Genomic DNA, 72,089 nt, shown 5'->3' on the forward strand with positions numbered 1-72,089 from the left:
AAAAAATACTCACAGGTACTCCACAAATATGTAAAATGTTATTTACCAATAAAAGAAAAAATTAAAAATAAAAATAATCTATGCTTAACAGGTATGAGTCTTTCTCTTGGGATGATAAAGAAGTTCTGGAACTACATAGCAGTGATGATTACACAACATAGTAAATATATAGATAGGTCCAGGAAGCAAGATGGACAAACAGAAAGCTCCAGCGATCATTCCTCTGCATGAACACCAAAGTCAGCAAAACTACATATAAGAAAGCATCCAAAAAAGAATCAAAAATCAGGTGAGTGGTTATGGTACCTGGTTTTAACACTATATCAAAAAAAGAGGCACTGAAGAGAGCAGAAAAGAAAGTCTTGTATTACCTACACCAACCCTCACTCATCCCCCGACAGTGCCATGCCAGTGCACCAAGTGGAGAAAGAATCTGTTTGCCTGGGGGAGGGAGAGTGAAGACATTGTAGGAATTTGCAGGGGAACTCAGGTTTTCCCTGTCACAGGGAACACAGCACAGGGCAGAATTCTGCTGGCAGCTATGGAGGGACCATTTAGATCAGCCTGGCCAGGGGGAAATCCTCCACCCCAAAAACTTGAGTTCTGGCTAGCCCCACAACTGGCTGACAAAAAGCAGCCTGGGTCCTGGAGTAAATCCATAAGAGAATCAGGCAATAAAGGCTGTAGTCCTTAGACAATTCTTGTGGCTGTGCTGCCTCAGAGCCAGTGAACTTGGGAGTACATGTAATCCACTGAGACACCAGTAGTGTCAGCCAAGCCAGTGGCTGTGTAACCACTCCCCCAACTACAAGCAGTGCAGCTCAAAGGGAGTCTTCTTCAACTTGGGGAAAAGAAAGAGAAGAGTTCAGAGGACTTTGTTTTAAAACTTGGATACCAACTCAGCTGCAGTAAAACAAAGTACACAGCAGAACCTTGAAGCCCCTGATTCCAGGTTTTAATTCCTGGACACCACTCCTAGACCCACTCTGGGCCAGAAAGAAACATGCTGCCCTTAAGGGAAGGACTCAGTCCTGGCAGGGTTCACCACCTATTCACTAAGTGCCTTGGGCTTTGAATAAACATCAGACGTAGCCAGGCAACATGCACCACTGGCTTTGGGTGAGACTGAAGTGGCTTCAGATGTAACCTGGCATAGTCTCAGCTGTGGTGGCCACAGAGAGTGATCATGGCATTCTTCACACAACTCCAGCAGCCTAGCACAGAGACTGAGCAAAGAGAGTAAGAGACTTTGCCAGGTAATCCAAGGAATTCTCCTGTATCTTACCTAAATCCACCAAGGCAGTACCACCAGGAATCTGCAAGAGTCACAGCATTACTGGACTTGCGGTGTCCACAGAGCTGATATGGCTGCAGTGACCAAAGATCTAAGAATCACAACACACAATACCCTTTGAATATCTGGAAAGTCTTGTCAAGAAGGACAGGTCCAAACAAACCTAGACTGTGAAGATTAAAATAAATATCTAACTCTTCAATGTCCAGACATTGACGAACTTCCACAGCATCAAAAACATCCAGGGAAACATGACCTCACCAAACTAAATAAGGTACCAGTGAAAAATCCCAGAGTGATGGAGATATGTAACTTTTGAGACAAAAGTTTCAAAATAGCTGTCCTGAAGAAGCTCAATGAACTTTAAGACAAGACAGAAGGAATTTAGAAGCCTATAATAAAAATCTAACCAACAGATTGAAATAAGTTTTAAAAATCAAGCACAAAGAGTGGAGCTGAAAAATTAAATGGACAATTTGAAAAAATGCATCAGAGTTTCTCAACAGCAGAATTAAGCAAGCAGAAGAAAGAATTTCTGAACTTTACAACAGGCTATTTGAAAATACACAGTCAGAAGAGAAAGAAGAGAAAAAAGAATGAAGCATGCCTACAAGATATAGAAAATAGCCTCAAAAGAGCAAATCTGAAAGTTATTGGCTTTAAAGAGGTGGTAGAGAAACAGATTGGGGTAGAAAGATTATTCAAAGAAATAATAACGAAGAACTTTTCAAACCTAGAAAAAGATATCAATATTCAGGTATAGGAAGGTCATAAAAAACCAATCATATTTAATCAAAATGAGACTACTTCAAGGCATTTAATAATCAAGCTCCCAAAAGTCACATATAAAGAAAATATCCTAGGGAAGCAAGAAAAATGAAAAAAAAGAAAAAACATATAAAGAAACTCCAATAGGTCTGGCAGCACACTTCTAAGTGGAAATATTATAGCCCAGAAGATGGTGGCATGAGATGTTCAAAGTGATGAAAGAAAAAACCTTAATGCTACAATACTATATCCTGTAAAAATATCACTCAAACATGAAGGAGAAACAAAGATGTTCCCAAACAAACAAAAGTTGAGGGATTTCATCAATACCAGACCTACCCTATAATAAATGCTAAAAGGATTTTTTCAATCTGAAAGAAAAGGATGTTAATGAACAATAAGAAATAATCTGATGGCATAAAACTCACTGGGAACAATAAGTACACAAAGACAGAATACTCTATTTCTGTAATTGTAATGTGTAAACCATGTATATTTTGAGTAGGAAGATCAAAAAACAAAACTGTCAAAATAATAACTATGACAACTTTTTGAGAGACATGTAGGTTAAAAGATATAAATCGAAACAACAAAAAGTTAAAAAGTGAGGAGGAAGAAGTAAAAATGTAGAATTCCTTTTAAATTTATCTTTGCTTATTTATTTGTTTGGGTGTTTTTTGTTTGTAAGCAGAGCTAAGCTGGCATATGTTTAAAATCATTGATTATAAAATGTTTATTGCAAGCCTCATGGTAACTTGTCCATGAAGAGATGAATAGAAAAAGAAATTGTGGCACATATATACAATGGAATATTATATAGCCATAAAAAAATGATGAAATCCTGCCATTTGCAACAACTTGGATAGAACTGGAGAACATTATATTAAGTGAAATAAGCCAAACACAGAAAGACAAATTTCACATGTTCTCACTTATATGTGGGAGCTAAATATTAAAACAATTGATCTCATGGAGACAGAGAGTAGAATGATTTTTACCACAGGCTGGGAAGGGTAGTAGGAAGGTGAGGATACAGTGGGGATTGTTAACCATGCAGAAGTATAGTTAAACAGTTAGATTGAATAAACAATATTTAACAGTACAACAAAGTGACTGTAATCAACAATAAGTTAAGGTATAATTTAAAATATCTAAAAGGGTGGAATTGGAACTTTCTGAATGCAAATAAATCACAAATGCCTGAGGTGATGGAAATACTCCAATTGCCCTGATTTGATTAATACACATTGTATGCCTGTATCATAGCATCACATGTATTCTACAAATATATACATTTATTTTGTACCTATAATAATTAAAAATAAAAAAATATTGTGAATGTACTAACTGCCACTGAATTTTATACTTTATAATGTTGAAATTCATGTTATGTATATTTTACCATTATAAAAAAAGAAAGAAATCTGGAGAAAGGGAACAGGGCAAAAATTACAAAGATGACCAAGCCCTCTTAGGTGACCATTGATTTCCCTTTTTGCACTCATCTGTCAAGTCCTAGATCTCCTCTCCCTAGGTCTGTGATGATTCTTCCTACACTCTGTCTATACAACTGTGGTTTTTTGTATGCCTTTTAGGTCTACATTCTTTAGTCATTGTTGCATGTTTCTCAAATTGTACCTACATTCTCTCCTTAACCTTGCCAATAATCACAAAATTCCCATTCTTTTTACAGGGTAGGATCATACCCACTGTTTGGATAAAAATATTTCTCTTCATTGAAATTGTTCTGTCATTCCTAGAAAGATATCAGTATGGAACTCTAGTGGAAATCAGGAGAATTTAGGATACAGCATGCTATAGTTAAAGAAATATAGAGTTTGGAACCAAATAGATCAGTAATCCACAACTTACTATATGACACAGGAAAAGTGAATTATCATAAGCTTCAATATTTGGTCTATAAAAATAGGATAGCATCTACTATATGGGGGGTTGTGATGTTTAAATATGAATATGTTTAGGTATAGTCACATGCAAGATACACTTGATAAATATTAGCCCCATTCCCCTTACTATTTAGCTCTTTTACTAACTAGATATAGAATCTTCATCAAGTCCTTTAATCAATTTAGCTTCCATTGTCTTTGAATAAAATGAGGAATAAGAATAATATTGTATTGTTTAACAGTAGAACAAAGGGTGGGTAGATCTTAAATTTTATTTTAAATTTTAAACTTTTTTAAAAAAAGCTTTATCTTTGTAAAATTTCTCTGGGTTGTTTTCATTTTACATCATGCAAGTTTCAGTAGTGTACAGACTCATGTTCTTATCATTTAATGAAGGACAGTTTCATTATATAATTTTGTTTTTATAGAAATGCAACCTATAATTTCCAAAATTCACATAAAATCATATGCAATGATCTTGAATTATAAAGACAAACCTATGCCTACACATGCACACAATTTCTTATAATGAGCAAACATTCAGATAGATGGAGTTTATAAAATGTTTTGAATATTTCTTGTTCAAGTAAACATCTAGAGCATGTTTCATCAAAACTAATTGACTCAATTTTTTGTCCCACTAAGTTGACAGAAAATGCATAATTTTACCAGTATACATTTTGAAGTACTTGGAATGAAAATATTTATAGTTACCATGGAATGTTTCTTATGTAAATACTGTTTTACAAGTAGCATATACTGATAATCCCAGTGAATTACTTAAAATTTATTTATTTGTCTACTCAACCACTCAGATGGAAAACCTAAAACAACAAAAAATATATTGAATGACTATGATATGCTAGGCATTGTGGTTCCTTGTACTCATGGATTTTGTAGTCTAGTAGGGCACATAGATATTCATAAAATTGCCATACAAATTAATATAAAATTACACTCTAAGATGTACTACAAGATACATGGTGCCATGAAACTGTACAATAGAGAAATTTAACCTATAGTAAAGGGTGTCAGGAAAGGTTTATATTAGGTTTTCTCTTCACAAAGATACACAGAAGAATTTCACTTATTTTTTAGATGTTAAATTGGATTAATGACATCCATGTTCATTCAGTCACCTAAACTTGTATTTCATAATCATCATAGATTTAGCCTTCTTCCTAGACATCTCTTACCTCTAGTCAACTACTATTAATACATCCTATCCTTTTGAGCAATGTCTCACACATCTTGGCTTTTCTTTACATTTCCATTGTTGCTACCCATAATTATGGGCTATTGCCTTATAGTTAAAAGCTTTAACGTTCCTGCCCATACACTTTCCATTCTCCAATCCTTTCTGATGAGTAAATCCATGTAATCTTTCTTAAATTGCCCAGTGTCTTCCCTTGCAATCTGTCCCTAAGTAGATTAAAAACACCGGGACTTAGATCTCCTGGGAGAGCTTTTTCAACAGAAAAATTTCTAGAGTTCCAATTCCATACCTCTTGAATCAAAAACTCTGGAGACGGAGACCAGAAATTTGATATTAATAAAAGTTCCCTTGAAGGTTTTGGTGTATACAATGGTTTGAAACTATCACCTCAATACACCTTTCCAGCCCTCTTGCTCTTCTTCCCTATACATATAAACAGGACTACAGCTATTTCTTAAATACCACCTGCCTTTCCTATTTCTTTGTATATACTGTACTGTTCTCTCCGCTTAGAATGCCCTCTCCTCAAATCTTTGCAATTACAATCCTTATTTTGAAGGTTTCATTCCAAGACTCTTTCCTCCATTGTGCTCTTGGAATTCTCCCAAGCTAGAATTGATTTCTCACTCTTCGAGAACTCCTGAATCATATCTTTTACAGCACTTATGCCTTGTGTTAGAATATAATGTATTGCCCCTATCAGGCCATAATCACATAAAGGTTTTTTCTTAGATAATTCGTATCTACCATAATGCTTAGCTCAGTTCTTTGAACATAGCAGGTGATACATGATTTATTTGTTGAAAGAATGAAACAAGTTTCACGTAAAATTGCCTGTGAATGTACTGCTACCAGGATAGCTTCTTTGGAACTACAAAAGCTATTAAAGTATGCATTGGCAATCTATGCTTTCCATAAATGTAAGTATATGAATATATTCACTCATATGGCTTCAATATATCCTATTTTCATTAACAGAGAATCTATACCATTTTTCATTATTCACTCAATTTTTCTTTACACACTCAGTCCTACTCCATTTATTTTCAAATAGTAAAAGAGATGATATGCCTTCTCCAGAGACAATGCTGATGATGTCATTCTGTGAATCACTAAGAAAACAGCATTGGAGTAGGTTTCTTGGCACTTCTTCAAGTAGACTTTCTAAAGGCCACTTCCAAAGTTTGATTATTTTTAACTTGTTTTCATCTAGTGAACTAATTCACATCATGGACTAAAATTCAAAAAGAAAAAAAAAGACCATGCTATAAAATTAGTAGAATGATTATTAAAATGTCAAAAGGATGCTGATTTATACAAAAACAAATGTCTTGTTGTTTGGATAAAATCAAGTACTTTTTAATAAGTAGGGCTGAATGCCAATTAGTTTTTAGGAATAAGGTTTTTGGAGTAGAATATGTCCTAGATTTATGTACTAGAAGTAACAAGGTATTTTATGCTTTGTAGTATGAATGTGAACCAACACGTAAATTTGCTCATAGTTACAGGGCCTCTAGGAAGTATTTACAAGCCTAAAAAAGATTTTTATTTTGAATTGATAAAGATTTAAATAAAAATGAAAAATAGTCCCCATAGCACTGAAGCCAGATAACTCACTCACTGTGTGTGTGTGTGTGTGTGTGTGTGTGTGTGTGTGTTTCCTTCAGATTACCAATTCTCTTTTGTGATGAAGGATATATTTCCTTAGGGATTGTGAAATAGGCTTCAAGTACCTTATGGAACCTCCTTCTGTCTCAGCTTCTTGGTGTCTTTGTCTCTGCTGTCATCTGAATGTGCAAAGTTCTCTACTATAGTAATCCTCTTTTCTTCTGCCCAGACTTGAACCACTTTCCCCTGTCAAAAAGTATCCCATTTCTTCAGGAGTCATTTAGATAAGTGCTTTTCAAACTTTAATGTGCATATGACTCACTTGGCATCTTGTTAAAATGTATAGTCTCATTCAGTAGGACTAGGTTGGGACCTGCAGTTCTGCATTTCTAACAAAATCCCTGGCGATGTCCATGCCTGCTAGTTTGGGAAACAGCATTTTGAGTAGCAAGCTTTTAGGGGACAAAAAAATTTCAATCAACTTAAGTTATCTGATAATGTCTTCAAAAGTTTTACCCTGTTCAGAAAACACATTTTTAAGTAAACCTTCAATAACTCATAAGTAAATATATTATGGAAATTTTAAACACTACAGTGATAGCCATGGAAGAAATATTTGGATCATGATTATCATTAAATCCTCAAATCATGCAACAAGGTAGACAGATGCTTTGCTTATAAAAACAGCCAAGCCTAATAATTAGAGGATGCAGGAGGCAGATATTAAATCCCACACTTTATGGATGAGGAAACTGACTCCTAATGATAGTAAGTAACTAGTCTGAGGTAACAAAGATAGTAACTGTAACACAGAGGATTTAAATAGTGATTTTTTGACTACAAGAATCTATGCTTTTCCTACTATGTCACTTGGCCTCCCTAATAACTAGGGAAATATAGCAGAGTTATAGGTTGAAAAACTCTTTAGGGGCCTTGAGATTTTTCTATCTTAACTCTTAGTTAGATGCAACTGGATTCTGGGAGAAATGGAAAACAGTGTTCATTTATTGTGCAATAATACACACACATGTGCACACATATGCACATATTATTAATGAAAAATAAAATTTTTATATTCAGATAAATCTCTAAACTTTACATTTGGCAAAGTTGATTCAAAAAAGAGACTCCTCGAATTGATTAATGAATTCAGCAAAGTCTCAGGATACAAAATCAATACACACAAATCAGAGGCATTCATATACGCCAATCCCAGTCAAATGGAGAACCAAATTAAGGACTCAATACCCTTGAAAATAGCAACAAAGAAAATAAAATACCTAGGAATATATTTAACTAAGGAGGTAAAGGACCTCTATAGGGAGAACTATGAAACTCTGAGGAAGGAAATCGCAGAACATGTAAATAGGTGGAAAACCATACCATGCTCATGGATCCGTAGAATCAACATTGTTAAAATGTCTATACTGCCCAAAGTTATCTACAGATTCAATGCAATCCCTATTAAATTACCAACATCTTTTTTCACACACATAGAAAAAATAATTTTACACTTTGTATGGAACCAGAGAAGACCCCGTTTAGCAAAAGCAATCTTAAACAACAAAAACAAAATGGGAGGTATTAATTTGCCAGACTTCAAACTTTACTACAAGGCTGTGGTTCTTAAAACAGCCTAGTACTGGCACAAGAACAGGGACACAGACCAGTGGAACAGAACAGAAAATCCAAATATAAAACCATCCTCATATAGCCATCTAATCTTTGACAAAGCAGACAAAAACATACTCTGGGGAAAAGATTCCTTATTTAATAAATGGTGCTGGGAAAACTGGATAGCCACATGTAGAAGACTAAAACAGGACACACAGCTCTCACCCCTCACAAAAATCAAATCACAGTGGTTAACAGACTTAAACCTTAGGTCAGAAACTATTAGAATTCTAGAAGAAAACGTAGGAAAGACTCTTACAGACATTGGCCTAGGCAAAGAATTTATGAAGAAGACCCCTAAGGCAATCACAGCAGCAACAAAAATAAATAAATGGCACCTGATCAAATTAAAAAGCTTCTGCACAGCCAAAGAAACAGTCACAAGAGTAAACAGACAACCTACAGAATGGGAAAAAATTTTCGCATACCACACATCAGATAAAGGACTGATAACAAGAATCTATTTAGAACTCAGGAAAATCAGTAAGAAAAAATCGAACAACCCTATCAAAAAGTGGGCAAAGGACATGAATAGAAATTTTTCAAAAGAAGATATAAAAATGGCTAACAAACATATGAAAAAGTGTTCAACATCTCTAATCATCAGGGAAATGCAAATCAAAACTACAATGAGATATCACTTAACTCCAGTAAGAACGGCCTTTATCAAAAAGTCCCAAAACTATGCATGTTGGCGTGGGTGTGGAGAGATAGGTACACTCATACACTGCTGGTGGGACTGTAAACTAGTGCAGCCCCTGTGGAAAGCAATGTGAAGATACCTTAAACAGATTCAAGTAGACCTACCATTTGATCCAGCAATCCCATTACTGGACATCTACCCAGAAGAACAAAAGTCATTCTATAAAAAAGACACCTGCACCCGAATGTTTATAGCAGCACAATTCACAATCACAAAGATGTGGAAACAACCCAAATGCCCATTGATTCATGAATGGATTAGCAAAATGTGGTATATGTATACCATGGAATATTACTCAGCTATTAGAAATAATGGCAATATGGCATCTCTTTGGTTCTCCTGGAGAGAGCTGGAACCCATTCTATTAAGTGAAGTATCCCAAGAATGGAAAAACAAGCACCACATGTACTCACCAGCAAACTGGTTTCCCTGAGTGCACATTTGGGATTAACACCAATTGGGTATTGGACAGAGGTCGGGGCTGGGTGGAAGGGATGAGTGTATACCTACTTGATGAGTGCGATGCGCATTGCCTGGGGAATGGACACGATTGAAGTTCTGACTGGGGGGGATGGGGTGGGGGGAGGGGAGGAGTGCACACCTACATGATGAGAGTGATGTGCACTGTCTAGGGAATGGACACAACTAAAGCTCAGATTCGGGGGGATAGAGAGGCATGGGTAATGTATATAGCCTGATCTTTTGTACCCCCTTAATGAGCTGAAAAACAAACAAACAAACAAAAAAAAGATAGCAACGAGCATTCAAAATCCATAGGTGATTTTAAGTAAATAAACCTATTAAAGGAATAATTTTATTACTATTTTTAGAGTTTTCTAGATTTTTGTCCAGCATTAAATTTCATTAGATCTTCTTAGTAACTGGTAGAGTTTAATTAATTACTTCTTTCTTTAAAGCCTTACTATTCTTTTCTGAGTAAAATTTTAATATACACCTCACTGAATTATTACAATATAATTTAGAGTAAAATGGAATTGATGTTATCTGAAATACATGAGAACAGCAGCCTTTTAACAATAAAAAGTAATTTATGTAGTGCTTCCATCAACATGGCAAAATGACCTAACACCAAACTCTGCTCTGAGGACATAAAAATACTGAATACAATATAACTATTTTAATAATTATAATAAATCTTAATAGCAAAATTCCCAGCTGCCAGAAGTGAAGGAGGAACTCAAAACCAGAGTGGTGAGTATATTAGCTGGTATTATGGTTACCAATCTGAACTAGTCATAGGCCTTTACAGCCGTGGGCTAGGCTGTTAAGGCCTTTACAGGAAAAGGAATCATGACCTTGTATCTTTGTAAGGCAGATAGCTTTAACTGAGAGCCCTGCAGAGAGTCAGCATTATAAGTTGAACTCTGGAAATAGAGGACTAGGGAAAGGATACCTCTGCCCAATGGCCCAGGGAAACTTCCAGGAAGCATGTCTCTGTCCTGCTCTCTGAATACAAAACAAACAAAAAAGTATATCATGAGAAATGAAAGCTTTAAGCTTGTAATAAATTATCCGTATACAATTTGTATTTATACTACACATGTGATACAGGAATGCAAGGTAAGGTTAACATTGAAAACTGCTTCTTGATATGTGAAATCCCTGGGACCTTTAGCAGGCAAAAATTTCTTTCTAGGGACATCTTCACAAACCAGAGTACCAGGGACTTCCACAGGAAAAAAAAAAAACTGCCTCAATAATGAACATGAATGAGTATGCATGTACTCATATAATAAACACACAATATAAGTCACACATATATCTTTTACCCTAAAGAGGCTCTGCAGATGCAATAAACAGTAATCTTGAGGTTTAAAAATACTAAAAATAAATACATATGAATTGATTAAATTATTCATAGGAGTACAAACTATAGGGGGAAAAACAAAGAAAATACTTGCAAAGATCAAATACCACTTCCAGAAATAAAAATAGTGTCACTGAATTTATAAACTCAATGCATAATTGAGGTAGAAAATATTGAGGAAAGATTAAAATACATAAAAATATTAAAGAAAAAGTGTAACACATATCTAACAAGCATTCCCAAAATAAAGAGAATAGAAAATACAAAGAAGCAATAATGAAAATTGGTGATGATTTTCCAGAATTTAAAGAAAACAAGAGTTCTCAGATTAAAAAAGTAAAGACTCCATCAAGATAAATCAAATTGATACATGGAAAGAAGGTGGGAAAACTGTGGAATATCAAATACAAACATTAAAAATAATCTGTGCAAAGATATGGTACCTAATGAAATGGCAGTCAAACTCACAGCAGATTTCGTATCACCAATACAGGATAGAAGACACTGAACATCTATCGTCCAATAGCCAAGGGAAAAATAATTGCCCACCTAGGATTTCATGCCCAGATAAGTATCTAAGAGTGAATGTTGGCATATATGAATGCTACTTATTTGTGTACATTGATTTTTTAATCTGAGTCTTTGCTGAATTTACCAATTCCAGTAGTCTCTGAGCAGAATCATTGCAGTTTTCCAGATATAAGATCATATCATCAGCAAAAAGCAATAATTTGACCTCTTCTGCCCCTATTTGGAAACCTTGATTTCCTTCTTTTGTCTGATTGCTCTGGCTAGGACTTCCAGCACTATGTTGAATAGAAGTGGTGATAGAAGGCAACCTTGTCTGATTCCAGTGCTAGGCGGGAATTATTTCAATTTTTCCCCATTCAGCATGATGTTTGCTGTCATTTTGCCATATCTGGCTTTTATAATTTCTTTTCCAATTTATTTATTTCTTTTCTTTTTTTAAAATTTCAGAATATAATGGGGGTACAAATTTTTGCTCACATATAATGCCTTTCCATCGCACAAGCCAGAGTGACAAGCAGGCCCATCCCCCATAAAGTGCACTCCACACCCATTAGTTATGAGTTTAATCATCCCCACCACCTCCCTCCCACCCACACAGCACCCAATAAATATTACTTCCATGTGAGCCCCTGAGTGTTGATAAGTTAGTACCAATGTGATGGAGAGTACATGCAGTACTTGTTTTTCCATTCTTGGGATACTTCACTTAGCAGAATGGGTTCCAGCTCTATCTAGGATAATACAAGAGGTGCTATATCACCATTGTTTTCTGTGGCTGAGTAGAACTCCATGGTATACAAATACCACATTTTATTAATCCACTCATGTATTAATGGGCATTTGGGTTGTTTCCACATCTTTGCAATTGTGTATTGTGCTGCTATAAACATTCTAGTGCAGATGTCTTTTTTATAGAATGTCTTTTGTTCTTTGGGGGAGATGCCCAGTAATGGGATTGCTGGATCAAATGCTTGTTCTACTTGTAGCTCTTTGAGGTATCTCCATATTGCTTTCCACAGAGGTTATACTAGTTTGCAGTCCCACCTGCAGTGTGTGAGTGTTCCTATCTCTGTGCATCCACGCCAGCTCTAATCATCAGGGAAATTCAAATCAAAACCACAATGAGATATCACTTATCCCCAGTGAGAATGTCCTTTATCAAAAAGTCCCAAAACAATAAATTTTCTCTGTTGATTGTTTCCTCATCTGTGCAGAAGCTTTTTAATTTAATCAAGTCCCATTTATTTATTTTAATTGTTCCCATGACTGCCATTGGGGTCCTAGTCATAAATTCTTTGCCCAGGCCAATATCTAGAAGAGTTTTCCTACACTTTCCTCTAGAATTCTTATGGTTTCATACCTTAGATCTAAGTCTTTTATCCATTTTTAATTAATTTTGTAGGTGGTGAGAAGTAGGTGTCCTGTTTCATTCTTCTGCATGTTGTTATCCAATTTTTCCAGCACCATTTATTGAATAGGACTTCTTTCCCAGTGTACGTTGTTGTGTGTTTTGTCAAAGATTAGTTGGGTATACATAGTTGATTTTATATCTGCATTCTCTGTTCCATTGGTCTATGTCTCTATTTTTGTACCAATATCATGCTCTTTTGATTACTATAGTCTTGTAGTGTAAAGTCTGGTAATGTGATGTCTCCAGATTTGTTCTTTTTGCTTAATATTGCTTTGGTTATTTGGGCTGTCTTCTGGTTCCAAATGAAATGAATTATTTTTTCTAGATCTGTGAAGTATGATATTGGTAATTTGATAGGGATTGCACTGAATTTGTAAATCACTTTGGGCAGCATAGACATTTTAACAATGTTGATTCTGCCAATCCATGAGCATGATATGTTTTTCCATTCATTTGTATTATCTGAAATTTCTTTCCACAGAGTTTCATAGGTCTCTTTGTAGAGATCTTTTACATCCTTGGTTAAGTATATTCCTAGCTATTTTAATTTCTTTGTAGCTATTGAGAACGGTATTGAGTCTTTGATTTCACTCTTGGGTTGACTGTTGTTAGTATATAGAAATGCCACTGATTTACGTATATTGATTTTGTATTCTGAGACTTTGCTGAATTTATTTATCAATTCCAGGAGACTGTTGGTGGAATCTCCAGGATTTCTAGATACAAGATTATATCATCAGTGAAGAGAAATAGTTTTACCTTCCCTTTCCCAATTTGGATACCCTTAGTATTCTTCTCTTGCCTGATTGCTCTGGCTAGGACTTCCAGCAGTATGTTGAATAGATGTGGGCATCCTTGTCTTATTCTAGTTTTTATGGGGAATGATTTCAACTTTTTCCCATTTATTACGATGTTTCCTGTTTGTTTGTCATATATGGCTATTATCATTCTGACATATGCCCCTTCTAGTTTGTTGAGGGTTTTTTATCAATAAATGGTGCTGGAAAGCTTTAAGAACAGGTTAAACCAAGCAGAAGAAAAAACCTCAGAGCTTGAAGACAAGACTCTCAAGATAACCCAGTTTTTCAAAGAGGCCCAGGAGAGTATAAAAATGCCCGGGCAGTCACTGAGAGAGATATCGATCTATGCGAAGCAAACTAACCTTTGAATTATAGGTATCTCTGAGGGAGAAGAAGAAAGAGACAAAATCATGGAAAACTTATTTGAAGAAATTATTGAGAAAAACTGCCCTGGTATCACCAGAAATTCATACATACAGATACAAGATGGATATCAAACACTGGGAAGATCCATAGCAAATAGGTCATCTCCAAGACACATAGTGATCAACCTGGCCAAAGTCAAAATGAAGGAGAAAATTCTGCAGGCAGCAAGAAGAAAGCATCAAATAACCTACAAAGGAAAATCTATTTGGCTAACTGCAGACTTCTCAGTGGAAATCTTACAAGCCAGAAGACGCTGGGGCCCCATCTTCAATCAGCTGAACAACTACCAATCTAGTACTTTGTATCCTAAAAAACTAAGTTTCATAATCAACAGAGAAAATAAATCTTTACCACACAAGTGAACACTGAGGGAATTTGTCATGACCAAACCCGCATTTCATGAAAAACCCAGAACAGCACTATATACAAATCAGCACAGCAGACACCCACCAGTGTAAATTTGCCAAAGTAAAACCCCCAAACTCATGACTCTTATACAACAATAGAAGAAGAGGTAAAAAAAAAAAAAAAAGTAATAAGGCACTATTGAACAGGATGAACAGACAAACATCTCACAAATCAGTGCTATCAATTAACATTGATGGACTAAATGCTCCTCTCAAAAAACATAGGCTGGTTGAATGGATAAAAAAAACACAACCCAAGTATGTGCTATATCCAGGAAACACGTCTAAACCACATGGATGAACACAGACTCAACATCAAAAGATGGAAAAAAATATTCCATGAAAACAGAAATTAAAAGAGAGCAAGTGTAGCCATTCTCATACAAGATAAAATTGACTTTAAGCCACCAAAGGTAAAGAAAGACCAAGAGAGTGATTATATCATGGTAAAGGGAACAATTCAACAAGATGACATAACAATCCTACATATAATTGAGCCCAACACAAGAGCTCCAAGATACGCATAGGAAATTTTACTAGAGCTAAGCAAAGAAATAAATAGCACCATTGTAATTGCTGAAGATCTGAACATGCCACTGTCAGAGCTCAACAAATCATCAAAGCAGAAAATAAAGAAACAATAGACTTAAACCAAACTCTAAATCAGATGGACTTAACAGACATTTACAGAACATTCTACCCCAAAACTACAGAATACACATTCTTCTCAACAGCACATGGAACATTTTCCAATGTTGTTCATATTTTAGGCTACAGAACAGTTCTCAACAAAGTAAAAAACAATTGAAATTATACCATGTAACTTCTCAGACCACAGTGTAATAAAAGTAGAGATCAATCATGAAGTCATGGAAATTAAACAACCTGCTGCTGAATGATTACTGGGTCAAGAATAAAATTAAGATGGAAATCAAAAAATTCTTTGAACTGAATAACAAAGGGGACACAAGTGATCAAAATCTATGGGTCACAGAAAAAGAATTACTCAGGGGAAAAATTATAACCTGAAATATCTACATGAAAAAGACAAAAGATCAATGATACTCCTTGAACATTGACATATAGACATTTCAATACCTGCCAGTTTTTCACTGCTTAAGTAAAAAAAAAATGATCATTTCTGATGTGCATATTTAGCTCCATCTCTGAATAGTTTCTTAGTATAGATTGCTGGCATGAAATTGCTAGAATATGAATACTTTAAAGGTTTTGTACATATTTTGATAAATGCTTTTGAGAACATTTGAGCCAATTGCTGTTCCTATTATTAATAGCAAAATGAGTATCCATGCTCACTCAGAATTATTATTTTTAAAATATCTGTCAAATATATATCTATATAGGTATATAGACATATGTCTCACTTTAATTTTCATTTCTTTGATTACTCATTAGGTTGGACATTATAATGTCTTTGTCAACTGTTGTTCTTTTTTCATGTCTTCACCAATTATCTATTAGAATATTCATCTTTGTTCTAAGTTTTCCAGTCTATTTCCATGTCTACATATTCGTGTTCCAACACCACACTGCTTTAGAAAATGTTTTTTTGATACATTTTTTACATAAGCAAGTATCCTCTCTTTATTTTTCTTGTTCGAAAACTTCTTGGATATTGCATGTTTAAAAACTTCCAGATGAATGTTAAAATTGTTTTCTCTGGTTTCAAAAATTCTGTTGGGATTTAAATCTGAATTACAGTAAACTTACATCTGAGATTTAGAAAACTTGGCATGTTTGTTTATAGTATTTAGTCTTCCTATCCAGGAACATGTTATTCTTCTACGTTTACGTAAATCTTGTATCTCTCCCAGTAAAGTTTTGTAATTTTGTTCAGCTAGTTTTTATTGTTTGTTTCTCAATATTTTGTATATTATGTTGTCATTGTGAGTCTTTTTTTCCTACTACATTTTCTAACTAGTTATTATCAGCATGTAAGAAAGCTCTTTATCCGTTTGTATTGTATCCAGGCACTTCACTAAACTTTCTCATCAATTTCAAAATTTTTTATGTGGAATCTTTTAGGTGTTTTATATGGCTATTTCTTATTGCCTGCACTGGAATTCCTACACCAGTATTAAACCTTGGACTGATGTAGCGTGCTTGTCTTGCTCCTCATTTTAATGATACTATCTCTAGTGTTTCATTGTTATGGATGACATTGGTTATTGTTTTTATCTGGATATCATAATATTAGGGGCCTACTCTTTCATGCCCAAATGCTTAATTTTACTAAATAGAATATTTCCTTCTAAAATATTTTCTGTTATTTAACCACTCAAATATCAGGTCAGTGCATTAGAAAAATCTTCCAGATGGATGTCAAGGCCCTGCCCTTGGCCAGCTATGTGACCTCGGGTAGGTCCTTTAACTTTCCTGATCCTTGTCTTATTATTTATTCCCTAACAGTAGGTAAAATAAGATTGCTTATATTTCACAGACTGTTAGAAGAACCCAATGAGAAAGCAGTATGTAAACTTTAATAAATATACACACAATGACATATTGTTGTTCTAAGTTGCATTTTTATGGGGAAGCAGAGTGGAGGAGTAGAAAACACAAGAGCTTTGAAATCAATCAAATTTCAAAAAATAATTTGAAAATTAATGCTTTGTTTTGTTAATCAGAAATAGCTGTTGAAATTTAGCAAATGCCTCTATGGATATCTGTTGGCATAGTCTTAAGATTTAGTTTTCTTTTGACCTATGGGTGTGATATGCTAAGAGATGTCTTAATGCTGTTATTCTGATGTTCTTGAAACAAATTATATTTGGTGATATTATTTTAATTTTAATATTGTCCATATTTCATTTGCATAGTGATTTATTTTGAATTTTTTCCCCATTTTAAATGAATCAGACTTCAAATCATCTGTGCTATATTTGGCAAGATTTTATATAAGGGTTTTGCTAGCTTCAAAAAAGCATTAGGAAATATTCTGTCTTTTACCATAATCTGATTTTTTAAATTGCTGGATAATTATATATTCCTTGAAAATCTATAAACATATAAATAATATCAGTCTGGGGATTTATATATAGTTTCCCAATAGAATATAAGCTGTAAGAAGTAATTTTATATGTTTTGTTCACTACTGTGTCTCTACAGTGTAGAATAGTGCCTAGCACAGAGTAGGTATTTGGTAAATATTTATTGAATGAATGTAAAGTAATGAATAGTCTTCCCCAGAACTTTTTTGGAGCTATTTGTAAGGTTTCTTTTTGTTACAATTTATCTTATATTTTGCTTTATAAATCTCTTTTAGCACATCTCTCTCTCTCTCTCACTCACACACACATACACACACATCCCCCTACCTCAAAAAAACTATTTTTACAAATACGATCACATCAAGCTAAAAAGTTTCTACACAGCAAAGGGAACCATCAACAAAGTAAATAGAAAACCCACAGAATGGGAGGAAATATGTGCAAATAATCCAACTGACAAGGAATTAATAACCAGAATATATAAAGAGCTCAAACAACTCAATAGCAACAAATAATAGTAATAATTCAATTAAAAATGGGCAAAAGATCTGAGTAGATATTTCTCAAAAGAAGATATACAAATGGCCAAAAATTATATGAAAAAATGTTTAACATCACTAAACAGAGAAATGTAAATCACACCTACAATGAGATATTATCTCACCCCAGTTAAAATGGTTTTTACCAAAAAGACAGGCAATAACAGGTGCTGGTGAGGATGTGGACAAAAAGGAACCCTTATACACTGTTGGTGGGAATGTAAACTAGTAGAGCCATTATGCAAATCAGTATGGAAGTTCCTTAAAAAACTGAAAATACAACTACCATATGATCCAGCAATTATCTCTCTCCAGATGAGAAATCTGCAGTTAGTCTGATTGGTTTTCCTTTGTAAGTCACCTGCTGCTTTCACCTTACAGCTCATAGGAGTGCCTCTTTCATGTTTATGTTGGCCATTCTGATGACTATGTGTCATGGTGTATTTTTCTTTGTGATGAATCTCCCAGGAGTCCTATGAGCTTCCTGTACCTGGATACCTAGATTCCTAGCAAGGCCAGGGAAAGTTCCCTCAATTATTCCCTCTAATAAATTATCCAACCCTTGTGTATTTTCTTCTTGATCCTCAGGGATGTCTATGATTCTTATGTTAGGCATGTTCACATAATCTGATATTTCTTGCCGGGCGCAGTGGCTCACACCTGCAATCCTAGCACTCTGGGAGGCCGAGGCAGGCGGATTGTTTGAACTCAGGAGTTCGAGACCAGCCTGATGAAGAGCGAGACCCCGTCTCTACTAAAAATGGAAAGAAATTATATGGACATCTAAAAAAATATATATAGAAAAATTAGCCGGGCATGGTGGCGCATGCCTGTAGTCCCAGCTACTCGGGAGGTTGAGGCAAGGAGGATCGCTTGAGCCCAGGAGTTTGAGGTTGCTGTGAGCTAGGCTGATGCCACAGCACTCTAGCCCGGGCAACAGAGTGAGACTCTGTCTCAAAAAAAAAAAATCTGATATTGCTTGTAGGCTTTACTCATTTCTTTTATTTCTCTGCTCTATCTCTGTGACTGGCTTGTTTAATTGTAAGGTGTTGTCTTCATGCTCTGAGATTCTTTCTTCTGCATGATCTAACCTGTTCTTAAGGCTTTCCACTGTGTTTTGTAATTCTTTGAATACATTTTTCACTTCCATAAGTTCTGTTTGATATTTCTTTAATAATTCAATTTCTTTAGTGAATTTTTCTTTCATTTCCAGCATTGTTTTTGTGTTTTTCTTTGTGTTTTGTTTCTATTTTATCTTGTATTTCATTAAGCTTTCTTATAATCCATGTTCAAAATTCTTCATCTGTCATTTCAGTATTATGATTTTGGTTGGTATCCATTGCTAGGGATCTGGTGTTCCCTTTTGTGAGTGACCTTTTGCTCTGATTCCTCATACTTCCAGAGTTCTTCCACTGGTTCCTTCTCATCTGGAGCAGATATTGCTTCTTTCTTTTGGATTTTCTTTTGTTTAGTTAATGACATGCCCAGTTTAATTTCTGGGTCAGTAGGTGGTGGTTGTGGATGATAATCAACCACATCCTCTATGGTTGAGTCAGTAAAATGGCTGTAACTGGCATGCAAATTGACCTCCCTGTTTGGTAGTGTTTGCTGGAGGAAACAAGCTGCACTGTTGTTTTTGGATCCTGTGACCAGCTCTAGCTCCTCCTGAGAAGCCCTCTGATGCCCCTGCTGGTAGGTGGGGCCCTGGTATTTCCAGGTGAGACCTTTATTCACCACGACAGAAAAGGTGGGTGGGAGAATTAGGCTGAGCATGTTAGGTTGGGTGAGCCTGCCCTCCAGCTCCACAAATGCTCACAAGGGCTATGCAGGGATTAAAAGACCAGTTCTCTGCCTCTGAGCTAAATTGCCCAGCAGGGGCTTAAGTGGCCCCACTCAACCAGAGAATCTGCTCTCTAACCCCAGAAAACTTCTGCAAGGGGACATTCCCACCAAGAGAATAGTGGTAGCTCAAGCATCTTTTGGATCAAGCTGAACTCCCTACTAATGTGATTTGCGGGATAGTAGCAGATACTCGGATTCAGCCTGAGACACTAGAGGCATTTGGTTGCCATGGGAACCAGTACTTATGCAAATTGAGCCTCCCAGTTTCAATAAAGTAAAATATGACAGTTTTCCGAGGGAGGTGAGGAGGGGGCACACTTATGGACCCTTGCTCTCCTGTGCCACCTGATGGGCATGGGCTCTCATTCACCAACTGACCCTGAGACTGGGACCTCTCCCACATTGCCTCCCCATCCCACTGCCTATGCCATCAGCAGGCGGGCATGCTAAATGCCTGTGGGCAAGAAGGTCACCAACTGAGGTTGCCTTGCTGGCTCAGGGTAGAGACACAGCCCCTGCCCCAGCACTGAAAAGGAGTCACTCGAGCAGCTCCTGTGGTGGGGGAGGAAGGGCCATGGTCTTCCTGTACTGCTCTTGAGCTGGAGGGGAGCACCAGTTTGCCCTCCTCCTCTCTGAGTTGTGCTGCAGTGGTGGCCAATCTGTAGGAGGCAGGCTCGGCCAGGAGTCCACTCCTCCCTGCCTGAGGCAGGCTCAGTCACTCAGCATAGGCTGGGCCAGAAGTGCATTCCTCATTTCCCCAAGATGGGCTCAGTCACTCAGCACTGGCTGGGCCATGAGTGCGCTCCCCACCGGAGGCAGGCTCAGTCACTCAGTGCGGGGGGGGGGGGGGAGGGGCTCTCTGGTTCCTCATGGCCCTCCCCCATGGGATGAAAGCCCTGTGTTCCATTTTAGACCTGAGGCACCCGGGTGGAAGAAGGGAAAAAAACTCTCTTACCCTTTCCCTGGGCTCTGGAACTCCCTTAATTTGGTTCGTGCCAATTTCTCCTTTCTATCCTCCTCTCTCTCAGCTCATTTCCTGCTGGTTGTGTCCTGGATTTCACTGGTGTCAAACCCTGTGGTCCACTCCCAATTAGCTATCATCCTCTTCTTCTCTCAGTCCAAACCTCAACTCCTCTACTTGGGAGGTCCAACAAGCCTTGACTCTAGTTGGCCATCTTCCTGATTCCCAAAAAAGAATCTTTTGATCAATTAAACTTCATTATTTACCAAAAGATAGAAAAAGAGAGAAACAAAAGTGAGCAAGAGCCATATATAATTATATATATAGTTATACAATATAACTGTAACTATATATACACACACACACACACATATATATATATATATATATATTTAAAAGCTAACTATACTTCTTCCATAAGTTTGGGAGATGGCATAGAGGCAGGAAACCCCAGTTTGACACATACATACAAAAATACAAAAGAGTACCTATAGCTGGTTTAAACAATAAGTTGTATGAATGACAATTCCAAGGCCATACCCTTTGAAAGATAATTATTATTCCCTGAAGTGTGGAAACAAAGCAAGGAGTTTTCAAATTATTGATAAAAAATGATAAAAGAAAGAAAGGAAAAGAAAATCAGGAAGTAAGAAAATTGAAAGTTAATAACATGTGACATATATTTCATTATTTATTTATTAGTTTCTAATAGGTTGGAAGATTTTATTTTAACTTACTACACCAACTGTTGTGTTTAAAAAATCAATAGTTAGTGACTGATGACAACAGATAGTGGACTAGAAAGCTCCATGGACTCATTCCTTCACGTAAATATAAGATAAACAGCTAAAGACTAACTAAAATAACTTTATAAGAGCTCCATAAGCCAGAGATCTACAGCAGCCAAGCAATCTCGCAATCAAGAAAAAGCCACATTAAAAACAGTAGAAAATTTTGTGGTATTTTCACTTACCCTTTCCCTACCCTCTCCCTGGAAAGGTGAAGTTAAGAAGCAGCAGCCCAATTTCCAGTTCCAACTACTGGGCAAAAGAAGCAGAATGGAAATTGTTTGCAACACTCTGGCCAGTCTGTAGGCTGCCTAAGTGACTACTTTCTGTCTTGCTGGACTTGGAGCTCAGATGCAGAACAGATACATTCTTTGGATCTCAGTCTAGAAGCCATGTAAGGCAATGGTGGGTGCCATAGCATGTAAAAACTGCAGATTCGTGGATGCCTGGTGGCAAAAATTTGCAGGTAGAGGAATAAAATTGAACATTTAAGGCCTCTCAGAAGAAGCTAAGGTGAAACACTTTGGGAAGTTAGGATATATAAAGACGGCCAAGAGAAACTGAAGAAAAAAGAAAATAAAAGCACATACAGAGGCCTAGACAGGACACATGCCTAGAAAAGACTGAGAAGATCTTATTCTTTATGTTGGACTGATACCAAGGCTCAGGGGCTCTCCAGTTATTGAAGGTCTTCCCCATGAGTCAGCAAGAACTGTGAGAGATGTCTTTTTTTTAAAAAAAATACCCAATTGTCAACAAAGGATACAAAGGCATGCAGGAATATCTGGCTCATTCAAAAGAACAAAATAAATCTAAAGAAACTAAGTCTGAATAAACACATTAATCAGGTTTACTAGACAAATACTTTAAAAGAACTGTCTTAAATATATTTGAAGAGATAAAGAGAAACATGGGCAAAGAACCAATGAAAACAATAAAAAATGATACAAGAACAAATTTTGAACATCAACAAAGAGATAGAAATAATTTCTACAAAACTAAACAAATTTTGGAGCTGAAAAATACATAACTGAATTGAAAAATTCACTAGAGGGGTTTGACAGAAGACTTGAACTAGCAGAAGAAAGAATTGGCAAAGTTTAAGACATTTGCAATGATCAAATGTGAGGAGTAAAAATTTTAAAAGACTGAAGTAAAAGGAGCAAAGCCTAAAGGACTTACAGGACAGCATAAAGTGGACCAATATATGCTTTAGAAAAGTCCTATAAGAAGACAGAGAGAGAAGGGAGCAGAGAGATTATTTGAAGAAATAATGCCTGGAAACTTTCCAAATTTAAGGAAATACATGAATTTACAAATCCAAGAAAATCAACAAACTTCAAGTAGGATAAAGCCAAAGATACATTATAATCAAACAGCTGGAAGACGAATACAAAGAGAGAATTATAAAAGCAGCAAAAGAAAAGTTACTCACCATATGCAAGTGATTCCCAATAAGATTATGAGAAGATTTTTCAGCACCAATCTTGCAGGCCAGAGGGCAGTGGAATAATATATTTAAAGTGCTGAAAGAAATAAATTGTCAACTGAGAATTCCATATCCAGGAAAAATATTATTTAAAAGTAAGGAAGAAATTAAGACATTTCCAAATAACCAAAAACTGAAGGAGTTCATTACCACTGGTCCTGCCCTACATGAAATGCTAGTGTGAATCCTTCAAGTAGAAATAAAAAGATACTAGATAGTAACTTAAAGCCATATGAAAACATAAAGTTCTCCAGTAAAAGTAAATATGTGGATAAATGTGGAAAACAGTAGTGCAGTACCTTCAATGTGTACATCCACTTGATATTTTCTACATGATTTAAAGACAAAAACATACAAAATAATCATAAATCTATGTTAATGGGTGTATAATATATAAAGACGTAATTTGTGATGTCAATAACATAAAGTGGGGTGAGGAGAGTTGTAAAGGAGCATTTTTTAATGCAATCAAAGTTAAGTTAGTATCAATTCAAAATCGATTCTAATAACTTTAGGATGTTATATTTCATCTCCATGGTAACCACAAATATCTATACAAAATATACAAATGAAAATGAGAAGACAGTCAAAATGTATCACTACAAAAAAATCAACTAAACACAAAGGAAGGCAGAAATGGAGGAAACAGCACAAAAAGGCTATAAGACATGGAGACAAAAATAAGTAAATGGTAAAAGTGCTATCTACTAGTAATAACTTTAAATGTGAATGGATTAAACACCCCAATCAAAAGACAAAGATTGGCAGAATGGACAAAAAAAACAAACAAGATCCAATTCTATGCTGTCTATAAGAGACTTACTTTAGATCTAAGAACATACATAGGTTTCCTCAACAAAATTTTAGCAAATCAAATTCAGCAGCATATCAAAAAATAATTCAACATGACAAGGTGGGCTTTATTCCAGGGATGCAAGGCTGGTTTAACATACACAAATCTATAAATGCAATTCGCCTCATAAATAAAAGCAAGAACAAAGACCATATGATTCTCTCAATAGATGAAGAAAAAACATTTGACAAAGTCCAGCACACCTTTATGATAAAAACTCTTTACAAAATAGGCATAGATGGATCATACCTTAAAATTATCAAGTCCATTTATGATAAACCCATGGCCAATATCATACTGAATGGGGAAAAATTGAAACCATTCCCACTTAGAACTGGAACCAGACAAGGTTGCCCACTATCTCCACTTCTATTCAACATAGTGCTGGAAGTCCTTGCTAGAGCAATTAGACAAGAGAGGGGAATTAAGGGCATCTGAATGGGAGTAGATGAGATCAAACTCTCGCTCTTTGCCAATGATATGATACTATATCTAGAAAACACCAAGGATTCAACCAAGAGACTCCTTGAATTGATAAATGAATTCAGTAAAATCTCAGGACACAAAATCAATACACACAAATCAGAGGCATTCATATATGCCAAAATGGTCAAGCTGAAATTCAAATCAAAAACACAATACCTTTTACAAATAGCCTCAAAGAAAATTAAATATCTAGGAATATATTCAATGAAAGATATGAGAGACATATACAGGGAGAACTACAAAACACTAAGAAAAGAAATTGTAGAAGACGTAAACAGATGGAAAAATCTACCTTGTTCATGGATTGGTAGAATCAACATAGTTAAAATGTCCATACTACCTAAAGTGATCTAATGAATTAATGCAATCCCTATCAAAGTACCATCATCATTCTTTACAGATTTAGAAAAAATAATTTTATGCTTTGTATGGAACCAAAGAAGACCTCGCATAGCCAAAGCTATCTTAAGTAAAAAGAACAAACTTGGAGGTATCAGTCTACCAGACTGGAAGCTGTACCACAAGGCTACAGTAACTAAAACAGCATGGTACTGGCACAAGAACAGAAACATAGACCTTTGGAACAGAACTGAGAATCCAGAGACGAAACCATCCACGTACGGTAATCTAATCTTTGACAAAACAGACAAAAATATACACTGGGGAAAAGAATCTCTTTTCAATAAATGGTGCTGGGAAAATTGGATAGCTACATGCTAAAGATTGAAACTGGATCCCCATCTCTCACCTCTCACAAAAATCAATTCAAGATGGATAACAGACTTAAACCTAAGGCATGAAACCTTAAGAATTCTAGAAGAAGATGTTGGGAAGACTCTTTCAGACATCGGCCTAGGAAAAGAGTTTTTGAGGAAGACCCCCAAAGCAATCACAGCAGCAAAAAAATAAATAAATAGTATCTGATCAAATTAAAAAGTTTTTGCACAGCCAGGGAAACTATCATTAGAGCAAATAGAGCCTACAGAATGGGAGAAAATATTTGCTCTCTACAAATCTGATAAAGGGCTGATAACAAGCATCTATCTAGAACTTAAAAAAAATCAACAACATAAAATCAAACAACCCCATCAACAAATGGGCAAAGGAAATGAACAGAAACTTTTCAAAAGAAGACAGAATAATGCCCAGGAAACATATAAAAATTGCTCAACATCTCTAATCGTTAGAGAAATGCAAATCAAAACCTCAATGAGATATCACCTAACCCCAGTGAGATTGGCCTCTATCAAAAAATCCCAAAACAACAAATTCTGGCAAGGATGTGAAGAGACAGGAACATTTTTACACTGCTGGTAGGACTGCAAATTAGTACAACCTTTGTGGAAAAGAATTTGGAGAGACCTCAAAGAGCTAAAAATAGAAATACCATTTGATCCAGCAATAGCACTATTAGGCATCTACCCAAAAGAGCAAAAGACATTCTGTAATAAAGACATCTGCACTCGAATATTTATGGCAGCACAATCCACTATTTCAAGGATGTGGAAACAACCCAAATGCCCATCAATTCATGAGTGGATTATTAAAATTTGGTATCTGTATACAATGGAATATTACTCAATCATAAGAAACTACAGTGATCTAGCACCTCTTATATTTTCCTGGATAGAGCTTGAGCCCATGCACCAAAGTGAGGTATCACAAGAATGGAACAATAGGCTCCACATGTTCTCGCCATCAAATTGACACTAATTGATCAACACTATGGTGCTCACATGGTAGTAATATTCTCCAGGGATTAGGAGGTTGAGGGTAAACTCACAACTAATGGACACGGTGAGCGTTGTAGAGGGGAAGGGCATGCCTCTAATCCTCGCTTGGGTGAGGCATGTGTAACCAAAATGTTTGTACCCTGATAATATCCTGAAATAAAAATAAATTACAAAAAATAAAATAAAATACCCATATATTTAAAAATTTTTTAAAGGATGGAAAAAGATAATTCATACAAATACCAATCAAAATGGAGTAGTAGTGGCTATACTCATATCAGAGAAAATAGATCAACCCACAAACTGTTACAAGAGACAAAAGGGATTTTATATAATGACAAAACAGTTTCAATTATATATGCATGAAACACCTGGGCTCCTAAATATATGATGAAATCATTAACAGAATTTAAAGGAGAAATTAAGAGGTCTTCAATAATAATTGGAGAACTCTAATACCTCACTTTCACAAATGGATAGAACAACCAGACAGAATATTAATAAGGAAATTGAGGACTTGGACAACATTATAGACTAACTGGACACATGCAGCACACTCAACAATAGCTTAATACACATTTTTCTAAAGTACACATGCAACATTCTCCAGGATATGCCAACAAAGAAAAACCCAGGACCAGATAGCTTTACTGGGGAGGACAAAACATTTAAAGAATTAACATCAATCCTTTTCAAACTCTTCCAAAAAATTTAAAGAGGACATAACAGTTCCTAGTACAGTCTATAAAGCTAGCATTACCCTGATACTAAAGCCTGAGAAAAACACTATTAAAAAGAAAACTATAGACCAATTTCTCTTATGAAATTGGATACAAAAATCTTTGACAAAATGTTAGCAAAATGAAATTATTTAAGACTTCCAGTTTCCATTCTAGCAGAAGCCCAGAAGTTGCCATTCCATATTAAAACAAGTTGAACAAGGTGAAAAAGTAACAACTCTTCCTAGATCTGTAAGAGAAGTTAGGTCACAGAGCAAATCGCCATCTCAAAAAACTGGGAAGACTAATAGCTGAATACAGAGAATCACAAGTTACTGGAGAAGAAACTTGAAGGTAGGAGCAGAAACTGCAGGTAGGAGCCTCCATGGTGCTAGAGTAGGGAAATCCAAACTGTAACTAAAGAATTACTGGACACTCAGTGTGGACAAGTCTCAGACTCAAAAGCTCCAGGAGGACCCATCCATAGACAGGTCCCAGCATTTTTGTGAGTTTTACCTTTTTGAGCTCTATCAGGTTCACCCTGTGAATATTGGAGAAAAATCCCATAATGCTTCCAGCAGGAAGACTAGAAAAGAAACCATTTTGAATTATGTCAGAGTATTTTGTTCTTTTTAAAAAGATCTGACCAAAACTATTTAACCAAGAATAAAAACCAATTAATTTACATTAACCAAACATCAAAAACCATAACATCAACAAACTAAAGAAGAAAAATCACATGATCATATCAATAGATGCAGAAAAGAGTTTGACAAAATCCAATATCCATTTATGATTTAAGAAAAAACCCTCGGTAAACTAGGAATAGAGGTTAATTTCCTCAAATTGATAAGGAATATCTAAAAAAGAAAAACCCTACAGCTAACATCATACTTAATAGTGAGAAACTAGAAGCTTCCCCATTAAGATCAGAAGTAAGGCAAGGATATCAACTCTCACCACTGCTTTTCAACATTGTACTGGAAGTCCTAGATAATATAAGACAAGACCAGGGAATAAAAGGTATACATTGGGAAGGAAAAAATAAAACTATCTTTGTTCACAGATAACATGATTATCTATATAGAAAATTCTCAACAATTTATGAAAGAAAATCCTTCTGGAATTAATAAGCAATTACAGTAAGTTTATAGGATATAAAGTTAATATACAAAAGTCAATTGCTTCCTATATACCAGTATTGAACAAGTGGAATTTGAAATTAAAAAATACCATTTACATTAGCACCCAAAAAATGAAATACTTAGTTATCCTAATATAAAATGTATAACATAAATTATAAAACTCTGATGAAAGAAATAAAATAAATAAATGGAGAAATATTCCATGTTCATAGATCGAAAGACAATACTGTGAAGATGTCAAGTCTTCCAAGATTGATTGATTGATTCAAAGTAATCCAAATTAAAATTCCAGCAAGTTATTTTTTGGCTATTGACAAACTGATTCTTAAGTTTATATGGAGAGGCAGAAGACCCAGAATAGCCAACACTATTATTGAAGGAGAAGAAAGAACTTGGAAGACTAACATTATCCAACTTCATGATTTACTATAAAGCCATAGTTATCAGGACAGTGTGATATTGGCAAAAAGAATAAACAAATAGATCAATGGAACAGAATGGAGAGCCCAGAAATAGACCCACATAAATATAGTTGACTAATCTTTGACAAAGGAACAAAGTCAATACAATGAAGAAAATATAGGCTTTTCAATTAATGGTGCTAAAATAACTGGACATCCACGTGCACAAAATAAATCCATATACAGACTTTACACTCTTTGTAAAAATGAACTCCAATTTGATCACAGACCAAAATGTAAATTAAAAACTATAAAACTCATAGTATATAACATAGAAGAAAATCTAGGTGATCTCGTGTTTGGCAATGACTTTTTAGATACAACATCAAGGGCACAATCCATGAAAGAAAGAATTGATAAAATGGACTTCACTAAAACTAAGATTTTCTGCTCTGTGAAAGACACTATCAAGGGAATAAAAAGACAAGCCAAATATTTGCAAAAGATATCTGATAAAGGTATGCTATCTAAAATATACAAAAAAGTCTTAAAACTCAACAATAAGAAAAGAATATGATTTTAAAATGGGCCAAAAACCTTTACTAAAACTTCACCAAAGAAGATATAGACATGGCAAATACACATATGAAAAGATATTTAGCATCAGATATCATCTGAGAAATCCAACTTAAAGCAACAATGAGATATCCCTAAACACCTGTTAGAATGCCAAAATCCGAACCACTGACAACACCAAATGCTGGCAAGAATTTGGAACAACAGAACTTTCATTCATTCCTGGTGGGAATACACCTCAAACTCGCCATGTCCAGGACCAAAGTAAACAGCAACTTTGATTAACGTTTGTCTCCAACACTAGAGTGCACATTGCAGGTGGAGAGACTTTATTTTTACTCATAATTGGATTCTCAAAATATAGCATGGTGCCCAGTATCTAGGTATTTAATATTTTTTGAATGAATAAAACTTTAAGCATTGAACTAATAATTAGGAAATGGCATGATATAAAACAATTTAAAAATGTAATTCCTCTCATTCCCATAGGTATGAATATGAGAGTTATTCCCCAAGCAGAGTTACTGGATTGCAGTTGGACACTTAACTTGAGATTACTCTGGCTACTGTTTTAGTTCTGGGTCTTTAGTTCAATGTCATCTTCGACCCTAACCCTAACTTTTCTAGTGCAATGATTCCTGTATCTGTTACTTCCCATTAGTAAAATTCCATATACACTGTTCAATTTCTTGGTTGGAAAGTATTAAATACTTGATTCTCACAAGTGAGATAGGAAATGTAAATCACAGGGATAGGGATGGGGCTGAGGGAATGGGGTAGTTTATCTCAGGGCTCATACTCCATGGATTCAAGTCCTCCTTTTGGTACTAGTTTTAAATGAGTTTAACACCTGAACCTGTTTCTGCATTTGCAAAAATAGACGCAGTATTAAAAATACCTTTAGTACAAATCTGTTGTGAGGATTATATGGGAAAATGTCTCTGAAATTACTTTTTAAACTGTAAAAATGACACAAACGTACATAATTATCCAAATGTTAGTTTGGAGGCAATCCTAGAATAGCAATGGAAGTGTGGAGGAGGCAGTTTGTGGCAAAGAGAATTTGTGGGCAACTGTATTTTACAGTACATTTCGATTTTTGAATGAATAATGGAGCAAAGACAAACGTTTTCTTTTTTTTACAAAAAAGGAAATAGGAGCGTTTAAAATTTTATATTTAATCAGTCCATTTATAGTCTGTACTTTCTTCTACCACATTTCAGCTTCCAGGAAATCCTCAACTGGAACTCTCTCATTGTCTCTCACTCTCCTCTCTAAGGCTCGGGCACTAACCTTACTAACTGCCAGTTTCCTGCAGGTAGGCGGTTACTAACTGCCAGGTTTCCTGCAGGCCAGGTTTTACGTCAGCAGATTGTGACGTATCACCACCACGTGCGTGCCCAATTGTGAGGTCCCAACGCCCTCTCCAGGATATAAAGCTGGACATCTGAGAGCATCTCAGTTGCACCAGGCAGTGCGGGACCCCTAGCATCCTGGCCCGCAGCACCCCAAATCTGGGAGGCTAGCGGCACCCTGCTTCCCAACTGCCAGCTGAGTGCCTCCGTTCCCGAGAAGAGAGAAGAGGCAGAAGAGGAGCCATGGACAGCTTTTTAATCCTATGGAGCTGCATTTTGGTCACCTTGCTAATTATCATCTGGAAATATGGTTTTGAGGTAAAGATACATGAAAGAGAGAATGGAATTAGTTGAAGCTAGATGAGTATATGGATTGGTGAGTGTGTAAGAGAGTAGAAAAATAGTAAAATAAAAGTTAAGGGGAAACCACCTCATTCCTCTTTTTCACTTGAAAGCGTCCCAGACTTTTATTCCTTACTCCCACAATTCCATTTTGACCAGTAATTTCAACAGTTGTCATCTGTTGTAAAAAGCCCCAAGTCGCTAAGTGATATGGTCAGCTTTTCACTCACCTGGACCAAAGCGCAGCTGAAAGTGCCCCTTCCCCATCATCACCTCTCACTTTGAGAATCTGTACTTTCTCTCTTTTTCTTCTCTCCTATTCCACTCACCATGTGTCTGTTTCCTTCTCCTGCCGTCAGTATGGGAGCTTTCTGGGCATTCACAAATAATTCAGGGTAAATACAGATTTCCTGTTGTTATTTAAAGCCACAAGTGAAGTGCTTTTAGATAAGGTTCAAAAACAAAGTCCATATGTAGACCTACTAAACTGCCCAAGAAATGTAAATAAAGGATATGGCACTTTGGCACTACAAGTCTACTTTCATATATTTTTTTATTTCAGAATATTACAGGGGTACAAACGTTTTGGTTATATGTATTGCTTTTGTACAGTTTGAATCAATGTTATAAGTGTGTCCATCACCCAGATAGTGTGAATTGTACCCGTTAAGTATGGATTTACCCCCTGCTCCCCCATCTACCTGCTTGATTTTCATTAAGTTTTACTTCCATATGTGCATATAAGTGTTGATTGCTTAGTTTCAGTTTAATAGTGAGTACATGTGGTATTTGTTTCTCCATTCTGCAATACTTCACTTAGAAGAATGGTCTCCAGTTCTGTCTAGGTTGTTACAAAAGGTATTAGTTCCCCATTTTTTATGGCTGAGTAGTATGCCATAGTATACATATACCACATTTTATTAATCCACTGATGTATTGATGGGCACTTGGGTTGATCTTTCATATATTTTTTAATCAGTCAGCATTTTGGAAAAATATATTTATGAGTCAAAGTAGTCATTCAACACATTTTTAATTTCTAGCTCTTTGGTGAAATCAGTTCATTTTGGTAACCAAGACTAACCAAGTCGTTATTTGGTAGTATTTGGAAATTGCTAAATTCAATAAACTAAATATGTATAATTTACTTCCTTTACAGAGAAACATTGGTGAAATGTCATCAAATTCAACTGCCCTTGCACTAGTAAGAACCTCTTCTACTGGGTCAACTAAGAGCAATACTAATAAGAGTCTTTCAGTCAACAGTCTCTCTCGGGATATCTTAAATAATTTCCCACACTCAATAGCCATGCAGAAGCGAATTTTGGTAAACCTCAGGATCGTGGAATACAAGCTGGCTGAATTGGAACATTTCCTAGTTACCAAGGGTATAAATGATGCATTAGTTACCCGGAAATCCACTGAAAAGCTTACAAGATGTAATGACAGTGGAGGCAATCATTAAAGACACTTTGAGTGCATTCACTTGATTATGTGTTTATACCAAATGGATTATTATTTAAAAGGGAAAGGATGGCAAGTCAGATACAAAAATCCAGATATTTATTGATTTGCTTAATCACATTTTATTTAAAGAATTGATTACATTATGCTAATATATATTTTACTGGGGGAGGAATGGAAGCACAATAGAGAAAGAAATAGTTTACAAGTTTTTTTAAAATAAGCTACAGTAAAAACATAGTTGAGATATAATGATTTTAATTTCACTCAAGTGTGAAAAACAGTTTTCTCTAATGGTTTACAGTACAATACTGCAATTGTCTCCATGTTTGCATTAAAGTAAGTGGGATTTGATGGAACTCTTTTCCATTATGCATACTGTTTCTTGCCACTGCTGAATCTGGGTGATAATAAGAGCTATCATTGAGCACCCTATAATATGCTAAGCACTCCATTAAAAATCTATGCTTTACACACTTGTGAAGATAATGACACAAACTCTTACCTACTCTTTGTGGTCAGATTTTAAAAGGGATTTCTTCCCTTTCCCACCTCCCTTCTCTTCCCAATTAGATATTCTTTCATTTAAAATGCCTAAATCTTCCCTGAGTTGCAAGAGTCACCAATAGAAAATCGCATGCATTTTTCTATTTGGTGAAAAATCCACTCCTCAGACAGCACCAAAATATCATGGTAGAATGCATGTAACATATTGTGGATTAAAATTAAGAAAAAAAGTCTTTCTAAGCTGTAGTTATCTATTTCAAATAATATTTTATAAAATCCAATATAACTAAAGAAATAATAACAATCTCTTGAAGTTCACTGGCAGCATTAGACCTACCCTCAAAGAAAACCCTCAAAATATCAAACACAAATTAATCTTTTATATAAACACACACACACACACACACACACACACACCCCTCACTGAGATGGTTCAATTACAGGCCTATCTATTTACCTTCCTTCATACTCTCTCCCCACAAAATAAATTACCAGTATACATTAAAGAAATGCCTTAATCCATTCACTCTTTTCATCTTCAATCAAAAGGAAGAGGAAAAGGACTTTAAAATGTATAAGAAAAATTATTCCTTCTATTGTCATTCATTTGCCAAGCACAAAAAGCCTGCAGTAATATATGTGGTTCTTATACTTTTTTGGGTCACAGGTCTCTTTAATATTCTGATGAAAATTATGGACTCTCTCTAGAAAAATGCATGTACACATAAACACAGAAAATGATCCATATAATTTCCATTTCATATGTTCCCTGAATCCTAGGTTAAGAACCTTAAGAATTGCTGAGAAGTTCCTTATATATGTAGGCAGTGTTTATCATCCTAGGCTGTGACATTTAAACCGATTGTCAATGATATATGATAAATGTATAAGGCTATTAGTGATATATTTCATTGTCTTTTGTAAAAAAAAACTAGAACATAGTACTTTCTAATTTGGCCTCCCTCATTCTTGATAAGTTTGACAAGTTTATCTCTTAATAGTATTTAAATAAGTTATCACCCATAAGTAGTAATTTATTCACATAAGACAAAATCATTCTGCTTGATCTATCTATTAGCCATGTATCACAACTATAAAATGCTAGATTTGATTAAAGCCATTTTATCATTAACATTTTGTTCCATATTCTATTTGAAATACCTAATCAGATCAAAATAAAGCCTCCAATGTATTAGAAAAACATGGTAATATTTACAAAACTGTTATTGTGAAATAGAAACAGTTATGTGTGTAGGTGTTATACAGATAGTCTAAAAAGAAATATAATGAGCACATTGCTAAACATTAATAGATTCACATTTTTATATTGCATTCCTGCTTAAATGGGAAAAACTTATCACACTATTATGAATATAGTAATGAATATAGTATATACATTTTTCTACTCAATTAACATAGAAATAAATAAAACTTTCCCCCACTCTAAAAAATAATCACATTATACAACCATGTATCTTTTAAAATGAGATCTCATTCTGGTTTTCTATTGTCACTTAACAGTAGGTATTTCATGGTCAGTCTCTTTGTTAGGATCTATCATGTCTTTATATCTCTCCCCACGATGTTGTTCCAGGTATGGACCCCAGTTAGAAGCTGGTCTGCAGCAGCTTACAATGCGCTGAAAGCAAAAACAAAAAAATTCTTGTCTTAGAATTCAAGTATTACAATCTGTAAACAAGCAAATATTAAACTATACTTTTATTTTAAAATTAAGTTTCTTTGCTAACGAAAATAATCATAGAAAAGTAAAAAGTGGTAGTCTAAATTCTTAATAATGTACAGTCTACATTAAAAATACAGAAATCTACGGAAAAATTATAATCAAAGTTAACTAATTGTTAATAGAATTATATTAACTACTAAACCAAAATAACTGAGTATGTGACCAATTTCAAAACAAGGTGAGTGGGCCCATTAGCGTAATAGTGTTGCTACTCCATATCCTTTCTAAATTCTCAGGTATTTTCATCCTGGCATCAGGATGAGGGTGAAGTAAAGATCTAAACCAGTGTGTATACTTGGGATGTGTTTCAAGAACTAAGAAAAGGGAGCTCCAGGGTCAAACCATTGATTTGGATGGACCTGAGAATTTATTTAAATCTAAGACTCCTAAACCTACCTTGTCATTGTCCTAGTGAAGATGACATAATCAACTCTATTCCCCTAGGCCTCCATGGAAGGGGGATGACTCAGGGTCTAGATAGGGTTCAAGATAATTTAGCAGGCTAATTCCAGTCTAAATACACTATTAGGACATGTATTATAACCAGATGAGGTTTTAAACAGAGTAGTTATGGATATGAAGCAAAAAGGTCATTTGCTTTGTGACATCTTCAGGAATAACTCAGCACAAGTATAGACAGCATGGCTATTATGTGCTAAGCACTCTAATAAGGCCTGAGGATATAGCAACAAATAAGATCAGACTTCTCCCACAAGGAGCTTATAGTCTAGTACTGGGAGACATGCACATATATAAAGAATATAATACAATGTTATGCACTAGTAATAGATGATTGTATCAGGTATAGAAATACCAAAAGGAAAGACTGATTAATTTTATCTCATATAATCTCATATTACCACCACATGAGTAAATTAATCTTTATTTTGTTAAGTAGTTCGCATAAAGTATAAAATAATTTAACTTAATGTACTTACCTGAAAGATATTTCCTTTAGCCTGAATTATTTTTACAACAGCCATAATTGGAATCCAAATAATGCAGAAAATAATCATACACCAGCCTAGAGCCACTCCCCAGTCAGGGTATGGAATTTCAGCATACACGGGTCTTTGAAATTGTATCAGTGACCAGATAAAAATTGCCTGTGAAAGTAAAATATGAAAAGACAAAACCAAAGATTAGACTTTATTGCACTAAGTATTCCAATTTGATTCCATACCTTACATGTAATTTATCAAATATTGTTAAACTGAAAATACAGTCAAGCAACTAAGATAATCAGGTAACAAGCCAGAAAATAACAATGAAATTAACCAAAGTAAATAACTTCTGTTTTTACTTTGAATAATTTCTTCCAAAATTTAATACCTTCATATAGTCATAAAAATTCAAATACTCGTTCAACATATATTTCAATAAAATATTTGATGATATGTCAGATTGAAAGTAAAATAATATCTGAAATTTTCTGTTATTGCACTTTTAACTTTTATTTATAGTAGCATGGTTTTATTCTATGCCAGAAGCTAGGCAGCATATCAAAGCATGTCAAAGTAAAGGACACTTTAGTGGACATGCTTCCCTCTTTGCTTAGCGGTTGTTTTTATTATTTCCCACTACACAGATCACCTCTTTTGCCACCTCAAAAACACACATGCATTTACACATACTACCAGTATATGTCTACCAAAGCACACTTCACTTTCAGACTCTTATTGAGGAAAAAAAAAGCTCAATATGTGTTTAGATAATACAGTGAAATCTGAATCTTAAAGATGAAAACACTTTAAGGCCAAGTTAAGTGTTAAAAAGACTTACCAGAAATTTTTTTTTATTTCATCTTATTATTATGGGGGATATAGAATTGCAGGTTACATACGTTGCCCATGTACCGCCTGTCCCCCCAAGTCAAAGCTCCAGGCGTGTCTGTTCCCCAGACAGTGTGCATTGCACCCATCATGTAGGTATATATCCCTCCCTTCCCCACCCCCCCTTCCCGAGTCAGCACCTTCAAGCGTGACCATTCCCCAAATGGTGCACAATGCACTCATTATGTAGGCATACACCCATCCCCTCCCCCACCCCCCACCTCAGTCTGATGTCCGATTGGTGTCGTTCCCAGATGTGTATTTAGGTGATGATCAGGGAAACCAATTTTCTGGTGAGTACATGTGATGCTTGTTTTTCCATTCTTGGGATACTTCACTTAATATAATGGGTTCCAACTCTCTCCAGGAGAACCACAGAGATGTCGTATCTTCATTATTTCTTATAGCTGAGTAATATTCCATGGTATACATATACCACAGATTACTAATCCAATCATGTATTGATGGGCATTTGGGTTGTTTCCACATCTTTGCTATTGTGAATTGTGCTGCTATAAACATTCAGGTACATGTGTCTTTGTTACAGAATGACCTTTTTTCCTTTGGGTATATGCCCAATAATGGGATTGCTGGATCAAATGGCAGGTCTACTTGAATCTGTTTAAGATACCTCCATAATGCTTTCCACAGGGGTTGCACTAGTTTGCAGTCCCACCAGCAGTGTATGAGTGTTCCTGTCTCTCCACATCCATGCCGCCAACATGTGTTGGTTTGGGATTTTTTGATAAAGGCCATTCTCACTGGGGTTAAGTGATATCTCATTGTAGTTTTGATTTGCATTTCTCTGATGATTAGGGATGTTGAGCATTTTTTCATATGTTTGTTAGCCATTCTTATATCTTCTTTTGAGAAATTTCTATTTAGAACTCAGGAAAATCAGCAAGAAAAAATCAAACAACCCTATCAAAAAGTGGGCAAATGACATGACTAGAAATGTTGATGCATTAAAACTAACTGCTTAAAAATCTGAAAAGGAAAACAAACAAACAAAAAAAAAACCACAAAAATCATCTAGTAGTTTCCCTAATTTTAGCTGCCTTTGTTTTACAAAATTAATGTAAAAACAATAGATTGTGAGAATCTTTGTAAATAGATATGCAGGTTTAATTTTAAAATGAAATAGATTAATTTCATTAATTCAATTTAATTATAATAATTCAAATGTGTTTCCCAATTACTGTAATTGTACATAACTACAAGAGAATGAATAGTGGAGTCCAATATACATGACTTTATACAAAATAAATGACAATATTAATATTTAATATTTTTATATTTTAAATTCTGGTGTCAAACCTATGTAATCAATGAAAATTAGCTAGTTAAGAAGTCTAGTTAGATCTTCTAGGTTGATAAGGGGCCTATTTTATCATGGAGATTTGTTACATTAGAAAAATGATACTTAGCAGCACTTTCAAAGTAATTTAACAAGAATACGGAGCATCCAAATATTTTAATTCAGCACATGTAGTCCCAAACTACCCATTACTTGAAACTGATCTCATAATGTTTTTTTAAAAAGCCTTAATATCCCCTAAAAACCAACAAATATGATACTTTAGATATGAAGCAAATCCTGGATCAAATTACTTAATGATCTTTTCTAGGAAAACCTTTATAGCATAAAGTCAATGAAAACCAAAATACATTGGTTTGGGGCTCTGCTACTGCCCCACCCCCACCATTATCTCTTGTTCATAGTCATTCTCCGCCCTGTGAAGTGTTTATTTTGTCACTTGGCCATTTTGTGTCCTGAACTATTATTTGATTTCATGTCTATGTGTCACGTCTCTCCAGTAAGACATCTTTTGCTTTCCCTCAGCTCCTAAATAGTACCAACTGTTGAATTTATTAACATAAACCATTGCCTCTACTGCCTCTATTGACACAGGTGAATTTCTTTTAGTAATTTCAGACACTAAATACCTCCCCAATAAAGATAAAAAATACACACTAAAAGATGAGCGTTGTTTCTCAGCAATCAGTATATTTAAACTAAATTCCTTGAAGGCAAGATCTGGGCCTTATGCATCATTGTATTTTCTATACATGGCAAAGAGGTTAGGAACATTATTGATGGCTCAGCATATTTTTAGGGAATGAGCAAATTCATTATTTTCACTCACTCTATTGATAATTTTTATCCTATTGATAATTTTTAAATTATTAACTTTTAAGTCTATAATAGGAGTGTGTTTATTTTCTCGAATGGTAAATGTTTAAACCATGGTCTCAAAAATGATACTGCAAAGGCATTTTAATTTAGGCAACTTGGAGGCACCAACCACAAATACTACAAAACTTGAAAATCATCCATTTATGGCATTAATTTTCCTTTTGTCTCCAGTGTGAATTATGTGTTTAAATGTATATATTACTGATACCAAATTCATAGTATATTAATACTTACAATCAAAAGGATAGGCGTAATGACAAACCAGCAAGCTCTCCACCATAGCCAGAATATCCATCTCTTTGCTCCAATCATCATTTCTATATCTTTAATGAATCTGTTCCCTCCTAAAGAAAACATCATTACAGCAGCAGACCAGGCCCAGTAAAAAAAAAAAAAAAAGAAAAGAAAAGAAAAGAAAACATCAAAGAGTACAATGAGTGCTTGCTCATATTTTCCTCCAAAAATTTTTGTGACCCCAATTCTTTCTATGTCTAAACATTTTCCTATACCACAACAACGAAGCATACACCTGCAACTACATTTATTTCATAATATATTTTTGCCCAATATATTCTACTTTACTATTATCACAGTGTGATTATTAATAGTGTAATTATATAAACATGATGAAAAGGAATCAAACTAAACTATTTTAATAAAACTTGTAAATAATTATTATAGTCACTATTTACCATAAATCCAGATGATTCCTACTATTTCCAGTATAGCTGCAATCAAAATGCCCCATCCAGCACAGAAGTGGTCAATCAGATTAACCCAGTAAATTCCAGCCTATCAAAAAAATATCAATTACTTCTAAGTATCTTAATTATTTTTATGATTGATGAGGTATTCAATTGAATATATTAATTTTATCTTAACATATGCTCCTTCATTTCACTTCTGCTACAATATGAAAAGAAATGCTTCAAATATAAATGCAAATGTGGCTTTAAATGTCTCAAAAACTATTATTCAATACTGAGTCACTGGGGAGAAAATAAGCATTTAGAACAGTTGATTATCAAAATAACATGCAGTGTCTGTATGTTCTGTAGTAGCTACCAGAAAACTTATACTGTATGTGTAAAGTCTATAATCTTATTGTAATTGGGGAAATTGTCCATTATTGGGCCTCCTCCTCTAGAAAGTATGCTTATTAACAAAGTTATAATGGGGAAAATTGAGCTAAAACTCAGAAAACCTTGATCTAAGTCAGATTTGGACTTGTCACTAAATATCCTCTTAAGCCTTGGTTTCCTTACTCAGATTATAAAGTATGTTCCAACTAATATTTTATCTATGAAAAATGCTGTAGTATACCTGAGTCACACACACGAGACCAAGGAGAAACAAAACGGAGCAGCAACCCAAAGTTATGGGAACTCTCATTTTCTTCATCGCTTTGGGAAATAAATCTTGAATTGTTGTTGTAATCGTTTCTTCAGAGGAGAAAAAAATGACATGTTATATGTCAACTCATTTGCCAATAAGGTTAATCACCGAATTCAACTTCTGTTAATCAAATTTACAAATATATGTTGAGAATGTGCTCAGGGCTTTGCTCCTTGCTTTTAAAAATCCATAGACTCCTTTCTCTTGACAGGCAATACTTGCTGGTTCTGATGAAAATCAAATGTAGCTCTATTTATTGTTTTTAGTCTATTTTATAAGGTTTTCTATTGATAGCAACTATAAGATAACAGGCCCCTGTGGGCTGAAGTAGTTTGAAAGAGGGTTATAGGAAAGGAAGAATTCTAATAGGACTTTTAAATAAGGTGAATATTTGAATAAGTGACATGGAGACTAAGGATTCTAGGTTTAAGAAACAAATGTGTTCATTAAATAAGGAACTGGCTAAGAGTAGAAGGATGTAGGAGTGAAAAGATTAGGAAATATATTTGAACTTTTTGAGGGCTTTGAAAGCCAATCAGAAAAATCCAGACTTTATCCTATAAACAGAATAAACTATGAAAATGTTTTATGTAAGAGAGTCATATGTTGAAAATTGTTTCAGAATTTCTAGTCATGTACCCTAAGTAAAATCCCTATGTGTACATAGAACCATATGCAAGGATAGTCATTGCAGCAGAGTGTGTAGTAAAAGAAAAATTGTAAATAATACAAATGCCCATGATATGGCAACAAAGAGACTGTGAATTAACTAGACCTATATATGCCCATGTATCAACATGGATTCATATTACATGTAAAAAACTTTCTGAGTAATATGCTATGAAACTTCACATTTATGTGAATTTTTTAAAGTTTATTTTGTTTATGGATACATATATAATGTATACAAACAAGAACTGAATAACATACAATCCATGGTGACAGTTGCTTCTAGGAAAGAATGTGAATTATATGAGGGAGAGAAACACAGGGGACTTCAAATTCACCTGTAACAGTTTATTTTTTTTTAATCTGAAACAAGTGTGATAAAATATTAAGGTTTGTTCTTTTTGAGCGTCAGACTCATGAGTACTTTGTATTTTTCTGTATTTAAATTTAAGTTTAAAAAATACTTTCGGAAAGATCATTCTGAGAGTGACAGCTGGGGGGGGCAATAGGGGTAAGAAAAGGATATTTTCAAGTAGAAGAAACATGAATAAAGTATAAGTGGGATATGTTAACAATGGAGATATTACTTACCAATGGAAGCAAACTGAGAATCAAGACCCAAAGTTAAAAGCATGAAGAAAAATAATATGGACCAAAATGGGCCAGCTGGGAGTTGGGCTAGAGCTTCTGGATAAGCAATGAATGCCAAATCAAAACCTAAGAAAAATGTATGGTATTTTGTTAGTTGTCAAGAAAATTCACATTTTTAAACATTTTCAAAATAAGATATTAAAAAATCTCATTTTAATTTGGCAACATAATCTATGACATATATTCTTTACCAACTATTTCACTTTTTAAAATATTCAACTTGGTTATTTTATGATGATATGAATATGTGACATGAAGTAAGCTAGTGAGACAAATTTTGTATACGGTACAATTCTCATATAAGAAATTTTAACTCTTAATGGTTTTATTTAACTGATTTAATTTTTTTAATACTGATGAAGAACAACTGTCTTAAACTCCAGAAACCTAAATTAAGTTGCCTTATCTTAGCCTAGAAATTCTAAAAGAATTACACTCTCAAGAAAGATACATTTATGGAACTTTTTACTCTTCAACTTTTTCTCTAAATGTTTACCCAGAATCTCTATAAGTAGTGTCATTTTAATCAATATATGGATATATGCAAAATTGAATATAATGAAACTAAAATTAAATCTTGTTTTGTTTGATGCTACCTTTAGAACTTTCTTATTTTGTCTCAATTCTGTGATCCTCAGATTTAAGTATTTTTAAGTTTCTGTAACCTCTCAGAGGCCTAACCTAGGATTCATGAAAATTCTCTTCTAGTCTAGGCTCTATCATTTCCTAAATATTTGTCCTTCTGAGATATAGATAGATAGATAGATAGATAGATATAAAATAACATTTCTGTGCATCAATCCACCTCTCTGTAAATGAGGAGTTGGATGCTGGATAACTACAAGATCCCTTCTCGTCCTGACATTCTGTTTTCATTCACTCTATCAAATGATACTAACTATAAATAAAAATTTTAATGAATTTCTACTTAAAATAACTCTAGGATTCTTTTCCTAAGAATCTTTAGCCAGATAATTAAGCATCCCTACCTAATGTCTTTAAAGTTAGGAAGTTCATTAATCAGATTCCTTAAAGCTGGACACAGCTAGACACTCAAAGTCACTTGAATCTCTATGGATATGCTATTGATGTGTTTTAAAAATTCTGACCCAATACTGTAATTGTATATAGAAGGACTCATATATACATTGTCTTTCTCTTATAATGCATGGGAAGAGGTTGCATGATGCCTGAAACTTGTAATTGTGCCTAAGTGGTTCATATTAAAGACTAAACAAAATCTAGATCATTTTATCTTCTTAAACAATTGTTCCCTAATATACTATTGTTTACCCAGATCATCTGATAATTATATTACTAAAACAACCAAATTTTATAAGATGAAATGAAAAAGAAAACATAATACCCTAAGAATCATGATTGTTTTAAGTAAATTCCTAGAAACTATATTAGAGTTTCATAAGTGAGCTAAATTGAATTAATCAAAGTCAATACTATATATCATTATATACCTGATTTTACAACTTGAGAGACTTCCTTTCCAGATATATGAGCCATGTGTCCCAATATAGAAAATATAGCAAATCCAGCAAACACACTAGTGAGACAGTTTGTCAAACAAACTACAATGGCATCAGAATAGCAGTTGTTATTGAACTTGTTGTAAGATGACAGAGCAACTAAGCCACCCCAAGCCACTGAAAGGGAGTAAAATATTTGAGTGGCAGCATCTTTCCATACCTATAAGAGAAAATAATTTAATATTTTAAAACATATACTCATTTTCATTTGTATAAATACTTCACATACACATATGAATATATAAGTAACAATGAAATGAACACCCAAGTGCCCACTACCCAGCCTAAGATATAAAACATTACCAGTCTAAAAGCCATTTTGTGCCTCTTCCTGATCATATATCACCCTTTCAGCCCCCAGTGGTGACTGCTATCCTGACTTTTGTGTTCATGATTTGTTCCTTCTTTATATTTAGCTTTGCATGTTTTGGGATTTTTTTTTATTTAAGCTCATTATGGGGGTACAAAAGTTCAGGTTATATATATTGCCCATTCCCCCCCATCCCCCCAAGTCTGAGCTTCAAGTGTGTCCATTCCCTAGACAGTGCACATCGCACTCATCATGTAGGTATGCACCCATCCCCTCCCCCCACCCCCATCCCCCCCAGTCAGAACTTCAAGCGTGTCCATTCCCCAGGCAGTGCGCATCACACTCATCAAGTAGGTATACACCCATCCCTTCCCCCCAACCCCCACCCCTGTCCGATACCCAATTGGTGTTATTCCCAAATGTGCACTTAGGTGATGCATGTTTTGGGATTTATAGAAAGGTTATCTGAATGCATGTAAACATATACAACTTGCCCTTTTTTCATGCAGTATTATAAGATTTATCCATTATCAAGTTGAACCATATAAAATTTAAATTTTATAATTCCAGATGAAAGAATATAAACAATTCATGTGGTTCAATTAAATATATGTAGTTTCAATAATTCTTTTCTACTTCTCCATTGCCCCACTGTGTATATCACAATTTATCCTTTCTCCTGTTGATGGACATTTAGGTTATTCAATATGTTGCTATTATGTAGCTGTGAACATTTGTGTACATGTCTCCTCATATATAGGAAACTGTGATGTCAAAGAGTTATATGCATCCTCTCTTTTACTAAATCTTGCCAAACTGTTCTTCAAAGTGATTGTGCCATTTTACACTCCCACCAGCTGAGTATGAGGGTTCACATTACTTCACACCCTTGCCAACACTTGGTCAAAATTTTTAATATGATCCAATCTAGTGACTGTGAATAAGAGTTCTGATTACCCTAATTATTTATAAGGGTTAACATTTTTTCCATGTTATTTTCCACAGAATTTTTTTCTGAGGAATTCCTCTTCATGTCTTTTGCCAATGTTTTTGTTTAGATTGTCTTACTTGATTTCTAGGAATTTTTATGTAATTTGGATTCTAATCCTTTGTCTATTATGTATGTTGATGTTTTTCTCCCAATTTGTGACTTAATTTTTCACCTTTGTACAGAGTGTCCTTTAATGAACCAAAGTTTTTGTTGTTCGTTTAATGTAGCTGAAGGCACTGATCTATGATTATATGTATTATCCTTGATCTCTGTTACTTAAAAAAAAACTCCTTAGTCCACAGTTATAAAGATGTGATTATATATCTTCTTCTAAAAGATTTAAAGTTTTGCCTATATTGTTAAATTTTCAATTGGCCTGTAGTTGATATTGTGCATGTTAAGATGTAGAATTTCTAATTCATATTTTTCCTAAATGAGATATTAGTTGTTCAAGGATAACTGATATTATCAATTATATCAATTGGATATCAGAGTTTTATCAATTGAATAATCCATCTTTCTCCATTGATCTGCATTGCCACCTCTACCACATACTAAGTTCCATTTGTTTGTGAATCTATTTCTGAGATTACTCTCCTGCTCCACTGGTCTATATGTCTATACCTATGCTAACACCTCACTATTTTAATTATTACTACATTATAATATTGTTTCATATCTGGTAAGACAAATCCTCCTCACTTCTTTCTCAGATACACCTTGGGTTTTTGCCCTCTTTCTCTTCCATGTAAATTTAACAATCAGTTTTCAACTTTCACAGAAAACTGTATTGGGAATTTAGTTGGAATTCTATGTGTTCTACATATCAATTTGTGGTCAACAGAAACATTAATTCTTAACAAGGCTAATACTAGGCAATTTCTAAAGAATGATGATATGTTTAAGCACCCCTTAGATTGCCCTGTTTTCTTATTTCTTGCTTTGATTAGTGCTTCACATAGCTGGCCTAATCTCTTCAGGCAGCCCCCATACTCTTCATCTAATTGCATCCCTTTCACAATTTTCTCCTATGTCTTTGTTAAAGGACAATAATTAATCTTAGAAACTGACTTAGATTAATTCATTTAACAGTAAATTTCTGTGGATATAACATTACCCTAAAGGAAAAAAAAATCTAATTACACAGATTTCAAATAATAGGGCTGGTATATATTTGGGCACGAGTGTCTTTTTAGTCCTTTAAAAACAGGAGTCATCAGTGGAAGGCAGGCAATATAATATGGTGACAAAGAGTTCTGGCTCTGGAGTCAGAAAGAATAAGTTTTACATCCAATACCTCTCACTTCCCTTTGATTTCAATTTATTTTAACTCTTTAAGATTGTTTCTCCATCTATAAAATGGAGATAATAATAATAGTGCCCAAGTTATGATATGAGAGTAGAATGAGATAACACATGCAAAGCAATTAGCTGGATGCTCAATAGTAGCTATGATTGTTATTATGGGAAATAATCATAAAGTGATATTTGCTTCTTATGTATAAGTTAAAAATAATTTTCTCCTTGAATATTATTTCAATGGAAACAAAGTTGTTAGGGAGTAAAATAAATATTACTAGGTCTTCAGAATACAGCTTAATGTTAGACTGCCAGAATCCAGTATGAAACAAAATTCATGGATAAATAGATATATAGATAGATAAGTAAATTAAAGTTATTTTACTTATATATAACAAAATCATGTTAGAAATAAAATGCCCTCTTATTTCCTAGGCTGCTGTCCATATTAAGAGATGAACAGCATGCTAATGTTGATCTCTGAGCTTCTTTTACCCAATATATTATGTATGCATCTATGATATAGGGGAGTTGGAAGTGGGTGTAGCAGTTCTGGGTTGTGTAAGAATACCACTGCATACCATGATGTGTACCTGGGTTGCAAACAAAAGTGAAGAGAAATTCCAAATATGGTTATAATCTTCACATCTATCAATCTCAATCTCATACCTATATATAAGATTAGATATTAGGAAATAATAATTCAAGTTTTACTAGTTGTCTGTGTATACTTGCCTAAATTTGAATTTTTCTGGCTCTTAGTTTCATCACTGTAAAATAAGGGAGTGATAAAAATAATCTCTGAACACCCCTCTATTTATAAATTTATATGATTATCTGCTCTCCTGGAGATCTCAATAGAGTTCAGATATTTAAGGAAAAGGAAAAAATATATATGATTATGATTCCATGTTTAGAATATAGATTGTGAAGAATAAAGGAAAATCTAAGAAAAATAATTCTCATTGCCAGCAAACCCAAAAGAGAAAGAGTGGGGTCTTGTTGTGTCGGAGAGTGGAGAGATGGGAAGATTAAATTGTATGTTTCATAAGGAGCTTTAGATTTAGCTCTGATGTTTTAAAGATAATAAAGACACCAAAACAGAGACCCATATAAAATTGTCATATAATGTTTTCAGAATAGTTTCAAGGAAGTATAAAGCCCAGGTGTTTGAGGCTTGTGAAAGCCACTTAAAGAATATCAAAGGGGTTTTTCAACTGTGTTCAAAGTTCTGAGGTTTAAAGAAAATGGTGAGTCTACTTCTTAGGGAAAATGTTGCAACTATAATAATAAAATAGAATAGCAATAATTGAAATTATTACATATTAGCTAAAATTTATATAAGAGTTTACCATTTTCAAAGTGCATTAACATATTTTATCTTGTTTAATAACCTAACAGAGAGAAGTTGATGAATCCCAGCTTCCATTTTATTTGTTTCTTATTCACCATTCAAAATGGTCTTCGAGATGTGGAAAGATGAACAGAAATGGTTAAAAAGAGTGAGGCCCAAGATAAATTAAGAAATAAATTAAGATGGCCTGTGAACACATCAAAATACATTGACCTCCAAGACCAAAATAATAAAATTCTGTAGTTCTAAAATAATTTAGAGCTGTTGTAATTAATCATTGAGTGAAAATTATGGAGCACAAGAAAGGTAACCAAAAACCAGAGACTGACATTTCAGTTTTCAAAAAGGTAAATAAATGACAGATTTCCACAACTAAAAGCTGATGTTTCACATTGCCTACCAGAAAAATTCTACAACAAATAGTTACGTATCTGATTGTAAGTATTTAGAAAAGAAAACAGCAACGGCTGGAAAATAGCATGAGTTCTATGAAGAATAACCATAACAAACTAAAACTAATATTCATTTTAAATAGCACTACTAGTGAGGCAGATAATAACACAGTGCTTCTTGATTTCAAAGTAAGATTGTGGGTTTTTAGCTGATCAGAAGCTTAATATACACTAAGAATGTTATGTGACTACTAAAAAAGTGAAAGCATTCTTAGGCCATGTCAATAGAAGCATAGTATCTGGAGTACACTTATTGTTAATGCTCTCTGCAGTCAAAATTGTAAAATATTTTATATACCCATGATACCCTCAGCCTTTATCTGGAAATGGACTGAAGTTAAAAGAGGGTTACCCAATTTATGTTTGTGGCATATGTTTAGGTTTCGGCAAAAAGTAATAATTTTGTTCCTGGAATTCTTAATACATGTCAAATTTGTGTTTTAATTTCACAATCCATTAAGTAAATTTTTGGGGGGAGAAGTGGGAAAATAATTTTTATTTATTTTAAATAGGTATACATAAAATGAATTTGACAGGGTGCAAAGCCAAGCCACGAGAAGTCTTTTTACACAACATGCCTTTAGTCATACATGCGAGATAATAACTTTTGAAGACAATTAAAATGTATATTAGACCATTAAACTTTCAATGGTAATCTTTAAAGCTATTATGAATTTATTGAATAAATTACATAGTTCTAGTCATCAATTTGCAGGTATTTACGCATGAAATATTCTTTTTCAGATTAATAAGCCCCAATCATTTTGGTCAAATAGAATCAGTGATATGAATAAAATGACTTTTAAAATCCTATTCAAAATTATCTCGCTTCCAATAAGAAAGCATTGTGATGTTAAATAGCTAAATCAGATATCCTAGTGGATAGAAACTCTAATAAATGTAACTGCATATTATTTTGCAAGCTATTACATTATGACACTCATATAGAACCAAAGATTTTTGTTCTTTGCTTTTAAGGTTTACTTCCTCAGATAATTTGAAATCCAATTTAAGTCTTACCTCAGCTTCCCTAAGTTTTGTAAAATTTGACTGTGCTCCAATATAGTATGAAATGCCTTTTGATGCACCTTCTAGAGTTGCACCTCGTATTAACAGGATGAGCAGGACCACATAGGGAAACAGAGCTGTAAAATATACCACCTATCAAGAAAAACAACCAAAAGTTGATGTTATTTTTTAAATCATTATAAATATCATGATATATAATAGCAAATAGGTAAAATTAAGCAAGTTGAGATTACTAAAATAAATTACTTATGATACTTATATTAAGTCTGATGATACTAATACCAAAGTTAGCATAATTTCCTATTTCTGTTCTCACCATTCTCGAACGAACCATTTTCAAAAACACTTCGATGTATTAAGGAATATTTCCTAGATTCGTGTTGTGAATAAACAACATATCAACAGTGATAACTTGGAATATAGATGGAATGCTTTCCTAAATATATCCTTTAAAATGTCTAAGGGGACTGAATGTCTCCTCTCAGTAAAGTACTGGATTGACATGAAAAGGGACATGATTTTAAACCCTACCATGATTAGTATATATTCAGCCCCCAAGCAGAAGGAAAATATCTCCTAGTAGATGTCCAAATCCCATAAAAGCTTATTAAAGTGAATACTGGACACTTGTTACTATTACCCTTACAACTACCATTAAGAGAGTTTGATAACACACATACAGGCACACTGCTTTTTTTCTAGATAACACTTGTTATTTGCTTGTAGTTCCATATGAGCAGATTACCTTTGAGGCTGGCTTTTCATTAATGTGGATGATTTTTTTGATCCATATATGTCCTATGTGTGATAATATGCCCAAGTATACAATTTAAACAAGTCGTCCAGAGATCAATAAAAATTAATTGCCTGGGTAAATGGCCTTTAATAGACTTTTTAAAATATTAATGTCAGGGCCGGGTGCGGTGGCTCACGCCTATAATCCTAGCACTCTGGGAGGCCGAGGTGGGTGGATCGCTCGAGGTCAGGAGTTCGAGACCAGCCTGAGCAAGAGTGAGACCCCTGTCTCTACTAAAAATAGAAAAAAAATTTCTGGCCAACTAAAAATATATATAGAAAAAAAATTAGCCAGGCATGGTGGCGCATGCCTGTAGTCCCAGCTACTTGGGAGGCTGAGGCAGGAGGATCACTTAAGCCCAGGAGTTTGAGGTTGCTGTGAGCTAGGCTGACACCACGGCATGCACTCTAGCCTGGGCAACAAAGTGAGACTCTGTCTCAAAAAAAAAAAAAAATTAATGTCAGAAAGGAACCAAGAGTTTCAAAACATTTTGGAAAGTTTCCACTGGACTTGTGATGTTCACAGTATTTTTATGATGTAACAGCATGCATGTCTCATTACAACTTAACATGCTGGATATTGTACTAGGAATACAAACATAGGATCCACAGTTATTCCTGTTCTCCACCTTTAAGGAAATTTCAGTCAACTTGTTAAGAACACACAAACATTCATTTTTCTGGGTACCGTGTAACTGCTCACAGAGAAAATTTCATGTTGCTCTCTTAAATTGACATCATGCTCTACGAAAAATTTAAAATTCAACAATGAGGTAGGAAAATATGACAGAATGTTTTTCAGAAGAGGCCCGTTCACTTAGAGAGAAGGTTCTGAGTCAATTTTGGCAAGCTTTAATTTAAGAGATGATTTTTCTCTTTCTCTCTCTCTAGTGCAGTCCCAATACTCTTACCCTATATAACAAGGCTCTAGACTTTCCAAACTAAACATTTCAATATATAATTCTATTCAAGATTCTTATTTATGTAGTGGGACAGAAAAGAATATATTCTGAAGCTTCAGAATGCTGTATCAGCTAGAATGGTTCAAGTTTTGAGTGATTGAACAACTCTAATACTAGATTTTGTTTTGCTTTTAACAACAGCAGTGATTGTTGCATTTACTTAGAGGTAGGATGCCTACTTACAAAGCTTTTCACACATTTGAATGCTCCCATTATAGAAAAAAATATGCTTTTGATAATGCTTGACATTGAACTACAATGAAATTGGAAAGCAGCTACATCACTATCTAATGTGTTTTCCAAATTACCTTGCCAGAAGACTTGATTCCTTTAAATAATGCTGCTCCGACTATCAGCCAAGCCAGAAGAAGACAAAGTGCTAAATACCACACAATTACTCCAGTCTCATCCATTCCACTTGACCGTTGGAGTGCCACTTTACTGAAACACATAAGTCCTTTTATGAACACAGAATCACTTGTTTTAAAAAAAAATACATTGAATTTTATGATATTTTTCATCCAAGGAGAAGTTTCATGAGTACTATATCTTATTGATACATCAGTGTCCTATGAGTCTCTTATTGATAGATACTATTATATGAAGGGGAAATATAATTTATTAAAAAGCCAGGTTCTGAACTTCAGAGTTAACCATAGACAATCCAAATTTCCAAGCCCTAGAATAAAGGATCTACTGATTCCTTCAGCTATGATTTTCCCTAACGTTTCAAGATCCTTTATGTAAACAAATTAACCTTATATCAGATTATTTCATTTTATTCACTGCAATATTTTTCTCAAGTTAAAATAACAAAGAAAACATTTAAAATTTTATTTAATATTTCCTTATTCCATACTTGTAGATATCATCAAACCCCAATGGTCCCATTATTCATACCTTTTTCATAGGTTTTCTATAAAATTCCAAGATTTCCCCTAGGGATATGCATAGACCTAGGATCTTAATTCTAAGCTTGATGTTTAAGAACATTTCAAGAATCAAAATTTAAAAGAGTCACAAAAAGCATTAACTTGCAGATGAGGAAGAGCTCATTCAGCAATAGAGTCAATATTGTTGGGTAAGGGTATAGAATATGGAGAGTAAAGAGAGATCATTTAAAATTAATAAAAGTAAATATAACCCCAAATATCTATTCTTACGAGACAGTGACAATTGTAAGCAAAACAGATGAGGAATTATAGCTTTAAAAGGCAACTTTTCCCCAAATATTACTCATCACCCAACTGTTTATCATTAGAACTTGTTTATTATCTTCTCAAATTTGGAAATTTTTTCTTCAAAGCAATTCCCTAATTTATAGCAAGGATGTACTAAAAAAAATCATTACTGACACTGTTATGCCCATTTAATAACTAATTTATAAAAGACAAATTGCTGACTATGAACTAATTTTGCAGTTAACTACAACTTACCTAGGATAGGTAAACATGAGTCAAATGAAGTATAATTTGCAATGATTCCCCTTTTGCTATTTATGCAAATTAAGACAGAGGCCAAATAATATTTTGTTGTTGTTTATCAGAACATTTTAATAACATCTGCTTAAGAGTAAATCATCTAGCGTACTTACTTCCAATATTGTTCACTGGGAAGCTGCCCTGGCTGATAAACTTCACTACCATTGATGCAGGTAAAATTGTTGGCGGCTGCCCAGCTTTTGTTCACTTGGATGATATCTCCTATTCCTGTACTCACATTACAATGAGTTACTAAAAATGATGAAAAAAAATACAGACACAGACATGTACTTAGTTTTAGAAGAGTACTTACTCAGAAAAAAAAGTTTTAATGGTAAAATATTTAAATTACCATCTAAATTGTTACTTGGTGAAAGTGGAGTAGAATTCTTATAAATGGAATAAACCACGGACACTCAGCATATTAAATAAGCCCTTTTAGTGCAACCCCTGTGGAAAGCATTATGGAGGTATCTTAAACAGATTCAAGTAGACCTGCCATTCGATCCAGCAATCCCATTATTGGGCATATACCCAAAGGAAAAAAGATCATTCTGTAACAAAGACATATGTACCCGAATGTTTATAGCAGCACAATTCACAATAGCAAAGATGTGGAAACAACCCAAATGCCCATCAATACGTGATTGGATTAGTAAGCTGTGGTATATGTATACCATGGAATATTACTCAGCTATAAGAAATGATGAAGATACGACATCTCTATGGTTCTCCTGGAGAGAGTTGGAACCCATTATATTAAGTGAAGTATCCCAAGAATGGAAAAACAAGCATCACATGTACTCACCAGAAAATTGGTTTCCCTGAACATCACCTAAATACACATCTGGGAACGACACCAATCGGATATCAGACTGAGGTGGGGGGTGGGGGAGGGGATGGGTGTATGCCTACACAATGAGTGCATTGCGCACCATTTGGGGAATGGTAATGCTTGAAGGTGCTGACTCGGGAAGGGGGGGTGGGGAAGGGAAGGATATATACCTACATGATGGGTGCAACGTGCACTATCTGGGGATCAGACACGCCTGGAGCTCTGACTTGGGGGGAAATGCGCTACATGGACAATGTATGTAACCTGCAATTCTGTATCCCCCATAACAATAAGATGAAATAAAAATAAAATAAAATAAAATAAATAAGCCCTTTTAAACTGTGATTGTATTTATAGTAATTATTTATAGTAATAACAGCTATGAAGTAACAATTGTTTCATTTGGAATTTAATGCTCTAAGGAGCTTCTAGTATGTGGATTTATCAGACCAATACATACAGATAAAGTGATGCCTTTAAATTCCTCAGAAGCATTACATATTTATAACTTTATCCTCTGATGTGCATATGTAATAGTCTACAATATTGATGCTATATTATCCCAAAGATTAGCAACATATGACATAGATAACACCTACCATCTCCTGACACACACACGCTACTATAATGGATAGCACTTTTCTCTATTTATCACTTTCCAAATTTCTTCTTTCTCTTCTGCCCAGGATTTAGGCCTTCAAGAAGTACTCCTAGGCATGATTTATCCTTCCTGGCTGCTCTCAGAGATTAACACATTGTATTGATCAATTTTCAGATTATACATGCTATATTCTGCTTGTACTAATGGCCTATGGATCAATTAAAATTGTACCTAAATTGGTTAAAAAATGATTTAACCCTTTATGCTTACTTAGAAAACATAAAAGAATGATGTGGAATTGATAATATTTTAATAATAAAATCAATGAATTTTACCTATAGGTGATCTGCTACAGTTTTCATCTGACCAAGTAGAAGAACAATTTTTCCATGGTAGTTCACTTTGAAAAGAAGCAAACATGTAGTAAAGACTATAGGCGATTATGACATTGTAATAGATTGTCACAAAAATGGATATCAGGACCATTGTAATTCCCACACCTGGAAGAGAGAACAATTAAAATGAAAAATAAACTCATGTGAAATATATTTTGCTAATTCACAAAAAGGCTGCATCTCAATTTCTAAAAAATATATTGTAAAATGAAAATATTTTCAAATAACTATATTTTTTTCCTTTTTATGCTGGGATAGTGGGGGTTGATACTATCTGAGTAGATTTTTGCCAAATTTAAAATTATTTTGATGATGGCTTTCTACTAAGACAGCTTTTCAGTTGATAAGAAAAAGATATTAAAGCCAAGGGCAGAACATTTTTATTAATCCCATCAAATACATATAAAGAAAAACCCATGTCTATTACTCTTTCTCATTAAGTCTGCAAATTCTTGTCAGAGTAGGCAGAGTGGACATTCTTTAAACAAAATAACAAAAAAAAAATTCAAAGTTCATATCCTATTAACTCACTGACCAACAGTTACATCTTCATCTATAAATCAACATTTTGAGAAGTAGAAAATGAAGCCTCTAAATTAATGACCTGAAAGGATAGTGTACATTTCTACAAGTATGTGTAAAGAAAATTCAATAATTCAGTAACAATGTGAATTTAAACTTCCAAAGTTTCTTTACTCAGTAGTTTCAAAATTCAGTTTAGCATGCTCAATATAACTCCTATGCTTAAGACTAGCTTGTTAGGAAAGCTTCTCTAACCTTCCAGCACAGAATTCTATTTACCTCACTATGAATTTTATTTTGATGTTGCAATGAGGCTTTTACAAATAGTTTTCAGAAGCTAGCACATAGCAAAATGATATTTAATTTTCAGATAAAAAGACAGTTTGATGTCTAATAATAATCAAGGCATTTTTAAAGCTTTACCAGTGTCCTATCCTATTAGGAGAATCCAAGAAAAAATAGTGACCTGCCCTTCAGCTTTTCTAAATGAGGCATTGTAAAAGATATGCAAAGGCAGTAAGACAAAGACTGCATGTGAAGCAGAAAAAAGAAAAAGCCTTGAAATTAATGCACAACAGGACTATGTGCCAAAAGAATTCAAAAACTAAAAATAGGAAAATAATGACACCCTTACTACTGTCATTAGTGTCCTTTCTAGTCCTTCTCATATTTGCAGCCCAGGATAAACAGAAATAAAAATTAACATTTGATTTTGAAATTCTACAGTGTCAATACAGAAAAACAACAACAATGCATACTTCTTTGCCTTAATATGTCAGAATTTTAAACACTTTTTTCTTTCACATAGTGAAAATAGCTATATGCACAAGTAGACAATAATCACGATGAAGAAAACATTTTAATACCAACCTTGAAACAATGGAAGAATCCTCCAAACTGAAACTGGACCTAAGCTAGCAAATTGTCCCAGTGAACACTCTAGGAAGAACAAAGGTAAACCAGCCAATGCTAGCATAAGTGCATAAGGTATCAAGAAGGCACCTAGAAAAGGCAAAAAAGAATCAAATCACTGTTACATCTCAAAATCCTGATGGCACTTAGACAATCAGCATAACATTTAAAAGCATCCTGATACAGTGGAATCGGATGCTGGGTCTGGGCCTAAAATTACTTTCTATGAGAAAGTAGTTGATTCTCTAAACCTTGGATTTCTCATCTATGAAATGGGGATCTGAGTATTACCTAATGAAGTCATTCTGATTATTAAAAACAATAGCTTATACAAAGTAAGCCAGAGGAATTGAATGATGACAGGCATTAGAGCCAAGGGGACCCAGGTTAAAATCCTGGCTCTACCATTTACCAGTTATGTGACCTAGGGCAATTTACCTAACCTCAGAACCTTGGATACCTCATAAAAGAAGAGAACAATACCAACTCAGTTTGTGGTAAGGGTTCAAATACAGGGCTTACGTGAAAACACTTGGCAAAATGGCAGGCACATAGCACATGTTCAATGTTAGTTTTCCTCCTTTCTCCTTTAAAAATAAATGGCCTAGGCCAGGTGCGGTGGCTCACGCTTGTAAGCCTACCACTTTGGGAGGCCGAGGTGGGTGGATCGCTCGAGGTCAGGAGTTTGAGACCAACCTGAGCAAGAGCGAGACCCCATCTCTACTAAAAATAGAAAGAAATTATCTAGCCAACTAAAAATATATAGAGAAAAAATTAGCCGGGGATGGTGGTGCATGCCTGTAGTCCCAGCTACTTGGGAGGCTGGGGCAGGAGGATCACTTTAGCCCAGGAGTTTGAGGTTGCTGTGAGCTAGGCTGACACCACGGCACTCTAGCCCAGGCAACAGAGCAAGACTCTGTCTCAAAAAAAAAAACAATGGCCTATTTTTAAGACTTGGAGTGCCAATGCTAAATGTGGTTCAGAGTGCAAGTTATTACAATTAAGTTTATTATTCACAAACTGTCACAAGGCTCTTTACTCAATGTTAATAAGAAGTTTATTGGTTTTGTTAGAAAACTCTGAACTTTTGTGACATACTCATAGTTAACTTTCAATTTCATAGGAATAATTCTCTCGTATTACTCAGCTCCCACCCTTATAAACCTTTTATCATTTTTTTCCTTCTAAATTTTGAGGCATGATATTGCTCATTAGAACCCTTATCAAATTATAGGTTGAATCAGTGGCAGAATACTAAACTTATTAATTAAATATTCTAGAAGTCTTGGCAAAGTTTAATAAAAGACATGGGATCAGTGGATAAAATGGGATTTTGGATTATGCACATTTCATTTATCCATGTTATAGTTTTTCCTCAAGTATTTTTTACATTATGATACTATAACATCATACCTAGGAATTACATTTTTTCCCAACCCAACAAAATATATTCTACTAAAACTGAGGCAATAAAGTACTTATTATGTACTCATACTTAAGTGGCTTTACTTTAATGCTAACCCTGGAAGTCACTAGGCCATAGGGACAAATATGTTTGTATAGATGTTGCAATGCACACACTATCATTACTATGACTAATAGAAGTTTAAGTCCTACCAATGATAAATATGAAGAAAAATAATACAAAGTATTACTGCTTAACTACAATAATAATATTTTACCAGCCCTTTGTGGACAGATATTTTGGGAAGAAAAATATTACTTTCTTCAGTTGTTATACGTGACTTTCCACCCTTATTTCATTAACAATAACTATAATTGATAAATTGTTAATATAGTGGCCACAAATTGTTAATACTGCTAGACACTAAAATGGTATGACACTTCGCTTTATTTTAATTTTTTTCTTTTTGAGATAGAGTCTCACTCTGTTGCCTGGGTGAGTGCCTTGGTGTCAGCCTAGCTCACAACAACCTGAAACTCCTGAGCTCAAGCAATCCTCCTGCGTCAGCCTCTCGAGTAGCTGGGACTACAGGCACGCTATTTTTAGTAGAGACAGGGTCTCACTCTTGCTCAAGCTGGTCTAGAACTCCTGACCTCAAGCGATCCTCCCGCTTCAGCCTCTCAGAGTGCTAGGATTACAGGCCTGAGCCACCGTGCTTGACCAATACTTCTCTTTCCATAAACTGTTAAAAAGAATCTACAAATAAAAGTGTTTCCATATTTTATCTGTAGTTTTTCAAATCTGACCATATTTTTAAACCTGATCTACTAACATTTGACAAATTTGAATTTCATGTTCATCTTCTATCATGGGGCAAAAGAGAAAAAAGCAATTGAGAGCACCTAGATCATCCATTAGCCAACTGATATGATGTTTAAAACCTGAGAGCCAATATAACCCATTAACTTTTAGAGAAAATTGTTGAAAAAGATAATAACATATAATAAATAATATTAATTATTGTTTTGACAATATTTTAAAATTATTAATATTAGTTTAATATAGTCCCTAGAAATTTATGGCAAATACATACATGTTAAGTCATACATAGGTCCAGAAATTCTATAAAAGGGAATTTCTTATTCTAGACATGAGTACAAGAGGCTCTAAAGAAACCTGAATGTTTTTCTTCACCACGCTGGACCTTAGGACATAGACACCAAAAAGAATATGATTTCTGATGCATTTTCCAGCTAACACTTATACCAAATCCATGATTAAACAATCTGGGTTCTAGATAGGGAATTTATGTCACCAACACTTAAAGTGTTTAATAAACAGAGCTCCTTTCTTAAGTCTCCAAAGACCACTGTGAATGTTTTAATGCAACTAATTAACAAGAAATATAACATTGAAATATCACCACACAAAATTCTATTGTACCAAGAAAAATAATTATAGTGGCACAGTTTCACTGGTATCCAGTTATGAAATATACAGGCATGTCACCTCTATGCTTCTAATAGAACCTGTAATTACAAGTAAATAAAATATGGTGTAAGTGAAAAGTTGTTTTGACATTATTAGAGAATTGTGCAATTCATTTTGTTTCCCTTTGTGTGTCACCTCAGAGTTATTTTTTTTCCTTCTTCTAATTGAGTCTACCTCAGTGATCTACAAGGTATAAACAGTATTATTTTTCAGGAATAAAACACCTAGCCTTGAACTAAACTATTGCATTTTAGAAGGATCTTCTACATGGTCAATCCAATCTGGAATACATATAACCAAACATTGCAGCCTAAAATACTAAACCTTTAATTACTTTTAAATCATCTCTTTCCATACTTAAATCACCAAAATGTAATGCCTTGTTGTAATTAAGCAAACAGTTTATTTGGGCTTCTTAATAGAACTAGATTTCCTTACTTTTTTCTTAGATTCAGCTATAAATTAAGCAATGCACAACTTAAGTCTGAACAGAAACATGCATAAATTAGGAAGAATAAGTCACAGTTGAAGATTACATGAGATCTCAAATCAGAAGCTCAAAAGTGCTGAATGTAAAACTTTTATCAAGTGTATATCTGAGGATTTTGTGAAACTAGCTTTCTGACTGGAGCTAGTAGCTCAGACTAATAATAAATACAATATGCTCTTTTTCCCATCCTCCCACTAACCCAAACTATCATATACTTTTCTTCAGCTCTTAATATATACTCAGAGGCCATACAGCACCCCACATAAAACTAGAGAGAAAAGGAGAGAGGAAAGAATACCTCCGCCATTGTTGTAGGTCAGATACGGAAATCTCCACACATTTCCCAATCCCACTGCATATCCAACCATAGATAGAAGATAATCTGATTTTTTTGACCAGTTACCACGGTCCTGATTCTCATCATTTTCACCAACATGGAAGTTCTCTGATGAAGCTGTCACTCTCTGGGAAAGAGAAAATATCAACACCTTGTGTTTTTACTATTACAAATTCCACAGAAGCATAATTTCAAAAATCCACAAAGTCACTGAAAAGTGGCGGGGCGGGGGGAGAAATTTTGAAAATCATAGCCAAAAGGAATTCTTTCTAAAGTTGAGGAGATTTGTGCTGACAGCTAATTTTACTTTATAATATTTACACTTTGAATGAGAAAAGTTCTGTATGTAGATATCTTTTCTACTTCTTCAGTGGAGATCACCCACATTTTGGTGAAAAGGTTAAATGTTACACCAACTTGAAGGGCAAACACTAGTGGAGAAACCAGTTTCAAATACAAAAGTCTTAAAGATTAATTAGGTAAAATCAATACTCTTGACACTATAGCAGATCTCTAAGAAGAAAGATCAAATGTAGCTTCTATTGGAAAAAAAGAAAGAATTCATAGCCTTTTCTTATGGGCTGATAGTTTTGGATGTTTTGAGTTAAGGGAAGTTTAACTTCTCTGTCTTGGAGAGTAAAATCAGTGCTTTTCTAAAAGCCACAGAATAATATGCAGAGAAAAATTCTCCTTCCCACCAGGTGGAGCAGTTCTCTAGCCACTTTTGGCAGGGGATTGGGAGGAGCAGGGGTTCTTTTTCAAACTGTTAGCAGCTCCGGGGTATGGAGGGTTGCTCAGGTCAGATAAGGACCTGTACTTTTTCACTTCCCTCCAACATATGGACATAGTCTGGAGAGGGACAGAGAATAGGATTTTGTGGGTACTCACAAGGCACAGGATGAGATAGCCTTGTCTTAAGTGTTCTAGCTACTCAAATAAGCACTATTAACTTTTTCTCTACTCTATGGGGACATCTCAGGCACACTATAGTTGAACAGAAATTTGGAAAACAAGGAGCAGCCACAGAGAGCAAAAACAGACTACCCTCCAATTAAATTTTCCCTCCTCCAGCCCTCCACACTTCCCACAACTCCCACACCCCTACCTCTTTCCCCCTGCACTTGAAGAAGCTCGGGCACTTCAACTTGTCCATGGTTCACTCACTCCCTCGCTTGATCCGCCTTTGCCTCCTCTCACAGTCTGGCTTAGCTTGACTGGTGGCAGGTGCACACTCCCCTGTTCCTACCTGCCAAAGTGAGCCACCTTGCCCAGGGGTGGGACCATTTATAAAGGGAAGCTCTCTCCTCCCCCTCCTGGGCACCCAGTCGTGTCAAATACCGGAACAGACCAAAGTGAGGCTCTGGTTTTTCCCCAGGTAAGCCTACATGTAGCAATCACCTGCCCCGGCCCCAGGAAAGGGCTGGGCTGTGAGAGAGTGGAGCAGCCTGAGCCTAGATGACTGACAGCCTTTGACTCAGAGCCACGCAGGTGCCTTTGCAATCTCGCCTCCTTTCCTGGGTTCCCGGCTTCCTCCTAATCTCGCCTCTCAGTCTGGTCTCTGTCCTGGGGCCAAGTGCTGGTTTCCTCTGGTGCTGAAGGAGGGTGGGTCACAGTCTATGGACCCATTCTGTTCCTTAACACTCCCCTGAATGGACCGTACTGCCCTAGGCCCTCGGATTTCCCAAAGTTTTGCCCCTCACTAGAAAGCACTTGACCCCCTCGGACGAATGCTGCTTCCAGAGGAAAAGCCCCTGAATTGGGCACCTTGAAAAGCAGCCAGCTGAGATAAGATTACCCAGCTGGCTCTGCCTGAAAAGAGCGACTTTGAGTCTGTGTCTCAGGCTCCTTTCTCAGCCTTCAGGACAGCTTTGCCTTTTACAGGGATTGCTTTGTGTAGTATTTCAAAGAAGCCAAACACAAACAAATTATTGAGCAGGTTTATGAGAAATTCTAGCCCTAACAAAGGACTCCACTCTGCAAGAAAGGTGAGGCCTATAAAATAAACTATGAGGAAACATCCCAGCTTGACCAGGGAGGAAATAATTATTATATTGCTGTTTACCAATATAGCACCTTTTCATCAGAAAACTCAAAGGATTTAAAATTCAGTCTGTCCAGGTAAGAGACTGGTTGTGGCAGTTCTATAAAACACAGGCCAAATCCGTACACATAGAGGAACCATCGGATAGCCCAATTCTGTACCCTATCTACAGCTCTTTGTTCCCCACTAACTGACAAGAATTTTCCATTTGCAATAGAAATATGCCCTGGGGAATCTGGGCAGGTAAGGTAGAGGAAAGTCTATAAGGGAAATAGGGAGGCAGTAAGAAGAAAGTATCAATATGTTTTATCTAACTTTGTCTTGAACATAAGTAACAAAGGTTGGCATATGTGTGTGCGTATGTGTGCCTGTGTGTGTGTATGTGTGCTGGAGATGACAGTGAGAAGACATGAGTGTGTGTGTATTAGTATTATATACTACTGGCATGACTGCAGGCTAAGATAAAGGAATTATTAGCATGTCTTAGACACAGGAGGGAAGGGAGCTGAAAAGCAAATCTAATAGCATTTACCAAACTATTAAAATCCCACAGAAATAAAAGGGGCCCACTATGGGGTACTGCAAACAGTTGGTAACTGAGGGAATAGAAGGAGAACAGGAATCCTAGGGATAGAGAGATTATGGGGATCACAAGGCAGAGATGGGTGGTATGTAGTGGGAACAACCAACAATTTTCCCTGCCTGCTACATAGTAGAGGAGCTTCTAACACCTTTGAGAGTTAGAATATCTGAGGCATAAAATTTAAGATAGATATTAGATAATGTACTTGTTTCATTATTTGTTTTCTAGGGAGGGTATTATTTCCATTGCATGAATGACTTTTTAAGACCTGGCTCCTGCCTACCTTTTTAGTATCATCTCTTGCCATTCCCTGCCTCAAACTCTTAAGCTTGTATATCTTTTCCTGTGCATGCATAAACATGCTGTTTCTCACCTCTGTGCCTTTGTTCATGCTATTTCCTCTTCTGGAAATTCCCACCCTCCTCTTCATTTGGCTACTACTCATCCTTTAAGACTCTGCTTAGGTGTCACCTCCTCCAGGTCTTTTCACAGTAGTTCCTCCTCTATTACTGCAGACTAGGTTTGGATGACTCTCCTCTGTATTCCTATGATACTCTATATTCTTTTTATATTGTGTGAAATTACTTGCTTATAGTCCTCTAGACTTCAAGTTCTTTGAGGGCAGTGAGACTGTCTTAATCCTTCCAAGGATCTAGCACAGAACCTGATGCAGAGCAGGCAGTCAGTTAATGTTTTTTGGAACATTTGACTCTAAAAGGCCATTTAATGACTTTATTGTCAAAAAAGGGAAAGAACAACTGGTCTAGAATATACCTCCAAAAGATCCTGAAATACCAGGATTATGTTTCTCTTCCTTGACTTATCAACTGATGAACAAATTATGTTTATGAATTGCTTATTTATTTGGAACTTCGAAAAAATGTAGAAGTTGAAAGGGCAAAAGAGAGAGGGAACTACATAAAATCAGTCACAAGGACATGAGCTACCGTGGTGTGGGAGAATGGGAGAAGAGTCTACTGGTTATTGGACTCACAAGAAATAAGGCTGGAGAGAGAAAGTGTGGCCATTCATGTGCCTTGCGATTCAGGCCTAGGCCGTGGTCTGAAAGGTAATACTAAACTGATTGATAACTTGGGAATAACACATGGAAAGCTCTGCTTTAGTTGTGCAAAAACTCCTCAAAATTATAATTTATCATCTCCATGCACTGAGTTGTACAATTCTGGACTTTTAAATATGGCCCCTCTCTTCCAGGACACATACACCATAGCCATGAATCTGATTCACTTTTAAAAAACAAAAAAAGTATTGTCAGCAATGGAAAGGTTTATTTAGTAATAAGTCACTAGAAACTAAAAAATCAGCTTATAACTGTGATTTTTGTCCAGGAAACAAAGTTCAAATAAAAACTGATCCAATAGTCCCATCACATTTTTTTCTTCTAAGTTTATGTCATTAACCATGGAAATCCCTTCAGTCTTCTTTTTAGTGGCTAAAAATAAAGGGGATTCATTACCTAAAGATTTCTTCTAGCTATTTGGATGTGGAGAATTTGCACAAATGAAAAGACATTTGAATACTCTCGTGAAACCCAGTGACTTATTGAGCAACCACACTGATTTCTAGCCCTCTCCTGGAAGAACTCTTTTAAACTCCACCAGCTGAAAGTCTGAGAGAATGAATCCCAGTAGCTGGTCCACAGTAAAAATAATATAAATTCCTGTCATAATAAATGTGTATGCATAAATTTTGCTTTTAAAGTTTATAGTTTCAGACATTAATCACTTTATTTAAAAAATCAGATTCATCCCATAGTCAAAACATTAGTGAATTATTTCTAGAAAAGTTTGCCTAATTATAAGAAACAAGACTTACTTAAGAAAGACAACCATAGAGATATTCTTGCTGTCAACCAAGGAGATAATGATTCTCTAGCTACATCAACTAGTGAATGGACAGAGAATGCACACACTGCTTTCCTACAGAATATAAAGGACAACATGCCGAAAAATCTTGAAAAAAAGAGCTCCGGATGCATGATTTTATACTAGTGCTTTCTAAACAGGGAAAGTAAATATGTTAAGTTTTATATTCTTATTAAATTAGCCATAGTATACCATAAAGCTTTTTAAGTATAAACTTTATATTGAAGTGTGACATGCATACCAAAAGTGCACAAATGATAGGTGTACAGCTTGATGAATTTTCACAAACTACCCACTCCCATACAACTAGCAGCAAGTTCAAGAAACATTACCAGAACCCCGACAGTGGCTGCTGACTGATTGGGGTGGTGATTGCTGAACACTGGGGTGGCTGTGGCAATTTCTTAAAATAAGACAACTATGAAGTTTGTCACATCTACAGATTCTTCCTCTCATGAAAGATTTTTCTGTAGTATGCGATGCTGTTTGAAAACATTTAACCCATAGAACTTCTTTCAAAATTGGAGTCAATCCTCTCAAACCCTGCCACTGCTTTATCAACTAAGTTTATAGAATTTTCCAAATCCTTTGTTGTCATCTGAACAACATTGAACAGGATCTTCAGCAGGAGTAGATTCCATCTCAAGAAACCACTTTTGGCTGGGTGCAGTGGCTTACACCTGTAATCCTAGCACTCTGGGAGGCCGACTTAGGAGGGTTGCTTGAGCTCAGGAGTTCGAGACCAGCTTGAGCAAGAGCGAGACTCCATCTCTACAAAAAATTAGCCAGGCAACGTGGTGCACACCCATAGTTCCAGCTACTTAGGAGACTGAGGCAGAAGGATCGTTTGAGCCCAGGAGTTGGAGGTTGCAGTGAGTTATGATGTTGTCACTGTACTCTACCTGGGGTGACAGAGCAAGACTCTGTCTCCAAAAAACAAAATAAGACAAGAAAGAAACCACTTTCTTTGCTCACTTTGTTCATCCATAAGAAGCAACTCTTCATCTGTTCAGTTTTATCATGAGATTTCAGGAATTCAGTCACATCATCAGACTCTACTTTTAATTCTAGTTCTCATGCTATTTCCATCACATCTGTAGTTACTTCCTCCACTGATGTCTTGAACCCCTCAAAGTCATCCATGAGGGTTGGAATCAACTTCTTCCAAATTCCTGTTAATGTTAATATTTTGACCTCCTCCCATGAACCACAAATGATCTTAATGACATCTAGAATGGTGAATCATTTCCAGAAGATTTTCAATTTACTTTACCAAGACTCATCAGAGGAATCACTACCTATGGCAACTATAGTGTTGTGAAATATATTTCTTAAATAATAAGACTTGAAATTTAAAATCATTCCTTGATCCACAGGCTAAAAAATGGATACAGTGTTAGTAGGCATGAAAATAACAGTAATCTCCCTATACATCTCCACCAGAGCTCTTGGGTGACTGGAAAAGGAAGTGCCACAAGCAAAACCAATCGTGTGTAAATATAACATTTGTTTTTTTTCTTGCTTGGCTGAAGTCCTTTAATGTAAAAGTGATGTGCAGGAGAATGCCTAATATGTGAATTATATAATGCAATTCTTTTCTCCTTCACCACCCACAGCAATAGTCTAGCTTTTTTTGCTAAAACTGACATCTGGAGGGCTATCTGAGGCATACTTCATCAATGTACTTTCTTTATTGCTGAATGTCATGGCAACTGATTTATTTGTGCTTTATTACTGTCAAACAACTGTCCCTAATAATAATAATGTGATTGTCTCTAACAATAATAGCCACTACCACCACAATATCAGCTACTTTTTTTGAGCAGCTACCATATGGCATGCACTTTAGGTGTGTTATTTTTAATCCTCACAACAACTCTACCAAACAAGTACTATTATTATCCCCATTTTTACAAATTAACAAACAAGCAGACAGAGCTGAAACAACTTGTCCAAAGTCATAGGGCTGGGAAATGTGAAAGCTGGTGTTCAGACCCAGTTCAGTTAATAAAACCTGAGCTTTTTCAGGTAATCACACTATAGGGCCACTCCTTCCCCCTTCGGCCTTTCTTGATTATTCTATTACTTCTTTCCCTCCTCTCAGAATTCCTCCTTCTTGTTGTTTACTTCTATTTCTCCTTCCTCCACCCCACATCATGCCTCACTCAGTCCTTCCTCCAAACTGTTTTCCCTTTCTTAGAAGTCTCCCCTTCTTCTACCCCTCCTCTCTTAGCCAGTCTCTCCTTAAGACACAAAGAGTAATCAGTATTTATCACTAGCCTGAACAGATAACGCCTTACACCACCTGCCATATATCTCATTGCTCCAAGCTGGGGAACTCTCTCTGGAGGCTGGTGGAGAGAGGTGGGGTGATTCTACGTATAAGCCAATTGGATCAGTTTCATAGGAACCTACAATCAGACTAGTTTATGAAATCAACACCAAGACCTCCACCAATACACATGGAAGGGAGGACTTATAAGTAAAGTAGAATCTAGCTCTATAATTGATATTCTTATAGCAATTAATATCAGTGGGGTACAGCAATAAGTTACTGCTGGTCAAGATTTCAGGCTGCCCATGACCCTGTGTTATTGGGATACTGCTGTCTCAGGCTTAGGAGTGGTGATACACCTGTCTCGTAATTATACAACACCAGCTAATGCCTCAGTGTGGGTTACAGCCTGACTCATTTGTTTAGATCTTTTGTGTCTAGAAATGAAGGGAGCTATGTGATTAAGACTTACTGGGAAATATCATTGAAAATGAGGAAAAAATTAAAACACAGCTTCTTACATAATATCTTTCCATTAAGTCATTTTACCAACTTGAGTTGCTCATTCCAATGAGGTAGCCAAGTGCAATAGGTACAATGTGTTCTAGTCCTATTTTTCTAAGTAGTCAAGAAAAAATACATTGTTGTTACAAAACTTCTTAATGCAAAGAAACCTGTGAATCCAGAAAAATAGCAAATTTTCCTAATATACGTACTAAATCCTATTACCTAATCTGGGATACCCTTTAGGAAATAGATAAATATCTATATTGATATTCAGTTTATCTAACAATGATAGGTACAAACATATAACTTGTTTTTTTCTGATTACTGCCTTTAACCATGATGTGTTCAGTCTCCATTTCCTGACCACTAAAAACACTTTAGGCAAATCTCCTAGCTTTTTGGTCACTTTTAGATATTAAAAAGTCCAACCTAATCTAACCCATTTTCAAGCTTCAATTCATTGCCAATTTACTATTCATCTTCTCCCCACCCCACCCCCAGGAACAGCCAGACTTCAGTTCAAGGGACCTAAAGTGGTGAGGGAATACCACCTGCTCTTTTGTTCCTCCTCTCCCCTCACTCTTCAGAGTCCCTTTCTCTTTTGCATGGTTGGAGCTGGGAAGAACTACTGGTATAATCTGCATTCAGCTATCACTGCTTCTCTGGCAATACATGACTTGCCATCAATGCCCTGTACATGTCGGTTATCCAAATCATAGGTGCATGTGAGGTCATCAGGAGATATATGAATGAATGGCTCCCCCTGCACTGTTCTGACATTGAATTGCAACCTCTTCCAAGCTTCCCTCAGCTCCTGCCTCTGGTAGTATATCTCAAAGCCTTTGGCTACTGGGAACAGCTTCATCAATTGGCAGCCCTCTTGGATAGCATACTTGCAAGAAGACTCAAGCCTGACTACCTTTGGTGGCATCCATTTGACCAGTGAGAAACACGTATATACTTTCCATGCCAAATTGGAAGTTCAGGCTGTTCCACTGACATCTCTGTTCTGTTCTGTTATGCTGTTGCTCAGATAACAGATAAGATGTTCCCTAGATAAACAGAGGTTAAAACAAAAAACTAACATGCCAGTGTTCTCTTTTTGCCAGGCCCTGCAATTTCTGGCAAACAGTTATCTTGGACCCCCCTTTACTATTGCATGGCTTTAGAGCACTCCTCTCTCCCTTTAAGAAGAAAGGAGAAAACTATCAAAATTCACACATATAACTTTTTACATATGACTTTTCATATGATCCTCCTAATACTATGAAAGAGGTAGCAAAGTTGTCATTGTCCCTATTTTACAAAAGAAACTGAAATAGAAGGAGCATAAGATTCTCCAGGGTATTGTGTTTTCAAAAGTCCCCTATATGAGTGGCAGAGCTTAGGAACAAATTCTAGTCCCTTGATTCCCAGACCCAAGCTTTTTGCTAGAGTCCCACTGTAACACTGTCTTCAGGGTTCCTGTCTTATACTTGCAACTAGACTAACATGAAGATTTTTGGGGGACCTCTGTAATGAAATCACCTTGGGCAGAGTTGATGCAAGACAGAGAAGCCTTATTCAGAATCTCATCCTACTGTATTCAGGCAAGGTTCTGGTAAAGAAAGTGCTACTTGGTGCATACACTACAGTAGGTGCTGTAGGGAAGCTGCTCATAAGGACATCACAGTCTTCCTAAGGAGTATATTAGAATGTTAAACAAGACAATGAATAATCAAGTACTAAATTATAAGTATAGACTTCAGTGTTCAGGTGATTGTAGAAACTGGGGAGAGCTTCACAGGGGATTTAGGGTAAGCCTTGACTAAAGTATTAGGGCTTAGGGGAGAAGATAATTGAAATCAGACAAGAATGAGTAAAAAGCAGTATAATACAGGTCTGAATAGAGCAAAAGATTTTTTGGTGAGGATGGAGGTAGAAGAAATGGTTTGCTCATTGTAGCAGAATTATCAGACTGCAAACTTCAAGAAAGAGAGACCTTTGTTGTTCTCCGCTGTATACCCACTGCCTTGAAGGAGGTCTGGAGCATAGCAGGCTCAATTCATATTTTTTGCTTGCTGAGCCTGAGAATAGAGACACTTGGATCTGGATTTCGTTCTGTACGAAAGAGGAAGCCTTCAGAGTTATCATCATAAACAGAATCACTTGAGAATTTTCCAAGGTGCCTTTAGGATTATTTTGAATTTTATCTTGTATCCAGTCTTCATTATATACCCTTATTCTATCTGAGAATATCTCAAAATAGGTAAGGCATTTACCTATTTTGAGATAGGTCCCAGCATTTCTATTTCTTTGGCTGTCATCAGAATTGAATTTTATTACAATATTTGTATTATTTCTTGTGGTTTGAAAATCCAGATTTACATGCATTTGTGTAGCAGATGGGACTTTACATTGGTATACATTTCTGAAGGGCAATATGTTTTAAAAATCAGAAGAACGTTCATACCCTTTGACCTAGTACTTCTTAATTCCAGGAATATACCCTAAGGAAACAAAGATGTGGATAAAAATTTGGCTAAAACGCTATTCATTGTAGTAACAGAATCAAGAAAAACTAGTAACACACTGAGTGTCTAAACATTTTATGAATGTTTAAGTAAACTTTACATTGTTCAATCAAGAAAACGTTTGTTGTAGGAGAATATTTAATGGCATGGAAAAAATATAAACATATACACAAACATGTTGGAAAAAGTCTGGAAGATATTATGCCAAAATATGAAGGGGAGGTTTTCTTCAGGTGGTGATATTATTAATAATTTATATTCCCAATGATCATGTCTGTTTTTTAAAATCAATGTAAAACTACACTTTGTATTTTTTTTAATGTACATTTGATCTTCTCTTCTCTCATCCTTTCATGAGAGGCAAAAAATGAAAAAGGACAGAGAAATGGAAGTGATAATGAAGTTAATACAATTGAGAAATATATTGATAGGTATTTACGGACTATGCCTAGGTACCCTAAATCTCTTCCTGGAGTAATCCTACAAATTCCTCCCTTTTCTTAATGTTCTTGCCCCAGTGGGGCTGCTCATGGAAATAGAAAAAGTGCCAAAGGCAAAAAAAAAAAAAAAGAAAAGAAAAAGTTAAAATCATATAAATCATCTGCTTTCTGATGTTCCAGGGAGGAAAGAGTGGGGTATGCAGCTCTAAGCCTGGGAATCTCTTAGACTTCTAGTCTAAACCTTTATTTTTCTGTGTCCTACCCTTAAAGTTGGCCCAAAATTTAAAACAACAAATGAAGAAAAGGATCTAGAAACTTTGAGTATGTATTGTGTACTTCCTCTCAACTTCTCAGTAATTGAGAGTATTAAGAAATAAGCCTAATGGAAACAGATTTGAGGCAGCTTATCCCCTTTTCCCAACAAGACGTCTATTGTATTAAAGAGTCCTTTCTTCCTCGGCAATCTTTGTTGTCTTAATAATTGGATTTTTGTGCAATGAGCAACTGGACGTAGACTGAAACCTCCTAGTGGTTTCAACAACAGTTATGAGGGCTCACCCAGGATAGCATTGCTTGTGGTTCAGTGGCTACAGAACAGGGAAAGACCAAAAGCTCCCCTTAACAGTTGCCTGGCCATATTTGCCAATGGACAGCTTTAGACACTAAGGCCAGCTCTGCCTTTACCGGTCTCTATTGCATTCTTACCATGGTCCAACACTTTGGTGATGTTTTCTGATTGCCTCTGAAGAAAGGAACTCTGGATTTGAATTTTAAAATTTGCATTTGGGCAGGCTGGTGAGCAGTGATTGAAGGTACCTCACAATGGGGGATGACTCTCTCAGTTTGAGGAATTCCCATTTGATTTGGGCTAGATAAACCCCCATCTGTTTGGTTTGTGAGAGTGAAAAGTAACCTGTTTTGATTTGGCACTCCCAAGGCTTATTAGGTGAACCACAGATTATGTTGAGTGTTTGTCTATATTGGTGTTTGACACGTAAATGTAGAGTCTATTAAGCTTTTTGTCTCTATTTTCTTTTTTTTTTTTTTTGTTGAGACAGAGTCTCACTCTGTTGCCCAGGCTAGAGTGAGTGCCGTGGCGTCAGCTTAGCTCACAGCAACCTCAAACTCCTGGGCTTAAGCGATCCTACTGCCTCAGCCTCCCGAGTAGCTGGGACTACAGGCATGCGCCACTATGCCCGGCTAATTTTTTCTATATAGATTTTTAGGTGTCCATATAATGTCTTTCTATTTTTAGTAGAGACGGGGTCTCGCTCAGGCTGGTCTCGAACTCCTGACCTTGAGCAATCCACCCGCCTCGGCCTCCCAGAGTGCTAGGATTACAGGCGTGAGCCACCGCGCCCGGCCTCTATTTTCTTTTTTTAAATTCTGTGATATTTAATTTAAACCTATGCGACATTTTTAATCAGTAAAATTTTTAATAATTTTGGTATCATGTTTTTTCAAAATTGCACATGAATTTTCACATCTTTATAATGTTGTTAACTCTCTGAAAATATTTTTAATATCATTATGAAAATGTCACAAAATGAAAATTGTTATCACCTCCCACACCTATAATTTCTAAACATGGTTAAAATTATAATAACAGGATTTTCACTGAATTTGGATTACAGTCTATAACAATTAAAACATCATTTTATCATAAAATGAATTTTAAATCTGGAGTTGAATATTTTATAAGCATTTCTCTATGATATTATAATACATAATAGAAATAATGATAGTATTAATATATTGTTTGTCATTTTAAAACATCTTATCTAATGGACCATTAACTAACATGGGTCATTAGCCTAGAATAAGGAGTACATCCTGGACATCATTTACCTAATTCTAGACTGGTATTTGACAAGATTTCTCATGCTATTGTTATGAGCAAGATGAAGAAATGTAGGCTGGATGGATAGAAATACAGTTAAGTTAAATTTATTGTGCTTGAACAACAAGATCTAAAGAATATCAATTCCTGAATTGGTCACAATGAAGAGGAAACTCTGATTGTTTGTCCAGTCAACTCTCTTTTATCAATGGACTTGATGAATACAAGGACAGAATGCATATTTTTTTGCATATTACATAAATTAAAATATATTTAAATACAGCAATAGGTTTTTAAAGATTTTGATAATGCTTAAAATAATCATAAATCGAGATTTGATTTTTTTTGCAAATTCTTTTTTTTCTATTTTCTTTTTGCCTACTTTAAATTTGCTGTTGATGATGTTATAAGTGCAGTTCAGGATCTGGGAAGGTGAAAGACACTTCTAATGGTAGTTTCTATTGCAGCAGATTCTAAGGTCTAAAAGGTTAAAAAGCACCTCCAACCTAAGGTCTGGGAGATTATAAGACATCTCTATCCTGAGGTCTAAGAGATCAAAAGACATCTTTATCCATGGAGGCAGCCTGGCTGAGATGTGAAGATGCCTGCTGTTGAAAAGGGAAAGAAAAGAATGGAAAAATAATATATACAGATTTGAACAGAACTTCAGAGGATCTTATGACTTGAGCTCTGAGATGAAAGCTATTGAAACTTTGCTTGTGAGTGTGTATGTAAGACATATGTTTTATGTATGTATATTTAATATATGTCTACATGGTACCAAAAATGACTTTTAAATCAAAAGAACTCTCATTAATTAAATATATAAGCCCAAATAGTTTTCAAGTTCGTATGAATTTAGTAATCTTTGATAAACAAGCTGGTTTTTAAGTATAAATAAATTAGAATAAACAAACCTCATAGACATCTGATCTTTCACAAACCAGAAAAAAACTTACACTAGGGAAAAGAATCCCTATTCAATAAATGGTGCTGGGAAAATTGGATAGACACATGTAGAAGAATGAAACAGGATCCACACCTCTCACCGCTCACAAAAATCAACTCACGATGGATAACAAACTTAAACCTAAGGCATGAAACCATAAGAATTCTAGAAGAAAATGTTGGAAAAGCTCTTATGGCATCAGCCTAGGCAAAAAAATTTATAAATACCCCAAAAGCAATCACAACAACAACAAAAATAAATAAATGGGACCTGATCAAATTAAAAAGCTTCTGCACAGCCAAAGAAACTATCACTAGAGCACATAGACAACCTACAGAATGGGAGAAAATATTTGCATGCTATACATCTGATAAAGGGCCGATAACTGGAATCTATATAGAACTCAGGAAAATGAGCAAGGATAAATAAAACAAAACCCCTTAAAACGTGGGCCAAGGACATGAACAGAAACTTTTCAAAAGAAGACAGACTAATGGCCAACAAACATGAAACAATGCTCAACATCACTAATCATCAGGGAAATGCAAATCAAAACCACAATGAGATATCAGTTAACTCCA

General features: G+C 35.2%; 2 protein-coding genes across 2 annotated transcripts; one reads left to right on the forward strand and one right to left on the reverse strand.

Moving 5' to 3' along the window:
* Positions 1-30,714: 30,714 nt before the first annotated feature.
* Positions 30,715-32,278, forward strand: CT83 (cancer/testis antigen 83). The gene is made up of 2 exons (XM_069464210.1): positions 30,715-30,789; positions 31,973-32,278. The coding sequence occupies exons 1-2, from the start codon at positions 30,715-30,717 to the stop codon at positions 32,276-32,278; spliced, it is 381 nt and encodes a 126-aa protein (XP_069320311.1).
* A 2,016-nt stretch (positions 32,279-34,294) lies between these two features.
* SLC6A14 (solute carrier family 6 member 14) lies at positions 34,295-59,627 on the reverse strand. The gene is made up of 14 exons (XM_069463826.1): positions 59,580-59,627; positions 58,436-58,601; positions 54,710-54,841; positions 53,258-53,422; positions 51,600-51,738; positions 50,314-50,446; positions 48,240-48,380; positions 42,745-42,973; positions 41,213-41,338; positions 39,881-39,999; positions 39,250-39,349; positions 38,792-38,901; positions 35,467-35,634; positions 34,295-34,423 (listed from the first exon to the last, which is right to left on the reverse strand). Exons 1-14 carry the CDS (start codon positions 59,625-59,627, stop codon positions 34,295-34,297), a joined length of 1,905 nt encoding a protein of 634 aa, XP_069319927.1.
* Positions 59,628-72,089: the final 12,462 nt, after the last annotated feature.

The sequence above is a fragment of the Eulemur rufifrons genome, chromosome 30 (genome assembly GCF_041146395.1).
Source record: "Eulemur rufifrons isolate Redbay chromosome 30, OSU_ERuf_1, whole genome shotgun sequence".
Lineage (NCBI taxonomy): Eukaryota > Metazoa > Chordata > Mammalia > Primates > Lemuridae > Eulemur > Eulemur rufifrons.

Excerpts from the sequence above, each read along its gene's own strand:
- CT83 (XM_069464210.1), top strand. The coding sequence starts at position 30,715 with ATGGACAGCTTTTTAATCCTATGGAGCTGCATTTTGGTCACCTTGCTA. Across the intron at positions 30,790-31,972 it reads TCTGGAAATATGGTTTTGAG|AGAAACATTGGTGAAATGTC; the intron begins GTAAAGATACAT and ends CTTCCTTTACAG.
- SLC6A14 (XM_069463826.1), bottom strand. The coding sequence starts at position 59,627 with ATGGACAAGTTGAAGTGCCCGAGCTTCTTCAAGTGCAGGGGGAAAGAG. Across the intron at positions 39,350-39,880 it reads GTCTCGTGTGTGTGACTCAG|GCTGGAATTTACTGGGTTAA; the intron begins GTATACTACAGC and ends TTTTTTTGATAG. Across the intron at positions 35,635-38,791 it reads TTACGCCTATCCTTTTGATT|GCAATTTTTATCTGGTCACT; the intron begins GTAAGTATTAAT and ends TTACTTTCACAG.